General features: G+C 37.8%; 1 protein-coding gene and 1 pseudogene across 1 annotated transcript; one reads left to right on the top strand and one right to left on the bottom strand.

Annotated features, from left to right (window-relative positions):
- Positions 1–53787: 53787 nt before the first annotated feature.
- LOC149180270 (calmodulin-like protein 2 pseudogene) lies at positions 53788–54288 on the bottom strand (annotated as a pseudogene).
- Positions 54289–56053: 1765 nt separating this feature from the next.
- Positions 56054–56686, top strand: LOC149180269 (uncharacterized). Its single transcript, XM_089413833.1, has one exon. The coding sequence runs from the start codon at positions 56054–56056 to the stop codon at positions 56684–56686; it is 633 nt and encodes a 210-aa protein (XP_089269959.1).
- Positions 56687–72089: the final 15403 nt, after the last annotated feature.

Here is a 72089-nt window from a genome sequence, read left to right as displayed (position 1 = left end):
AACTCTCGTCGACCTTTATTTCTTTGGGGGTCGGCTGTGGGTTGAGCACTCATGCTCCCCACGCCTCTATAAATAGCTCGCCCTCCTTCCTCATGCGTTCATTACCACGTAACATATGCAAGTCCGGGCTTCGCACTTCAAGCCGGACTGCAGGTCCTTACATCCTCCTCCACCTGAAGTTGTTGTCGTCCTCAACAACATGCCATCCTAGTAGCCATCCACCAAGATCATCAATATCTATCTCATCTATGATGTCAACTCCTCCACATACTGCAAACATCCCTGCAACATATGTAGAACCACTGTCTCCATCATGTCTTGTCCCAGCGACCATCTGTCACCAAGATCACCATACCAAGGTATACACCCCATTGGTATGTCATACATCGAAAATCATCTCAAGCCATGACCATCGACCATCTCGTCGCAATCTCCACATGCTTCTCCCAATCGTGGAAGGCTGGTCGCCCCCATCTCAAGCTACATGCTTCTTGCAACCTCCCGTGTCGACCTCATCATGTGTCGTCCTCGTGTGAACTGCTGCCATGATACTCCAACAAATGCTAACACATCTCTGTACATTGAGCTCCCTCATGTTTGAACTAGTTGGGTAGCTGATCCAATGTCACACTCAAACCATGAGAATGCACATCCTCATGCCACCATCAGTTGTTTCTCTGAACATCCCGTCACATCCTCAACTCGATCAATAATCCACCTACATATAAGTGTAAGCCATGCTCAGGTCCATGAAGTAGTCCTCATCTCATCTGCAACATGCTGTCCATGATGTCTGGTACTAATGTGTTGCATGAAATCAGGCACATCTACCCCAACATCATCATCCATATGTGTGCCTCCTCAACATGAAGAGACCATCTCATCAAACTCTGACTCTTGATGTGCCACATCTAGGTCCATGAAGCAACCTCCATCATATCTGCAATGTGCCATCCCTCAATTCTGCCATAGAAACAAGTATACACCTGTCTCATCTATCCATGTGCTGCCCATGATCATAGATCAATCAGCTCCCATGTGCCAAAAGTGGTTAAGCCTCGGCTCAACCCATGCCCAAGTGTTGCCACCAAGGCATCATCATCATCGTAACTCCATCACTCCAAAGTGTCTCGTATCGATCCTCCACATCAAGTCACTCTTTCAAGCCATTCCCATACATGTACTTGAAAGTATGCACCCCATCCTGCATCAAAGTCTCTGACCTCAACTCCTCAATGCATCAGATCCTCTAAGTCCACCATATATGAAGTCCCTAAAAGTCACAACCTCATGTCATCATGAGCTCCATGAGTCATCTCCAACCAACACTCTAGCAAGCATACAAGTCTCGACCCAAAGGTCTCTGCAAGATGCCTCAACTCTCCATGTAGTAGGAATGCTCCATAGTCTGCTCACAACTCCATCCAAGTCCATGGTCTTGTTCTACATAAGTGCACAACCTCTCCATCGGCTCATAAGTCATAAGTCTCCATGTCACACCAGCAAATCCACCTGCACAACATCCCTGCCTTGGCACTCCTCATTGGATGCCCATAAGTGACATCTGTTCAAGTGCTCTTGCACAATGTCCCTACATAAGACTGCCATGCTCCATGTCTCCAACCTGATGTCCATGACTAAGTTGCCCATGTAGTCCAACCAAGTATACCCATCACAACAATCGGTCATCTTCATCCAAGTCTGCAATCTTCGGTCTAGTAAACTCGGTCACACAACCATATCATCATCATCACGAGTCCCTTCCATCATAGCTCCCCCACTAAAAGTTCCACCAATACTTGCTCTTGATCTCGGCCATGAGAAGTCCACCCAAGTATCATCATATCCAAGTGTGTGCCCTCCTTAGTCTGTCCATGAGTCATGCCAGGCACTTAGCAAATTCTCCATGTGGATAAGCATGACCCAATCCTCCGCAACGATCATCATGTTCCTCCCTTGTCACGGGCCTTTGTACCTTCTGCCATAAGGTCACAAACAACCCCAACAAGTCCTGCAACAGTCAACAATCCTTGCTTCTCCATACAAGGTCTCATCATATTCATCCATGGTAAGATCCTCCCTAGCATCGGCAAACTGATTTTGCCCTTCCCTGCATATGGTTCATCTACCAAATGCTCAAGTGAAACACAAGTATCAATAGTACTTACATCATCATCTTGAGGCTCCTCCATGTGAGTATCCTCATCCATCCATGTCTGCAAACTGCATGATCCTAGTCCAACTTGATCATCCTCAAGTTCATCCTCCATCGTTGTCACATCTGCAACATCTTCAATCATCACGACTTCCTCTTCCTTGTTAGCGCAATCTGCAACTTCATCTTGCTCCATTGTCCAACCAAGTTGAAGAAGTTCGTATTCAACATTCTTTTCCAATACTTCAAGTTTATCTCAAATCCGGGGATTCTCTTCTTTCATCCGCTTCAACCTGTATAAGGTAAGCAAGAGCTTCCCTTCGCATTCTTCCAAACCTGCCATGTCTTGCCGTTCAGCTTGGTCTAAGCACGAAGATTCTCCTCGCTAAACTTGTTTCACCATTCACCTGAATCCCCCTGATATTCCACCTGTCACCTGCAAAACTTGAACTCCCTTCCAAGTCTTCGGTCTTCATAGAGTCAGCTCCTTGATTTAGTTCACCAAGTTTCCTGCAAAACTTGGACCAGCTCTGATACAACCTGTCACGCCCCTACATCTGCGGTAGTCTTTCAATCGCTTATAGCGAGGTGCGACACTACCAATCGTTTTCTTTTCACCAATACTTACGATTGTAGACTATGCATAACATTCCACTTATCCTACTTAGCTTGTGTTTCGCAACCAAGTATTATTAATGTGTTCCTTTATATAAGTGAAAGCCCATAACATTCACATGAACAACGTTATACAAGAGAAATGCACAACAGTATAAAGGGAGTGGCAACTCCCTGCAATATGAGCCTGCCTGAATCAATATATTATACAATCTTCAATGTTACAAAGCTTTACAAGTTGAATCTTGGGAAACCCCAAATTTACACTTAGTCAATTTTCAACTTTGGAAAACTCGGTTGCCCAGCTCATCGGTGCCTCCGCACGGTCGCCGCACGACTCACCAACCCTTCGTTCACCTCGTCGCACAATCATGTTGTTTGCCCAACTTGGGCGTGCCTCCAAGTCACCACACACGGGCGCCTCTGCCCGAGACACACCTTTGTTCACAATCTCAACACTTCACCAAGTCACACCGTGCACACTTGCAAGACGGGCGGGTGCTCACCCGAGTCACCCAAGAACCCATGCCAAGTCGTCGCACAAACCGGGCGCCCACCAACGTTTCACCATTGGGCGCTCCTACACATCATCCAGGCACCTCACACTCTGTGCATGCCCTTTTCCAACCGGCGAGTGACCCTGCCTGCGCGCTTCACCCAAAACCGAGATATGCATTTTACTTCTATGCGACCTTGCCCAAGAACGGGCGCATCACCAAGTTATGCGCCTTTACTCCTTGCTGCGTCCACCTCTAAGTCTGCGCGCTTCTCCTCATGAGCGAAGATGTTTGAGAGATGCATGCTTGTCCAAATTCCATCCACGCAATGCTAATATATAGGAGTCGTAGGGCGAGGTTGTGGCTGCCTAGCCGACCTGCCTACGCCCTCAACGCCATCGCAAAAGCCTTCAAACTCTCGTCGGCCTTTGTTTCTTTGGGGGTCGGCCGTGGGTTGAGCGCTCATGCTCCCCACGCCTCTATAAACAGCTCGCCCTCCTTCCTCATGTGTTCATTACCACGTAACTTCGCACATATGCAAGTCTGGGCTTCGCACTTCAAGCCGAAACGCGACCAAGGACTGCAGGTCCTTACACTTGGGAAGCTAAACCAGCATCCAAGAAATGGAAAAAAAGAAGCATTAAACGACGCTAAGACACCACCACGTTGCCACTGCATCGACCAATGCTCCCCTTGTAGCGATCCAAGGTAGGAAGAAACTCCACAACACTATAAACATAGAGGCACCAACGTTGTAGGCAAACACAGTCACTCCTGCTGCACCTCTTTATTGGAAGATCCAAAAAACCACCAAATGATCCACCAAAGCCCTCTGCGCACTCTGATCTCCATGCCAGGTAGCTTGCAGCCATGAAAGCACCATCGATCAATCTACGTGTAAACTCCCTCGATTCCACACTTCGATCAATTCCACACTTTTTTTCAACTCAGTGACGGATCCTTTATGCAACAATGACATAGGCAAAGGCAGACTCACGCAACAGCCCCTCTCTAGGCATAGGCCACATCACCAAATCACTGGCACCACCGCAAGCTACTTCATTGGAGGAACTCTTCTAGTAGCAGCAATAACAGTGATCATGTTTGCATATTCTGCACCACAGCACACTAGTTACCACAGTTGATGCCACAACTATCACAACTGCATTAATCAAGCAGGTCAAGAGCTACGAAGCCGCAACCAACACGCTAACTCATCCACGTCGACCTTCACGTACTAGCGTGGGTATCTTGGCAGCTCGATCATGCTGACCAGTCGCGTTGAATATAATTCGTGTAAGTAGAGGGCGAACAACGTGGATATCCCCCTAAATCTCGTGGTGATCACAACATAGAACATCGCTGCTGTTAGTTAAAAATGCGCATTGATCTAGTTTTATCTTAGGGAAAAAAATTCCTGTTGTGCTATCCCACAACACTTCACCTCCTCGCCTTCTTTGCACTAGTCACCAGAGGAAACAATACTGCCACTTAGGCACTCTCACAACCACCAAAAACTCACCAGCTCCGATACCATGTAAAAAATGGAAGAAACAAACATATATTCAGAAATTGTGTAGCTCATAAGTGAGGAGCTTCACCTGGAGACTGCCTTTGGCAGAATGCTCTACCCCTTCATCATTAATCATCAAGAATATATATAGTTTACATGCAAATAGGACAGTTAGAACAACCACCTAGAATGTAGGAATTGATTCCTAAACTAAGACTTACACATAACAAATGAATACTCTCTCCAATAATACATTCTCCATTAATTTCAATAGTTATGTGTTAGGAGGTTCAAGGTTCAAATTTCCCTATTTTTCCCTGTCAAGTGAGCATGAGACCAACTTGTTATCGAAAAAAAATTAATAATAAAAAGTCCACAAAATTTAGAAAGTGTAAACCAATTAATTTATGTGACTTTTTTTCTTATGAAAACCACAAATTCAAATTTTATAAAAAGAGATTAAAACCTAGACTGGATCCATATTAACTCCGGATCTACTAAGCACCGAGAGTGATCAAATCTCTTGAGATGAAAATCACTTTATTAATTTATGTGAATTTATTTCCTATCAAAATCACAAATTCAAATTTTATAAAAAGAGGTTAAAACCTAGACTAGATCCATCTTAACTCGGGATCGACTAAGCACCGAGAGTGATCAAATCACTTGAGATGCAATTCACTTATAGATTGAAAAGAGATTTGATCCTTCTCTAGATTTGGTAGATCTAGATTTAAGATGCATCTAGGTTGGTTTATTTTACCCCTTTAAATAGGCTATATCTTACATGAATACCATGGGTTCTCATAAACCTAGATACCAAAAATTCCAATAAGTTACCAAAACCATGGGTTTTCATAAAATAGGTTCAACAACTCCGCATAAAATACCTACAATATTCACATTATTAACAACACCCAAACCAAAAGAAATTTCAAATTTTACACAATTATAGTAACCACACTCTATAATCCAACAAATTATTTTTTCATCAAATACTAAAACTAACTCCAATTTAAAATTTAAAATAAATAAATAAATACCATCACCTCCATTTTACTTAAAAAAGTACACCTATATTATATGATCAATAAGACTTCACTTTGGATAACTATATGATCAATAACTTATATTATTTATTGACAATATCAAGTTTGCTTCAACTACACAGTGTATGGGCGAGCAATTTAATTCCGTAGTTTGTTAAATTAAAATTGGTTAAACGATGTCATTTCACATTTAAAAATATGTGGCACGGACTAGGGAAGGGAGGTTTATTCTGCAGTAAAATTGCAGCAACCCATCTCACTTCCATTTTTTTTTTTACATTTAAAATTACATTTTAAACTAATAATCATCTTATTAAAAAGAGTTAAATTCAATATTTTCATCTAAATAGTTACAATGAAGCAAAATAATAACGAATTTTTGAAAATATGGAAGAAAGATTTTCAAGTGAGTGTAGGTCACCGATGGCCTATTTTCTTCTTCTCCACCTAGGTTTCAATGTTGTGCTATGGTCTATTGTCTTCTTGCCCACCTATGTTACCACATTCCGCTGAAGAGAAGAACGAATGAATTGACGATTGGTTTTGCACAAATGTTACCTTTTTTTGGCAAATCTTATTTATTAGAATTAACCGTGTAGCATAAGTATCTTACTTATCAGAATTAACTGCAGAGCATAATGATATTGAATTTATTTCCACCATTAAAAAAACAGAATTCAAACAACTTTGCTATTAAAACTTTTCAAGAAAATACTAAATTATAATAATCTTTAACTATCCAAAAAAATTGATACTAAATAAACAAAATCAGAATTTTTTTCAGTAAGAGACAAAACCAGAATTAACAAACCAGAATTAACAGTAATACAGTTTTCAGAAAAAATAATAACCGAATTCTAGTAATTTTTAATCTTCCAAGAAATTTTAACACCTGAATAAACAAAGCTAGAATTAACAATAATAACTCTCCTGGTAGGTTGGATAATTATTTTTTATTATTAAATACGAACAAAATGGAAAAATGCACTTAGTGTGACTTCTCACATGTAATTGCACCAACATAACGTCGATATTGTTGTTCGGTTACTAAGAAATGACTGTAAAACCAAAATAATATTGCTATTGCTCACAAGTGGATGGCAGGTTAAGTAATTTTCATTATGGCACTTATTTATAGTAAATATTATTATTTATGAGTGTGTATCTATATATTTACTAAGTTTAAATCATTAAATTTAAGTATAGTTTAATGGTTAGGTATTTTTTTATTTTTTTTAATTATGTTTTTTGGGTTGATTTTGTTAATGGGATTTATAGGAATGGTAGGTTCATACTATGTAATGTACACTCTAGAGTATTTCCAAGATTTTTAACAGTGTTGAATCTATTTTTATCTTCAAAATTTTTAACACCACTGAATTTATTTTTATATTCAAAACAAATTTTAAAGAATAAAATTTCATAGTTTTATAAAATTTTTCATCTAGAAATTTCAATAAAAAAATAAAAATGTTTAATAATTAAACTACTCCCAAACTTATATTGTTGATAATGATGATGATGGTTAACGTCCAATGAGACCAAACTTTGGTCTATCGGACCTGTTATCACTCCAGGAAACTCTCTAAGGTTGTAAATCAGAGATGCCTGGTAATATATAATCTTCAATATTGTTCTCTGAACTATTGGAATGAAAGATGGTTTGGATCAAGTCGGATAACCATTCCAGCTCTATTCACACTCAAGACATGCATGAACACCCCCAACAACACAAGGCTTTAGACTGCTAATGCTCAATAGTTTGTAGATTTAATGGATAGATGAAGAACACTGACTATGCCAGCAGATCGCATACATGGACCTATATGAATGGCTAGCTACAGGCAGCAAATGAACTTACTGACTATACTGGCAGATGCATATATAATCACACATATAAATGGCTAGCCATAGGCAGCAAAGAAGCTTGCAAATCTAATACATCAAAGCAGAGATAAGATGACAATTATCTGGCCTTAAACACACAGAAAACCTGAACAAATTGTTCAAGTGCAAGCATAGAACAGAAGAGAGATGGACATTAAACTTGTAACAGCAAAAGAAGCTTGTATTACTAAAGACTGCAGATGAGAAGCTTGAAGGAACAGGGGAGGAATAATCTCCAAAAGTTGAACCCTTGTTACATTTAATTTTCTGCCCTTTATAGGCCCTTTACAATGCTCCTGAGCTCTCTAGAAGGCTCGGAGTCTTAGACTTGTCTGATCTGTCCCATAACCGTTTGATTCCCTTAATAGGCAGGCATGGCTCGAAGGTTTTCCTCTTCTGACAGAGGAATAACCATATTCAGATGCTTAGGGTGGCCTGCTGTGATGCATGAGAGCTCCCTCGTGCCAAAGATGCCCCATTATGTTTGTTAGGATGACCGCTGCACTGGCAGGGCCGTTAACGCTCCATGATTTCGTTCGGTTTCGGTTGAGGCGTGTAGTGGCCCTTCTCCTTCCCTTTCCGGGCTCTGTTTTCCGGCCGCCGCTTCTCCGCCGAATCCTTCTTCTGGTGTGTATCATGACTGCAAGACTCAGCTACGGATGGCTTGGCGCCTGAACCTGCAATGGAGTGGCTATCGTTCTTATGAAATCCCTGCACCGGTCCCTTTCAGACAATAGCTGTGAATGTTTCTTTTCTGTTATTGTGTCTGTTTGGGTCATAAACGGCGAAAACGCTGCAACACTGCTAAATCCCGCCCATTTCTGCTTCATTTGGACTTTAAAAGTCCTCAAGCCTGGTTCAATCATCTATCGGGTCTGGGATTCATCGCATTTGTGCTTATAATGTAAAAGGTCTTGCATCCTTGGTCTCCCTGATTGCGATCTACCGATCGCGATATGGGCCGATACCACCGATTCCATGCCTTTCTCTATATTTGAAAATACATTGAAAAACACTGAAAATCATGAAAGAATGCCTCTGGCGGACCTGAAAAATATATATATTTTAGTTCTGAACCCTTTCGGATCCGAGACTCATCGCAATCGGCACTTGCCCAGGCTTCCTTCGTATTTTCTTTATACAAAGAGAATACATAAAAACAATGAAAATGCGACGGGCGCGGATTTGAAATATTATAGAATGGAGCATTGTATGGTTGTCGGGTCTGGCCCATCGGCGATCGCTCATCGGCGAAGTCTTGTGCCCCAGTCACTGCGGACCCGATATTTTATGCAAAGGAATTAACACCACCGTCGGGTCCGGCCCATCGGCGATCGCTCGTCGGCGAATAATAAAGCCCCTTTGGTAAGTCCTCCATTGCGATACGCCGATAGCGATATCGGCGATCGCTCATCGGTGATGTATCATGTCGCTGCCACTGCCTCCCCGACTTGCGATATGCCGACGCGATCTGGACCGTTGATCGGCCAGATCCAGCGGCTGAGATTAATTCGGTCCTTTATGCCTGCAACTTTGATTTTTACATGGTTTTTGGGGTATTTCCGCCTCCCGATAGTGTATTTCTGCCTTCCCAAGGGCTTTCCTCTTGTGATGGTTTTGATCGGTGGAAGGCCTTTAACCCAAACTTGGAGATTTCAACAGCATGCATGGATCCTTTTTTATCCCCTTGTATAGCAGCGCTAACACTGGCTCCTTCTGGGGATGAGATCCTCCCTGTGAGGTCTCAAGAACTTTCAGAGCAATGCCTTTCCTGTAGAAAACAAATTAGCCAAAATTTCCTAGTGTTCCATTGGGCATGGAGTCTACTTTGCTTATACTAAAACTGATAAAATAAAATATTTACAGTTTTAAGGCCTAAAGACCTTAAATCACATAGATTTTCAGAAAACGCCCATTGACTGGGCCATCAAAAACTGCTTCCCCTTCCATGCTCTTCAGCATGAAGGTATTGTTCCCTTGGACCTGAGAAATGATAAAAGGCCCTGTCCAGAAAGCATCAAACTTCCCATGGTTGCCTTTCTTCTCTTTTAGTGCATCCCATTTAAGGACCATGTCTCCAACTTGAAAATTATCTGTTTTCGTCCCTTTATCAAAGGCTTCCTTGATATTTTTCTGATGTGTTGCAGCTTTTTCAACCAACTGTTCTCTAATATGATACAACTCTGTTAAATCAGTGATTCTACTTGCCATATCATCTTCTTCATCCTGTTCTGTTTGGAGAAACTTTGCCACAGGGAGGGTGAGTTGGATAGGAAAAACAGCCTCAGTACCATACACCAGCTTGAATGGAGAACTTCCTGTAGATCTCTTGATGGTCACTCTGTCTGCCCAATTCTTGAGCTTGGCATCCCAATTCTTTTTGTTATCCTCTAATAGCTTCTTAATTATCCTTACCAGACTTTTATTAGAGGATTCCGCTAGACCATTCCCTTGAGGGTAATAAGAGGTGGAATGAACAAGTTTAATGCCCATTGAATCACACATTTCCACCAATTCTTTAGCCCTGAATGCTGCGGCATTTTATGTTATAAGCTTATGTGGGCAACCAAATCTGCTGAAAATGTTTTCTGATATGAATTTCATTACCACATTATGATCGGCCTTCCTTGTTGGGATTGCTTCAATCCATTTTGTAAAATAATCAATGGCAACTAATATCCACCTGTGCTGGCCACTGGAGTGTGGGTTGATTTCACCAATGAAATCCAAGCCCCACTGCTGAAAAGGTCCTTTTGCAATTATTGGCTTTAGTGGCAGGGATTTTAACTGCTGCTTACATTCAAATCTTTGGCACCTGTCACAAGATTTAACAAAAGCAAATGCATCAGAAAATAAAGAGGTCCAATAGTACCCAGCTCTGAGAATCTTTTGGGCTGTAGTTCTCCAATAATGATGTCCTCCACACATGCTGTTATGAAATTGTTGCATAACTTCTATTGACCGTTCTTTGTCCAAACATCTTAAAATCACTCCAGATGGGTCCCTCCAATAAAGCAAACTATCATTGATGCAATATTTCATTGCCTTGAGCTTTAACATTCTTGCTTGACTTTGAGAAAATTCTAAAGGAACTTCTAGCTTTAAAAGGAAATTAATTATTGCAGCATACCAGCTACATGAAGCTAGGTTCTCGGCCACTGACTGTCCTCTCTGTGATTCAGCTGTTTCATGCTCTTCCATTAGACCATTTTCTTCTATATTGAACAAGAAATCAACGTCCAAAGACTTGCAATTTTCTTCAGCCAACAGTTTAGCAAGCCCCTTACCTCTTACCAGCTTGGTGGGCTTCAGCTCTATGTTGAATTCTTTCATTTTTGCAATCCATTTCGCTCTTTTTCCATCAACATCAGGCTGCGTTAAGACATACTTTATTGCAGCAGAAGGCACATATGCAATTATTTTGGAATGCAATATGTATACTCTGAAAGCTTTCAAAGATTTGATAAGAGCGTATGCTTGTTTCTCAATAATATCATACCTCAGCTCAGCATCCCTTAAGGTTTTACTGAAAAATGCCACCGGATGCTCTGAGCCTTCTTCATCTGCTTGCAATAAGACTGCTGCAAGGGTTTCGTCAGAGGCAAAAGAAAATATGCGGAACTCCTTGCTATAATCTGGACTGATTAAAGTGGGAGCCTCCATAATTGCCTTTTCAATGGACTCAAATGACTTTCTCGCTACACCATTCCACTTGATCTTTGACCCCTTCTTCAACATAGAGGTAATATGCTTCACAAGTTCTGCAAAATTTGGGATAAACCTCCTTACAAAATTAATCTTGCCTAGAAAAGACTGGATGTCCTTCTTCGATCTCGGGACAGCCAAGGTCTGTATCGCTTTTACTCTTTCTGGGTCAATTCAGACACCTGCAGCTGAAACAATATGTCCCAAAAACTTGCCTTCTTCTAACGCAAACTGTGACTTCTTAGGATTTACTGAAATCCCAAACCTTCTGCACTTCAAAAACACTTTCTTCAAATGTTGCACATGGTCTTGATGGCTGCTGGAGTATACTGTTATATCATCCAGGTAGATAAGCATAGGATTTATTGGCCTCAGCTTCTGTTTGAAAGGTATGGTGCCCTTCTCTAAAGGGATTTTATGCTAGATGATATTCTTATCATAAGTTTTCAGGTCACTATATTCCCAGGCGAAGACATCAGCAAATTGCTTCATTAATTTGCAGTATTCAGAACTTTGGTCAGCAGATAGATGAGAAGACAACTTTATATATCTAGGCTGACCTGGACTCCCTATATCATGCTGACAGACTGCAGATGGATCTTCTTTTTGGGCAGCCTTGTAGGGTACATCGTTTTGGTCAAACAGTCTTTCTAGAGGAATTAGACCCTTGGGAATATGATTGCTGGGAAGCTGAACAATGCTATCTTTGCCAATTTTGTTTCTAAGCTAGGATTGGGGGGTCTCTTGCAAGGCTTCATTTTCTTGGTCAATTTGCATTTCGGAAAATTCATTAATGACTTGCAGAAACCTATTTATCTCATCATCATCATCAAAAACTTTCCAATACTGGACATTATCAAGCAAGGATAGCCTAAATTTCATTTGGACTTCGTAGACCATCCTGGGCGGCATGGGAGGGATAAATAGACTAGCAGACACAAAAAGGGAATCAACAAGCTAATTCTAGACTCTAGGAATATATGAAATATAGAAATAATCAAACGAGTCTCTGATCCTCCATACCTCATCTCTGTATGCTTTCAGCCTTGGGTGCTTTGCTTGAAACGTTTTATTTACTTGCTGAATGATCAAATCAACATCTCTAAATACTTTCAGATTCTGGATTCCTCTATCTTTTGCTGCATTAAGGCCCAGTATCAGAGCCTCATATTCTGCTATATTATTGGTGACTTGGAAGGCCAGCTTAAAACACAGCTGTGTGATTTCTTGTTTTGGAGATATCAGCACCACCCCTGCTCCTGCAGTCTCCTTGGAACATGCTCCATCGAAGAACATCTCCCAAATCTGATCTGCTTGCTTCCCCTTAGCCTGAACAATTGGTTTCTTGAGCTGCAACGAGGCCTTCTGAGATTCTTCAATTTGGAGGATACATGCTCCAAAATCAGTGTCCACTGCATAAATAGGATGATTAGAAGGATTCTTTTCATCACTGATGATGTACGCCAACTGTGCTTCTCTATACAATCTCTTGCTTTCTCCTCCAAAAACCGGGACAGTGGCATAAGATAGGTCATTCTGCAATGTCCCACCTAGTCTCTTAATCCACCCTCTGGACAACAACATGCCAAACTTAGGAGGGACATCTGCCACCACAATATCCATTATCATGCTCTTCATGGGCAGCTGGGTTAGGGAAATGGCTAAATCTTTAATCAATCCCAGACATTTCACCTTCCTTGAATCAAATGAGAATAGGTCATGATATGGTCTGGTGATGTCAAGGCCTAACTCTTCCATGACAGTTTTAGGCATCAGATTGTGACTGACACCTGTATCTAGGAGGCAGTTGTGGAGAATTTTGTCATGAATGGTCAAGGAGACATAAAAAGATGGGGAATTATCCTTGGCAGGTTCAGTCATTGGGCTTAGCACAACTACAGGCCTATCGTCTTGCAAATTGACAAAGTCAGTGGAGGTTCGTGTGGTCTTCAGCTCGAGAGCCTCAAGGATAGGCTTTCTAAACATCTCACTTTTCACTAGTTCTGTCAGAGGCACGATTATTTTTAACTTCTAAACTTTTGTTCCGAAGCTAAAAGAGAGAGGTAGCTTGTCAGGACTTTTTACCTCTTGAACTGGTGCTTTGAGGGTGACTGGATCAGCTGTTGGTCTTCTTTGTCTACTATTCTGGGTCTCTATTTGGACGACAGCTTTTTGGGCAGGATTCTCCTTGATATTATTTGCATTTGACCTTAGATTATATCTTTGCTGCTCCCCAGTTTGTAGAACAACCTCTCTATCCCACCTTTGACTGTCTTGCTCCTGCAGCAAAGACTCTTCGTATGCAGCCAATGTCAAAAAGGCATCACTGCCTTTATCTTCCATACAGAGAATTTCATCCTCATCTTCAATCTGTTCCTCCTCCATGACCACATTTTGGAAAGGAGCCTTAACTTTTTGATCTTCGTTAGTTTCTTTACCCCTCTGAATGATTTGCAATTGTTCGCTGGTTCTTCTAAATGGATTCGGATTTCTTGGTGCAAAGGTGCCTGGGAGCCTTGTCTTCCCAGAGTTCTGCTCAACCTCCAGCTTAGAAATTTTAGCAGACAGTGACTCGATCATTCTAGTCATTTTATCAAGTTTGGTATTTGAGGATGGAGCAGAGGAAGAAGAAGCCTCGCCTCTCTGCCTCCTCCTATCAGTGTGGCTTTTGAGCTTTTCTGCAGCCATAATGTTAGATTCGACCTCTAGTGTCGCATCCTGCATTTCAGCTAGGGTAGCACATCTTCTTTCTCTTAATAGCAAACAGAAATCAGAGTCAAAGGCATTGGCGTAGGCAAGTTTGGCAGAGGTGGGGGTAGGCTTTACCTCAGCTGGTATCTTACTATACATACGGTTGAATCTCTTATTAAAATCAGACAAGGATTCCCCATTTTCCCTCTTCAGGTTTCCAAACTCCGTATGATAGTATAGCAGGTCCTTTTTATCTCCCCAATGTTTTAGGAATGCATCATCTAGAGCTTCGATATCTGCTATAGATCTTGGGGCTTGTTCTCTAAACCATTTCCTAGCCTCCCCATCTAGACTTTGGACAAAGACTCTCATCCACACATCATCCTCACTAATATCCAGATTATCAGCATAGCTATAAAATGACTCAAGGTGTTCTTCAGCAGTGACACCTTCAGTCCCAGTGAACTTAGGCATATACTTCTGATATTCTCCATTGGGCATATCGTTCAAAGGAGTGGGCAATATTAGAGGTCCATACCTAGCGGCTATGATTCTTTCCATTTTGGTGGGTGCTTGCGCTCCTGCCATGTTTGGAATTTGTGGAAGAACACTAGCAGATGGAGAAGTAGGAAATAATGTAATGGATGGCAGAGATATTGGGATGTTTTGGACAGTATGGGAAGCTTTCTTTGGACTGAGATTCAAAGGGGAACTAAATGGACAAGGAGCTTTATGAATCTCTGCAGGTATTTCTTCCTTAGCAATATTAGGCTTTAAATCTTCAAACTGTGTATCCTCAACTAAAAACTTCTCATGCAGAGTCAAATAAGATTTCTTGGGCTTACCTGATCCTGATGCTACTTTCTGTGATGTTTTCTTCGGGTTAACAATCTTCTCAGGGTCAGGCACTGGGATAGCTGGAGACTTCTGCGGATTTCTTATAGTATGCCTCACAAACTGAGCCAGAACTTCAAAGTGGAGTCGCCAAAGGATGGTCTTCCTCCAGTGGAGTCGCCAGATAGATGATTACAACCAAAATCTGTGTTCAAACCTTGCCTGTCATCAAAGCTTGAAGCTGTGTCGTCTCCCAGGGAAGCTGAGCTTCGATTCTCTTCTCCCCGGCAACAACGCCAATTATGTTATCACTCCAGGAAACTCTCTGAGGTTTTAAATCAGAGATGCCTGGTAACATATAATCTTCAATATTGTTCTCTGAAATATTGGAATGAAAGATGGTTTGGATCAAGTCGGACAACCATTCCAGCTCTATTCACACTCAAGACATGCATGAACACCCCCAACAACACAAGGCTTTAGATTGCTAATGCTCAATAGTTTGTAGATTTAATGGATAGATGGAGAACACTGACTATGCCAGCAGATTGCATACATGGACCTATATGAATGGCTAGCTATAGGCAGCAAATGAACTTACTGACTATACTGGCAGATGCATATATAAACACACATATAAATGGCTAGCCATAGGCAGCAAAGAAGCTTCCAAATATAATATATCAAAGCAGAGATAAGATGACAGTTATCTGGCCTTAAACACACAGAAAACCTAAACAAATTGTTCAAGTGCAAGCATAGAACAGAAGAGAGATGGACATTAAACATGTAACAGCAAAAGAATCTTGTATTACTAAAGACTGCAGATGAGAAGCTTGAAGGAATAGGGGAGGAATAATCTCCAAAAGTTGAACCCTTGTTACATTAATTTTTCTTCCCTTTATAGGCCCTTTACAATTCTCCTGAGCTCTCTAGAAGGCTTGGAGTCTTAGACTTGTCTGATCTGTCCCATAACTGTTTGATTCCCTTAATAGGCAGGCATGGCTCGAAGGTTTTCCTCTTCTGACAGAGGAATAACCATATTCAGTTGCTTAGGGCGGCCTGCTGTGATGCATGAGAGCTCTCTCATGCCAAAGATGCCCCATTATGTTTGTTAGGATGATCGCTGCACTGGCAGGGCCGTTAACACTCCATGATTTCGTTCGGTTTCGGTTGAGGCATTAGTGGCCCTTCTCCTTCCCTTTTTGGGTTATGTTTGTCGGCCGCCGCTTCTCTGCCGAATCCTTCTTCTGGCGTGTATCATGACTGCAAGACTCAGCTACGGATGGCTTGGCGCATGAACAGTTATAAAGATGCACCTTTGAGGGTGACAGGGGGCTGCAAACCCAAGTCGACTATCACTCCCTGGGTCGTTTTAAGTGACCCAGCGCTATAAGTGCATAGAGATCACATGGTGGACATGCGATCATATGAAAATTTATGGGGACCTGTCCAACAGAGAAGGCCTTACATGCATGGATAAGGTACCACCGGAAACCGAAAGGAGAAATAAACCTTTACCTTAGATCCAAGGGTTTCTTCACAGTGGTGTTCACGAGCTTAGAAGATAAAGAGAGAGTATTTGAGGAAGGACCCTATTTTTACGTTGCTTCAGGCCTGTACATGAGACCTTGGGTGATGAGCTTTGTCCCAGAACGAGAAACGTTCACTTCAGTATCGATATGGATAATACTTTACTCCCATCCTTTAGATTATTGGTTGTTGGACTCTCTAAAGGCTATTGGCAATAAACTAGGGCATTTTATAAAGATATCAGATGCAACATTAAGAGGCAAATACACTTCCTTCACCTGGATCTATGTGGAAATGGACCTATCTAGGGCACTCCCAGACGAGATCATTTTAGAAGTTTATGATGAGGAATGGGTACAGGCGGTGGACTATGAGCATGTCCCATTTAGGTGCCGCAAGTGCCATGAACATGGGCACCTATATAGAGATTTCCCATTAAACAAACTGGAAAGCAACAAAAAGACCACCACAAGCAAAGATCCCAAGGGTTTCACTAAGGTGGGGGGTAAGGGGAAAGAAGGAAAGCGGCACCAAAATAAAGTCAATGAGGATGGACCACTGAGTCATAATAGTTTCAAAATCTTAGAAGAAGAAATTGGAAACAACGAGGAAAACCAGAAATCGGAGACTAAGACCAATGAGAAGGATAGGGATACTAGCATGGAGGACATACCAGAAAACAACCAGCAACAGGATGATCTACTGAGTAGTGTGGAGCTCAACAGGGACCACGAGATGACCCCAAGTGAGGTGGGAATAGAGGATCATGAACTACAGGATATTCTTGAGAAGGAAAACTTGGATCTAGAAAAGTTTCTAGAGCAGGGCATTACCAAAGGAGTTGACTCCCTGCCAAAAGAGGAGTTTGATAGGATTCAACAACTCTTCCTATGGAGATCCCAATCAAAAAGCTCTGGAGTCAAAAGAAACCATGAAATCCAAGAAAATAGAGGGGTGAAGGCAATGGAGGATACACCGGGGCACTCTTCCAAGAACCCGGGTAGGAAGAGAGGAAGGAAAAGACAGAATGATGTGCTGACAGAATGTGGAAAACTCATGATCAACTCAGGTAAGATGAAAGATCTCACCAGTTACTCTTTTACAAACCTTTCTTAATGAAGTTCACAACTTGGAATATTAGGGGCCTAGGAAGTAAAAGGAAACAAAGGAAACTCATCAGTAGAATAAAATAAGGAAAACCAGACATGGTTTTCATTCAGGAAACATAATGCTTGATGGATAAAATCAAAGAAATACATAGAAAATGGTTAAGCAGGTATGAGTATCTAGAGGTTAAGGAAGACAACTAGGAAGGAGGGATTCTTACGCTCTAGGATCCCCAAAAACTTGGAATTCCACATCCAGGAACTATCTTTTGCTGGTAATACAACCTGTGGGTGACAAGGAGAATTACATGATTACAAATGTATATGGTCCTAAAAAACTAGAAGACAAACTCAAGCTTCTCACTTCCCCTTAGGAGCTAAAAGAGAGATATCATGATATACCCTTGATTCTGGCAAGGGATTTCAATATGATCAAATCTCTTACAGAGAAAAAAGGGGGTACCAGAATACTAGGCAGAGACTCCATTTCCTTCTAGAACTTCATAAATAATATGAGATTAGTGGATGCTGAAACAACAAATGACACCTTTACCTGAAACAACAAGAGAGGAGGGGCTTCTCAAGTTGCCTCCAAACTAGACAGATTCATGATCTCAGAGGACCTATTTCTCATAGGCCCTGACATGTCAGCTTCAATCCTTCCTTTTGGAGGCTCAAACCACTGGCTAGTCCAACTTGAAGCCACTTTTATGGGCACACCGAGGAACAGACCTTTCAGGTTTGAAAATGTTTGGCTCTCTCACCCTGACTTCACTAGCAATATTGATAAATGGTGGATGGAAGAGTTTCCCTTTCAAGGCACCAAAATGTTCATGCTACAACAAAGACTTAAACACATCAAATTTAAACTCAAATATTGGAAAAAAAAACACTTTGGTAACATTTTCGAAGCCAAAAAAGAAGTTGAACAGAAACTTCAGGGGATTAATCAGCTTATGATCACACAGGGCTTTAATGAGGAAAGGAAATCTCAAGCAGATATTCTTCAAAAGGAATGGGATGATAGGTGCAGGCAAGAGGATATTTTCTGGAGACAGAAATCGAGAGTACAGTGGATTAAAGAAGGGGAAAGAAACACAAAGTTTTTTCACAAGTCAACTTTGAGTCACAGGTCACACAACATAATTCTAAAACTCAAAGATTCTCAAGGGAAAGAGCTTGTCACCCACAAAGAAATGGAATCTGTCCTAGTACAACACTTCCACAGCATTGCAAAGGAGCCTCTCTTAGACAGGTCATAGTCCATTAACAAATTCACAAGGTATATTCCCAAGCTTGTCACAAGGGAAGACAATCATAATCTCAATAGGCCAATATCCAAAGATGAGATCAGGGAAATTATCAATGAGATGGAAAATGGGAAAGCTCCTAGCCCAAATGGATTCAATGTGGACTTTTTCGAAGCATGCTGGAAAATAGTCAAACAAGACATCCTTGAGGTGGTGGAAGACTCAAGAAGATCCAGATTGGTATTGAAGGCTCTCAATGCCTCTTTTATAGCTTTGATTCCAAAGCAAGAGAAAGCCATCACACCGGACAGATTCAAACCCATAGCTTTATGTAATGTGGTGTACAAAATTATTTCAAAAGTAATTGCTAACAGACTCAAGCCCCTTCTTCCACCTCTCATATCGGAGGAGCAAAATGGTTATGTGGAAGGAAGACAAATTCTCAATAATATCATGCAAGCTCATGAGATGGTACACTCTCTGAAAAGCAACAAGCAAGCTGGTATGATCATACATCTTGACCTAGCGAAAGCTTATGATAAGCTAAGCTAGTCTTACATCAAGGCAGCGTTGAAAGATTATGGTTTTGACCACAATTGGATTAGATGGGTTATGGCCCTTGTATCCACAGCCAGTTTCTCAATCCCGCTTAATGGCTCGCCCTCAAGAACCTTCATGCCTTCTAGGGGACTAAGACAAGGAGATCCGATCTCCCCCTTCCTCTTTGTGCTCATGATGGAAGGGCTAGGCAGAGCGATGAAAATGGCAAGTGCTGAGGGAAGAATCAAGGGTTTGAAACTCACCACAGATGGAGTGACCTCAACACACCAAAAGTTTGTAGATGACACTATGTTGCAGGGCATTCCCATAGTCAAGGAAGCCAAAGCTTTCAAACAAACCTTGAATGACTTTGTTATGGCCGTTGGTACAGAGGAAAGCCTTGACAAATCAAAAGTTTTCTTTTTTAACACTGACATTGCTATTCAGAGAAATCTTACCAAAATTCTAGGGTTCCAAAGGGATCAGCTACCCTCTAAGTACCTGGGAATGCCCCTCATAGACAAACCTCTAAGAAAGGGAGTGTGGGAGAGGGTCATTAACAAACTTCAGGATAAGGTTAGGAAATGGACATGCAGATCTTTAAATTTAGCAGGGTGCCTTGTGCTCACAAAATTTATCCTGCAGGCCATACCCATTTTCATAATGTATGCCCTTCCTGTTCCTAAAGGAGTTTTACAACAAATCAGGAACATTCAAAGATATTTTCTCTGGGGAAAAGGGGAAGAGAAAAAGAAGTGGGCTTTGGTAGCTTGGGAAGAGCTATGAAAACCTAAGGCCCATGGAGGTTTGGGGCTTCATGACCCCGAAACCCTCAGCAGAGTTTCGAGTGCAAAGCTTTGGTGGAGGTGGCTCAAGGAATCGGCAACCCCATGGGCCAAGATTTGGAAACAGAAATATGCAAGAAATTGGCAAGAGACGGATCATATTCGAATTTCTGGGCTTATCAAGGGCTCCCACATTTGGAATCTTGCTTGGGAAAATAGAGGCATTGTCTAGTAGCACAGCTTCTAGGAGATCCGAGATGGGAACCTGGCAAGATTCTGGGAGGCCAACTGGTAGCAAGAACCAAACCTGTTCAGGGAAGAACTAACTGATCTCAAGAATGACACTGACAACAAATGTTTATGCATGGTCAGTGACTTCTGGGAGCAGGTAAGGAACAACGACAAATGGCGAATGTGGAAGGATCTAGGCTACAGGGAAGAGAGCCCTTTGAAAGCACAAGAAAACTCTCTTGCTATGGACTTGGAACAAAGGAAGATTTTGGTTTCATCCTCGCCTGACCAACTAAGATGGGGAAGAAACACAGAAGGTAACTTTAACCTAAAAGAAGACAAACAAATAGCCCTAGGGTTCAATCATCAAAACCCTGGTAAGGCATGGAAGAACCTCTGGCAGCACCTGCATTGGATGAAGATAAAGTTGTTCATGTGGTTAGTTCAACAAAAGAGAATTCTAGCTTGGGAAAATCATATGAAGAAAGGCTTTGTTGGCCCATCCAAATGCTATCTGTGTGGCACAAAAGAGGAGATGATGGAACACTTACTCAACCTTTGCCCCTTCACCTCAACATTGTGGGACTGGGTGGCCTCAGTATCACAAACACTTTGAGTAATTAGAGAAGGAACTTCTCAGGAAATGATATCTTCAACAATGCTTGGATTCTGGTTCCAGGCTTCTTAAGCTGGGACGTCTAGAAACAATGTAATGGCAGGATTTTCAAGGGAAAAACAGGCTCAACCTAGAACACTATTGCATAGATATTAAGACAACTCAAAGACACTGTTGGTGCCTTGTTAGGGAGACCTCCTGAGAACCCGACTTTGCCCCAGGACACTCGTATACTGTTGTAGTTGGGTCTCCATTCGATAGTTCCCCAAAGCACACACAAGGATGTGAGCTGGATAAACATTGGTAAAGACTTTTGGCAACCTCCTCCTCATGGTTTCTTGAAATTAACATAGATGGAGCCTTTAAAGGAAACCCAGGGAAGGCGGGTTATGGTGGGGTCATCATAGATGAGTAGGGGTGCCTAAAGGACATCTTTTATAGTAATCTGGGAACTACCACAAATAACATGGCAGAGCTCATGACCTTGGAGCAATGCCTGGAAATACTAATTGAGTCAAATTCTCATAATGTCATCATCGAAGCAGACTCAAAATTGGTTATTAATGTGGCCAAGAAGATCTCCAATGGGAAAGCACCTGGAAAAGTATCAAAGCATTGGAGACTTTTGTAGGTCTTTCAGCATATTCACTCCCACCTACAAACCCTAAGAACAACCAGCTTCGTTCATGTGCAGAGAAAAGCCAATATGCTAGCTAATCGTCTGGTGAATGAAGGAGTGATTTGCAAAGAAATTTACAGCAGGTATGCATGGGACTCGATACCCTCAGGGAAATTATGTGAGGATTGTCAAAGACAAGCAAACAAAGACATCAAAAACTTCCAAACTATCAGGAATGAACAAGAAGGAAGACCAGTGGAAGCAGGAGAAAGCGGAAGTGTAAGTCCTATTAACCGTTAAATTCAAAAAAAGAAGAGAAGGAAAAAAGGGAGAAGATAAATGCTGAAAACAGAGCTTTCCATAGGGGAGAAGCACTGGGTAAACAACAAGTTTCTTCATGGGTCATTTGCCACAGATCTTTACATCCTGTGTAATCTAATGGCCATTGGGCGGAAAAGCAATCGACGGTTAACCACGAAAGCGGACTCGATGCTCTTTAGTCTAACGATTTATAATCCTGATCAAGTCCGAAAAGGAAAGTATAGACCATGCAGGTTTTTGCTCTGAAATCGTAAAGGACTGTCAAATCAATTGCTAGGCTCCACAAGTAATCAGAGCTTAAGTTTCAAAACAGACCTGAACTTTCATAAACCAATGGCTCACAATCATTTTGGGTCTGTGAATAGGGTAAAAGGGGCACACGTTGCTGAGATGAGAGTGTTGATGATTGTCAGATCTCATGAAATCTTAGATGGTTTCGGGTTAGTTTTGAGTTATGTATTTGGTTACCCTTCATAGGGTGAGCCTTTTTTATCCTTACTTTGTAAAGCCATGTAACATATGTAATATTTCTTGCGGTTAATAGAAGGCTCCACTCTTATTTGACCAAAACAAAAAACATAGAATAAATGGTTAAACCTTGGAGGAAATTCAAGTTACATGACTTGTAGAGCCTTGTTTGCACAAATTTGAAGTGAGATAATGACTTCGCGCAAATAACGACCAAAGGTAGTCATTTTGAATTTGTAATAACCCTAATTGTTGTGTACCATTGATCAATTCAGGACAGATCACCATCGTAGATATTAGGGTTTGATTCCATCACTATGTCATAACAATCAATCAACACATGGAAAATAATAAATCAAGTCGAAGGTTCGTAAAGAGTCTAGTTAAAGCTTAGTTAAATATATCATATGCCTTTGGAGAAAAACATTTGAAATATATAATACAATAAAATGAATTAATGCAATGATATAACGTGGTTGGTCGGGTTTATATATTGGTAGTTGTTTTCATGTGTTGTATCTTATGTCGTGGATTAATGTATGTGACAGATTCATGAAAATATTTGTAAACTAAAGTTTAGTACATAGAAAGCCTCACCCTCAGTTCATAGGAGAACTAGAGTCGTATGTAAACATTTGGAATTTGGATAATAACCAATATCAAAATAAAATTTACAATTAGTACTTTTGAGCTAAGGGAAAAAGCGTACAGTGTACAAATATTAATTAAGGACTAGATGTTATCACTTTTATAGAAGAAAGTAAATTCCTTAAAAAAATTAAATTAGATGTTTATGGTGGCTGCTCCTTAGAATTATAAAGAAAAGAATAGTTATTAATATGATTGTAATAAGTTAAACAAGAAATTAAGAGGAAGGCTTCCAATAATAGATTACTAAATAACAATAATGTCTTCTTATAAAAATAAAAAATAAAAATTGATGTGTATAATGAGGTATATTATAATTGGTATCAGAGTTGTAAGATACACCAATGGGTCTCTTATGGGTCTCAAACTAAAATAGTTATTTATATTTATGTTATGATCAGATAATCAAAGAACTTTTAGGAAAATCTCAAGAATGGCTAAAGGAAATAATGGACGGGTCACCTAGAGGTGATGAGGAACCTAATACTGAAATTGGAATGATGGGAGGAGGAACTAGTAATACATAAAATAAAGAATTGTAAATCCTACAAGTAATGCATAACTTGAAGGAAAATCTAGACAATATAAATACCGATCAAGAAAATTTGTCTAAGGCTAAGGATGAACAAAAGGAGATTAATGGTTATTTACTAAGGAATCTAGAAGAAAATAGAACCAATAGGAAAACCAAAGAAACTAAGAATAAGAGATCTAGGAGTGTCTCCATTAATACTATTGATTCCATAACTTCTAGCAACAGTAAGACCCATGAGTTTGATGAGGGAAAAGAACAAAAATCTGAAAGTGGTACTTATGTGTCAAAGAATAAAAGGACTACATCTTAGCTGCAAGGAGAATTAAAAAATATTAGGCCTCCAAATTTTGACTGAGATCTTGAAGAAGGAGCAAAAGCATGGCTTCTAAATATGTTAAAGTATTTCAAGGTCTACAATTATCTAACTAATTTGAAGGTCTGATTGGCTACATACTAGTTAACTTTTAAAACAACCATATGGTGGGAGGAAATATTTAACAAAAAGATATGTTGATGAGAACGCCATAGGGTTCCATGAGTTGAGGTTGGGATAGTCCACCATGGATGAATTTGTAAATACATTTATGAGTTTGCTAAGATATGTGTCATACTTGAAAGAATAAAAATCTAAAATACAAAGGTTCATTAGTTGTTTTCCTTTTTTGTATAGAGAAAGGATTGAATTTGACAATCCAAACACCATGGATGAGACTATAAGAAAGGAAAATTTGTGTTTCAACCAGAATCAAAAGAAAGGTGACAATTCTAAGGGTTGGATGGTGAAGAAACATGATAATTTTAGTACTAGTAAAAATGAATTTAAGAAACCTTCCTCTTCTAACACTTTCAAAATTAATCAAGGAAAGAATTACAACAGAAGTGTGAATCAATAGAAAAATCTAGGACAAAAAGGTGGACAAGGGGTAGGAGCAAGAAATAGGAAATTTGGAGAATTGATTAGACCACCTATTAAGTGTTGGTGATGCAATGAGAACCAGTTGTGGAGAGACTATCCACAAGATCTAGTGAACAAAAGAGCAACACTAAATAACTTGTAAGAGGTTTTTATAGTCAATGATACCGCTTGCAGTATTCCAAGGATTAGTGTGGCATTAGATGGAAGACAATTAGACCACTAGTCCACTATGGTGGAAGTTCAAGGTAAAATTGCTGAGAAAAAGGTTTCAGTACTAATAGAGCTCGGATCTACTTTAAGTTATATTCCCCCTGCTACAATTGAAAAATGTGGACTTAAAAAGGAAAAACAGAACAAGCATTGGTTAGTACAATTGGCCACCAGAACACAAAGGAAAGTTATAGAAATAAGCAAAGATTATCTATTAAATCTGAATGGAATGAATACCCATTTAAACCTAAAAAAATTACCTTTGGGATCATATGGTGTTCTTGTTGGGATGAATTGGTTGGAACCACATAAAGTTATTTTAAATTTTCTGGAAAAGTCTTCTGCTTGCATTAATGATGAAGGGGAAACATGTACAGTCAATGGAGTACCAAGAATTATTTCTACAAGGTAGATTCCTGCCTTACAATTAAATAAATGTGCATGTAATGATTTTCAAATTTTTGTAGTTTAGATTAAAGACTTATCTAGTAGCAAACAGAAACCATCTCTAGAAGACTACCATATTTTGGAGCGATATGAAGATGTCTTTCTTGAGAAGACACTAGGACTTCCTCCAAGGATAGATATATATTTCACCATTGATCTCATTCCTAGAGCAATTATGGTATCCAAAGCTCCATATATAATGAATCCCTAAGCTAAATGAGTTAAAAATTCAGTTGCAAGAGCTGTTAGATAAGAAATTAATAGGGCCTAGTGTATCTCCTTAGGGCGCACCGGTTTTATTTGTTAAAAAGAAAGATGGGACTCCCAGTCTTTGTATATATTGCATGCATCTCAATAAAATGACCATAAAAAACAAATATCCTTTGCCCCAGACTAATGATTTATTTGATCAAGTATAAGGAGCTTCAATCTTTTCAAAAAATGATCTAAGATTTGGATACCATCATATTAGGATCAAGGATGAAGATATTCACAAAACAACGTTCAAAACAAGATATGGGCACTATGAGGTTTTAGTACTTCAATTTGGACTCACTAATGCACCAACCACATTCATGTGTCTAATGAATAGTGTGTTGAGTCCTTTGCTTAACAATTTGTCATTGTATTCATAGATGGTATTTTGGTTTATTCAAAAAGTAAAATACAAAATGATCAACACTTGCAGCTTGTTCTTCAAACACTGAGAGAGAATGAGTTGTATGCTAAGTTTATAAAATGTTCATTCCACCATAAACAAATTCAATATTTGGGAGATGTAGTGTTTGAAGAAGTAATTGTTGTAGATATAGAAAATATTACAGTTATTACTGAGTGGCTAGTACCTAAATATGTAGCCAATATCGGGCATTTATGGGAATTACTAGTTATTATAGAAGATTCATAGAAGGTTTCTCTAAATTTCCATATCTAATTACTTCCTTGTTAAAAAAGGGGACAAAATATGAAAGGAGTTAGAAATGTTAGGATAGTTTTGAGAAAATAAAGAAGTTATTATCTGTTGCTCCAATCCTAAAATCAGTTAACCCCGATAAATATTTTGTTGTATGTATAGATGCTTGTAAATATGAGCATTCATGCTCTAAAGATGTGGATATACTACCTTATAGGAAGAATATTTCAACTAAAGATAAACAATATTAGCGTCAAATGCATTTTTGACTACCAAATATGAATACTAGACAAGCCAGATGGTTGGCATTCCTTAGTGAATATTATTTTCAGATCGTACACATTAAAGGAAATGAAAACTAAATTGTCAATGCCTTGAGTAGAAAATTAAATAAGATTTGTTCCATTTCAAAAACCAATTGGTACATAGATTTGATAGAAAAATTAAAAGAACAATAGATTTTGATGAATAATACCTTAAAATTAAAAGCAAAATGCATAAAACCGAACTATTAGGTGAAGAGGAAACTAATTTTTAGTAACTAATCAGGATTTTCTATGTACAAAGACAATTTATTTTCCTAACAATTCAAAACTGAAATATGTGTTTAGATGAATTGTGTAAGAAACCAACATTTGGTCATGTTAGGTATCAAAAACTGATAATTGTGCCGAGGAAAGATGTTTATTGTCCTAACATGAAAATAAAGACAACAGAGTATGTGTCTAAGTGATTAGAGTTCCAACAGGTGAAGGATTCCCACCAACACCTAACTAAGGGCTATTGCAACATTTTCCCATTCTAGAATGGAAATGGAAAATAATATCCATGGATTTTATTATTAGATTACCAAGGACTAGGAGGAAATATGACTCTATCATGGTAGTGGTAGATAAACTTAGCAAAGTTGCACATTTTATTCTTATTAGATCTACCTTTAAGGCTATTAACATAGCATAAATATTCATGAATGAGATATTGAGACTCCATGATATACCCAAAATTGTGATTTCAAGTCGTGATGCCAAGTTCACTTCTAAATTTTGGAAAGGATTACTTGAAGGTATGGGACAAATTTAAATTTTAGGGTGGCATATAATCCTCAAACCAATGCTAAAATAGAAATAACCAATCATATCTTAGAAGGTATGTTAAGAATGTATGTTATGGATAGGCCAACTAAGTGGGAAGGTTATCTCCACTTAGTTGATTTTTCCTATAATAACATATATCAAACTTCTTTGACGATGAGCCCCTTTGAGGTATTTTAATGAAGAAGATGCAAAGTACCTTTAAGTTGGGACCTTCCTAAAGATCGGTTAGTATTGGGACTAGATATGTTAAGGGAGATGGAAGAAGTAGTTAAAAAAGTCAAGCATAATTTTAAAAGAACCCAAGATCGACAAAAGAGTTATGCATATTTGAAATAAGTTCAAAAGGAATTCAATGTGGGAGATCATGTATACTTAAAAGTGAAACCAAATAAAAGTACACATAGACTTGGAAATTGTGCCAAGTTATCACCTAGATATTGTGGACCTTTTGAAGTATTAGCGGGAGTTGGACAAGTTTCTTATTAGTTCGCCCTTCTAGCAAACATAAAAGTTCATAATATATTTCATGTATCTTTGTTAAAGAACTGTGTACATGACCCAACTCATATAGTTGATTGGAATTTTGTATAGGTGGAACCAAAGGGATAATTTCTAGTAGAACCCCTACATATTCTAGACCAGAGGGTAGTCATGATCTGGAATAGAGACATGGCTCAAGTGAAAGTTAAATGAAAAAAATTAGCCTAGAAGAGGTAACTTGGGAGTTGGAGGATGCTTTTAAAGAAGTATATACATCCTTATTTTAACAAGTTGAAATGAATTCCATAGTTTACATGTCGACACTTAGACGGTGTGAAATTCAAGCGAGGGAGAATGTGATATCCTCTGAAATGAATTTGTTATTGTGAAATTGTAATTATGGTTAAGTATGACTTGTTTTGATTTTAGAATATCGATTTACAAATACTTTATTAGTGTGATAAATTGATAAAAATGAATGTAAATTTTGTATTTTTTATGTTTTTAATAAAAAAATCGAGTGTGGACAAAATAACAAAGTTACACCTTGCTATATGAGATGAAAGTTGCAAATTAATGTTGGTTATTAATAACTCATTTATTAAGTCCTAGGCATCCAATGTAAGTTATTTGATTAATTATGAATTATGGATATGATTGATCCATAACTTCCCTAAAAGACAGGGAGTTGTCTTTGGAAGTGGGAAGTAGAGCTCAATAAATGAGTTGGTAACTAATTTCCACCTAGGGGGTGAGGTGGAAGTACTTACTACCAAATAATTGGTAGGGGGTGATTACCTTTTGTCTTCTTGTTGAAATGGTAGTACGCAGGAGAAAATTGTGGAATGGTAAGTAAAGGAAAAAAATAGAAAAAAGAGTATTTTTAATTTGTAAACTTGTGCTCAGGGAGATACTTGAGGGACGAAGTATCATTGGTTGGGTGGAGCTGGCGAGCTTCTGTATTATTTCCAGGCTCATACTTTCAAGTCAGTACCCTTAAACTTCTATTATGTGGATAATTTTTTTAAGATGAGAAACGATATAATACCATGTTATGTTTTGTCATGTAGTATGTGCATAAAGATTTAGTGATGATTAATTTGTGAAACAAAACATTTGTTATATATTTTATTTAGTGCATGTAAATACAGTCAAATATACAATTTATTTTACATCTGGTTTAAGTTAAATATCTATGTATATTAAGAATATAGAAACAACGGTATCTATTTTATATACAAAGAATACCAGTTCAACTACCTATATAATAGCAGAATTAAAAACATTTCTTTGTTAGAGTAGAAGTAAATATACAGTGATGATATTCTATAATATTTATATTATAGTATTTGGTCATATAAATGCTAGTCAAGGACAATAAAGATTGAAATGTACAAAAAACCTACTTAGAAATTTTCACTTGGAAATCATGATAAGTTCTAAGGTATTACCTTATCCAGATAAAATCTACCCAAAGAAAACGTGATATAAATTCCATAATAAAGACAAAAAGAAGTAGACAATTGAGTCGAGCAAGGAGAATTTCCAGAATGTAAAGTACAGAGGAATGGGATAAACAATCAAGAATAGAACTTCATACAAGAACATATGAATATAAACCTTGAAAATGTACATATATCAATGTTTAGTGACTTGAAAGTCATTGTTCATAAAATACAATGAAGGATTTTTTGAGAACCCTAAGATTACTTAATAGGAATTTAATATATTCAAGAAAACAAGTGATGTGGGAATCCCAGTAAGGTCATTACATCTCAAGCTTAAAGCCTTAAAAAAACTTACTTCCTTATAAGAAGCGATTGTGCAAAGAAAAAAAAGGAGTTTAATAAACTATGGGGATAAAAATCCTGGAAACTTGATCTTGTCCACAACTACATAGTAATCATGTTCAAGCAAATGGAGTACTTTAAGCCTCCTCAGTGAAACAAAAATATTTTAATATTTACTAACCTTGAATAAAAATACCTACAAACAAACATCGGAAACAAATAGTATGTTAAAATTTGGCATATTTATATATAAGAAAAACTACTATAGAAATTTAAGAAAAATGTTTAAAAAAAATGTGGAACTATTAATAAGGATTTATTACCTAAGTAAAATCTAGAAAGTAGGAGATCTAGCCATATGCATGTGTCATAAATTAGGATCAAAGTTAGTAAGTGTAATCAAAATTATAAATTTATGTAATTAAAATTTAAATGCATTATAGTAAAAAGTAGAGAGGGAAAATTCAAATTATACAATTCGAGGCTATCACCACACAATAGCCTCACAATTACAGTAGATTTTGAGACCTAATATTAGGTTTATGACCACTTAAAGAACAAGAAATATACTTAATAATACCCTAAGTGTTATGGTATAAAATTACAGAGCCTAACCTGAATTATAAAAGATAAAATACTATGGAATGTCTAGGGTAAAAGAAAACCATAGTTGTAAAATATAACATAATATAACTGAATCAAAATAGAGATCATACTTTAATAACCCTGCCTTAAATATTCCAGTCATTGCGTAAAAATTCAAAAATGCCACCAACCTTAAGGTTAGAAGGACCAAGCCAAAAGGGACAATAACATAGAAGAAAACCATCGAGAAAACGGAAGCATATAAACCCTACAAAGAACTAGATATAAAAGTAAAGCAGTTGTAATAGTTAATATTTCTGCTAGTTGTTCAGATAAGGTTTACATAGATTAAACCCCTTTCAAATCTTGCTAAAAACCCACACAGTAGTAGGGTTTCTAATAATGAAACCCAACCCAACTGAAATGAAATGAAAAATTAAAAATCACATTGAAAGATTCATAAACTAAAGAAGTGATACTTATATATAAATTCTAAACTTGAAAACTAAGAAAATTCTTATAGAGAGGTGAGAAAAATTGTAAATATATGAATAGTAGAAATAAAACTAAATGGCATGGCTTAAATATAATAAAATTTTTGAATATATAACTTCCCATAAAGGATTAAAATGTAGGGTTTATATAATTTACTGTAGAGTCGATGAATTATGGCCACCAAGTTGTTTAACTTCACCAACGTATGTTAAAGCCAAATGGTGAAGGATTGAAATAAACCCACAACCGAAATTTAACTACGAACCCGTCAAGTTGTTCCCTGTAAGCCCAAATGACACAAGAATTAGATACAAGGATGTATAATACATCTACGAAATATAATATAAAATGCATCTACCAAACGAAGAATAAATATAGCTTCAAGCATATAAATTTATGTAAATAAGGAGAACTTATCCTAAAAGTAAAAACTTTAGAGAATACATTCTGGTGCATGAGTTAGAAACTGGAAACTCTTGAAAGCAACAATATTTGAAAACATAAATTGTGTTCCAAATAACACAGAATAAATGGTTAAACATTAGAGCAAATTCAAGCTACATGACTTGTAGAGCTATGTTTTCACGAAGTGGAAATGAGATAATGACTACGCAAAAATGATGGCCAAAGGTAGTCATTGTGAGTTCATAATAACCCTAATTGTTGTGGATCGTTGATCAACCCAGGATAGATCACCATCGTAGGATTTAGGGTTTGATTCCATCATCCTTTCATAAAAATAAATCAAAACCTGGAAAAGAATAAATCAAGTCGAAGGTTCGTGGATAATATAGTTAAAGCTTAGATAAATATACCATATGCCTTCAAAGAATAATATTTGAAACATATAATACAATAACTTGAATTAATGCAATGATATAATGTGGTTAGGTCGAGTTTATATATTGGTAGTTGTTGGCATGTGTTATATATGATGGCGTGGATTAATGTATGTGATAGATTTATGAAAATATTTGTAAACCAAGATTTATAACCTAGAAAGGATAAACAAACTTTTTGGATAATAAACGATATCAAAATAATATTTACAATTGTTGGGTGTGTTATATTTTTTCCACGACTAGCCACACGCACAAAGATGGGAGGTTAGAGGGGGGTGGCCAGCTCCCCGATTTTTTTTTGGACCCTATATTAGGTTGGTGGACCTACCTATGGTTTTGTGCATGGATTTCACACATGGTTTTGGGCATGATGATTTTTTGCCCATGGTGTTTTGTAGATTTAGTCAAGGGAAATACGGTTATGTTCTAATCTAGGGTTAATGGATTGGGGTTTATGGATGTTTCGGCATGTATATATATTTATTGTAACATTGAAAGGAATATAATAAAAAATCAATCCAGTAGTCCCGTTTTTGGGATCCAGGGGAAAATCTTTGTGTATATTTATTTTATGTTTTAATCTCTCACCACTGTTTATTTCTTGTTTTTAGAATTTGTATATAGGTAATTTCTATACATGGTTAAAACCTACAACAATTAACACTTCCTAGATAAGAGAATAAGCATACAATATACAAATATTAATTAAGGACTAGATGTTATCACTTTTATATAAGAAAGTAAATTCCTTGAATTAATTAAATTACATGTTTATGGTGATTGCTCCTTGAAAGAGTAAAAGAAAAGAATAATTATTAATGCAAATGGAATAAATTAAACAAGAAATTAAGAGGAAGGCTTCCAAGGATAGAATTACAAAATAAGGATAATGTCTTCTTATAAAAAAATAAAAATAAAAAATTTGTTGTATAATAGGTCTATTACATCTCCCCACAGCATTCATTTCATTCACTGAAGGGTCGATATGCTGGTAATCCCCCTTACAGGCTATCTCCCTCTCCTGGCTCCCCTGGGCCCATGTGACTAGGGCTAAGGCTAGGGCCCCTCCAAAGTCTAAAATTACAACACTCTGCCATAGTTATGAGGGATCCAACCCCCAAATTTTTCAATGGATTCTACACAAGGATTTTTTCTATTAATCGCAATGGCCTTCAACCACATTCCACATATGATTTCCGCCTTTAACTGGGCGGCCTTCATACCATTGAAAATGACAACCATGGCCATCAAGGTGGCATTTCCCATTTATGAACATATATAGCACACAACAAACACATGGTGGTGGTCTCATGCACCTTCTTAAGTGAAATATTGTTTGTCCACCAAGGGAAACCTATGTTGCAAAAGACATTGCAATCCTTGATGCAAAATTCTATTGAATTATATGAATCCTTAGTTTCATGTGTATTCTTCTATATATCCTTCTATCATAGATGCCTCATCCTACTTGAATACTAAGCCTCCTTCTATCTCTTTCTTTTCTGCCTCATCCTCAACTCTCTTCATAGAAAATGCCTTTAATGATTCATATTCTAAACACTATTATATTGACTTTCATTATGAAGCCCCTATTGAATACATGATCACCAATCCCCCATCTCTTAACAAGATTCATGTATTCATGGAATCTTTTGCCTTGTTTTCCCTCCTAATGGAATATATCCCTCCATTTTACTCTCCCCTTCCCTACACGAGGACAAGTTTCTTCCTAATTTCATTCTCCCTGATGAAACATCTCTCCTCTCTTGGATTCCAATGTCCTTTATTTTTTTCTTGTCTCTTCCCAACCCCTTGTCCCTCTCTTCTTAGTGGTTAGACAAAGACTTGCCTCTATCTCTAAGATACCATTGGTAGGGAAAATTTTAAAACTTCTTTTAAATTTATATGTATAATAAATGAGTGAATCTCCATGATACATAAGATAATTTGAAGGCTATTTTATCAATATCATAATATGTATATATACTTCTTTACCAAATCTTTTATTGAATTATATAATCTTATAAAATATTAGTAAATTTCTTTCTCTTTATAGAACTATATATTAAACTTTATTTTAACTTATATCAAACTATATATTCAACTATAATAAATTATATATTAAATTATATCAAATTTTCTATTAAATATATAGAGTTTATTAAATATATTATATTTCAAGTTATGTAATTCAATTATATATATATATATATATATATATATATATATTTATGATATATATATATATATATATTCATAAATGATTAATTAATTTAAATATATATTAAAATATTAAACTATATGAAAATATATATTTAAATATCTATAATATAAATAAACATATTATAATACTATACAATAATATTATATTATATTATAATCTTATAATATAATATAATATTAACAAATGTTATAATAATAATAAAGGTTAAATATATCAAATTATATATTAAATTAGTAGTTAAATTATACTATAGTTTTGGTTAATTATATCATATTTCAAATTATTTTAAATATGAGTATTTATATATATAGGAATAAAATATATGGTGATAAGGTGTTTTGTTAAGATATTCAATAGTGTAAAGGTTATTAGCTTAAAATTTAGTGGTCAAAAAATTATCAATGCTAAGGGTTGGCCTAACCTAAAAAGAATGTGATTCTCGAATAATTTGATGATTTAAATGCTCTTAAGTCATAACTATTCAAACTACAAGTTAAACATATCAATTTTCAAACTCATATAACTTAACAAACAATATATTATATATCAAACTTCATATTAAATTATATATCATAAAATATATTAAATTATTTAAAATTTTATATCAAAATAATATAATATGTTTCAATCCATATGTATTAAATTATATAAATTTATATATCAAAGTATTTATAATACACTAAATATAATACATTTCAATCCATATAAGTAAACATTGGAGTACACCATAGTTCAAGGAAAAGAGCAAATTGATCCAATAAGACTGTTAAATTCTTGCACAATTATGTAATTGGCATATTTTATGTGTCTATGACATATTCAATGTTTCTATTTTGCGTTTTGTTATAACATGTCACTACAAACTCCAATGAAGTAGAATGTAGCAGATCAATATGGTAAAATTAAAGAAAAAAATACAGACTTTATTAATATTTATGGAATCAAGGTAAAAAATAGTGGGAAAATATATTCTAGTAAATGTGATATCTATCTATTTAAATGCATGCCATCCACATATATATATATATATATATATATATATATATTTTGCATTGCGTGTACTTTTGTTGAGTGCATTTTGCTTGTCACAAAATACATGCAGTAAGGGAGATTTTGGCTTGAGTTGAGGTGATAATCTCCTCTCGCTTATTTACAAATTTAAGGTGGAATATATATGTTTCATTATTTGAAATATATATATTTTTAAGAAGAAAATCTACACTCAAAATAGAAATTATGTGTATTTCGCATGAATAAAAAATTTCCAACCTCCAAAGGAACACCTCCTCCCATATTCTCAATAACCTTACACTTTTTTATTCCCTTTGAACAAAAATATTTACAAACCTTACACCCTTAAAGCTCGAAAAATTTTAACATAGCCTTAGCATAACCTCCCCCTATCACAACATCCTGAGGTACCCTCTTTGAAATCTAAAGAAAAAAATTATGATAATAGTGGTGACTAACTTAGTAACTTGAACTTTTGTCATCTATTACTAAGTTCCTCATCTACTATTGACCAATCCTTCCCCATTGAAACATTAGGATGCATGATTATGCCACCCTCACAAATAACATTAGTCCTATGCATGCAATCAAAGATAGCCCAAAATGAATTGACTATGATCCATATTGACTCCTTTACTATCCACCAAATTACCTTTTCATACAATCATGTGGCCGGTTGCTTTAATATTTTCTCAACCAACAAACCAAGTCATTTTGGAACAAGATGATATAATCCTCTGATAGATTTTCATCTGAGGAGGAGTAATGACCACCTTGATAACCTAATAATTTGACAATACTACCAAATCTAGACTTAAACCTCCTCAAATACTATTAATGAATTCTTCGTCGTGGAAATATTAGGAGGCACAATTATGTTTCCCTTGAAATCGAAAGAAAAAAATTTCTAGCTCGTCTCCGCAGCTGTACTTTCTCTCCAGTCGAGGATGCTCAGTGGCTCGACCAAGACTTCTCCTTCCGGTTCGACCTGCAACATGCAACGTTCCAAGTTAGTTTCCTTGAAAGTGAACCTTTTGACAAGTCTATTGTAACAAAATTTCCCACCTGAATGTCCTGCCATTTGATCACATGTTTAGGGTCATAAACATATTTTTTCAATACTGAAACATGGAAGACATTGTGAATCTGGATGTGACTTGGCAGGGCGAGCTGGTAAGCCACCGACCCGACTCTTGCCAAGACTTGGAATGGTCCACAATATCGGGGTGCCAACTTGGCACACCCACTCCATTGCAGTGTACTCTTCTTGGCTTGAATTCTGATATAAACATAGTCACCAACTTGGTATTCCTTGAACCTCCTCTTTCAGTCAGCAAAACTCTTTTGCCTGTCCTGAGCAGCTTTCAAATTAATAGTGGTGACTAACTTAGTAACTTGACCTTTTGTCATCTATTACTAAGTTCCTCATCTACTATTGACCAATCCTTCCCCATTGAAACTTTAGGAGGCATGATTATGCCACCCTCACAAATAACATTAGTCATATGCATACAACAATCAAAGACAACCCAAAACGAGTTGTCTATGATCCATATTGACTCCTCTACTATCCACCAAATTACCTTTTGCTACAATCATGTGGTCGGGTGCTTTAATATTTTCTCAACCAACAAAACCAAGTCATTTGGGAACAAGAAGATATAATCCTCTGATAGTTTTTCATCTGAGGAGGAGTAATGACCACCTTGATAACCTAATAATTTGACAATATTACCAAATCTATACTTAAACCTCCTCAACTAATATTGATGAATTCTTCGTCATGGAAACATTAGGAGGCATAATTATGTCTCCCTCACAAATAATATGTTGGCATTATGATTTTGGTTTGGCTCTATGGTACAGGTGTTGTACGTGATGGCAACTCACTCAAGTGGCAAAACTCTTTTCAGGCTCTTAAAATGATGAAAAATAAGAGGTTGTCAGGTGCATCGTTCAAAAGGTGCGGACCCGCAGGTTCACCGTCCAGGGAGTGCGGACATACCCGCAGGTTCACCGTTCATAAGGTGCGGTCCCCCAGTTCACTCACTCCAATGCAGAGAAGCGCGCTCACGTGGGGTATCCTATGTTTGGCCCTTGGTTTTTAGCCCGTCTTTTACGATCCTATGGTTTTGGCCCGTGGTATAGGATCTAATTTATTGAACCCTGGTTTGGATCCCTTGTATTGGTTTTTGATGGTTTTGTCCCATGGTGTGGATAAGGGTTTGACTATAAAAAGGGGAAGGAGATCACTTGGCTAGACACTTGTGAAATTTGAATATCTTAAGATCTGAATGTTTGGGTGATTGGTTTTAAAAGCTAGATCTAAATCAAGGAGAAAATTTAAGGCGAATCTATTGATAAGTCGTGATCTCTCGGGCGCATGATCAGATCTGTGGATCTGACTGACTGTGGCACATTGGAGGATTGTTAACTTGGCCCTAATTAGAGGTTCGCAGGTGATACACGGTGTAATTGCGGGGGTACGCAGTGCAGGAGAAGTCGCAGTGCGGGGGTACGCAGTGCAACAAAAGGTGCAGTGCGAGGTACGCAGCACAGAAGAAAACAAGGTGCGAAGATACGCAGAGGCACAGAAGGAACAGTGCAGAGGTACGCAGTCAGACAGAGAGTACAGTGCGTATCTGAGTTGAGGTACACAGTTCAGCAGAAGGAGAAAGTGCGGTGGTACGCAGAGCAGCAGAAGGATACGGTGCAGATCTGCGCAGTTCAGGCACAGAAAGGTTGCGGATATACGCAGGTTTATATCGGTGACGTTGCAGACCTGTCTTAAAACATTTGTTAGCTGTCTTTTATCTATTGCTGCAGAGTTTTGGGTTTAGATTTCTGGTATTACTTTTCTGTTTACAACATTCTAAGAAGTTGGGTGATTCATTGGTTGATTGTATAAGGAGATTGGGTGATTTGCATGTGCTTGATGATTATTTGATCTTCTTGGATCCAGTCTGAAAATTAATGAAACGTGGTCCTTAAAAGAAGTAAAAGAGCAAAGGGGGTTGTAGCTCCCTTCCAGGAGAGACTGGAAAATGAGAGAGAGTTGTAGCTCTCTGCAGGTTGTAGCCTGCGTACTGGTAAAGGACTGCACCAGTACAAAATCCTTGAAAAAGAAGTTTCTAATTGAAAGAAGATAGAGACATATTGCAGCAGGTGGTTTTCACCCACATTGGGTTTCCACCTTATATCTAGTGTTCTTTGGTGTGCTTATCTATTTTTCTTGCTCTTGTTCATTATTATATGGCACTGACATACAAATTAATGATCAATATCTGAAGAATAAATTAAAGTATAAATCTGGAAGGCATATTGAAAAGAATTTGATAATACTGATTCACCCCCCCTTCTCAGTATTATTTCCAACAATTGGTATCAGAGCAGGGTCTTCAGAAGAAGCTTGATCGCTTGAAGAAAGATCTTGCATCATGAGCAACTACGAGAGGGAAGCATCAATCAAGCCACCGATTTTTGATGGGACAAACTTTGTTTATTGGAAGGTAAGAGTTACTGCCTATCTTCAATCTCTTGGTACAGAAGTCTGCGATATCATAGATACAGGGTATACTTTTCCATCAGCAACTCCTATAGATCCGGCTGAGAAGAAGAAATATGAAACAAATGCAAAGGAAGTCAATACTCTATTAGGATGTCTATCTCAATCAGAATTTGTCAAGGTAATGCAGTTTAAATCTGTAAAAGAGATATGGGACAAGATTGTCCTGAGCTATGAAGGGGATGATCAGGTAAAACGAGCAAAACTTCAAACCCTCAGGATTCAATATGAAAATCTCAAGATGTATAATGATGCAAGTGTGGCTAACTATTTTCTTCGAGTAGATGATATTGTTAATTGTATGAAAAATTTGGGTGAAGAAATAAAAGAGGCTGTTGTGGTTGAAAAAGTTCTAAGATCTTTGTCCCCTAGGTTTGAATCTAAAGTTTCTGCTATAGAAGAAAAAGAGAATCTACAAAGCCTTAAAATGTCACAGTTGCATGGAATTCTAACTGCTTATGAAATGAGGAAAGGAGGTCCATCGAACAGGAGAGAAGCTGCCTTCAAGGCTTCAGGCAAAGGTGAATACTACGAGTCAGGACACGTGTCAGAAGAAGAAGAAGAATCAAATTTTGTCAGAAATCTTCAACGGGGTACTGGATGGTTCCGAGGTAAGTTACCTTTCAAATGCTTTGCTTGTGGAAGAGTTGGTCACTACGCTGCCAAATGTCCTCACAAGGATAAGATTGACAAAGGGAAGGAACCTGTTAGATGGAACAAGAAACATAATACAACTAAGAAAATTTACTACACTCATGAAGACAGTGATGGCCTATCAAATAGTGACGAAGATGAACGAGGTAATGATTATAAACTTTTAATGGCTTTTGAAGATGATGATCACATGGATGCTATATATGTGGATGACTTTTATGAAGAGATTTCTAGACTCAAGACATGTTTAGAAGAAAAGAATGTGATCATTGATACTCTGCAATTTCAACTTGATGAAAAAGAAAAATCTCTTGAGAAGTTAGAATGTGAAATTGTTGGCCTTAGAAAAGAAATTGAGAAAACAAAGGTTCTTAATCTTAAGTTTGTTAAAGGATCTGAAACTCTGGATGAGATTATCAATGTACAACGTTCTCCACTAATTAAGACAGGTCTGGGTTATAATGGAGAAACATCTCAAGCATCCACCTCAAAGAGTTATATTGATGCAGCAAGGAGGAATGAGAAAAAGCCCAATGGAGATCATCAGGTAAAGCAGGGACGAATTACATCAAGAACCAACAGAGACTACCAGGTAAACCAAGGGCAATCCATCCTAAGGGTGAACAACAGCTACAACCAGCCACAGGTAAAAACTTCTCAATTTGCTTCAAGAATGGATGACAATAGAAATTACAATCATTTGGCTGGTAGATTTGATAATCGCAGAAGTTTCTTCAATGTTCAATGTTTCTCTTGCCATAACTTTGGTCACAAAGCAGCTCAATGTGTTGCCTATAAGACAATCATGACTAGAGAAGCTCAAAAACAAAGAAGTATGACCGGGATTACGAAAAGGACCTATAACAACTTTTCGGCCCTTGAAAATGAAATTGAATGTTCTATTTGTAATAACTTCGATCATGAAGATTCTAGATGCAGGAGCAGGTTTCGGCAGACAAAGGCACAAGCCTCAAGCACCCGAACATGGAGAATAAAGGAACCGCAACTAGAAAGATGTGGGATAGCCTTTTATGCAGAAGGACAAGAAAATCTATGGTACATCGACAGTGGATGTTCGAAGCATATGACAGGTGATAAAGAAAAACTTGAACCATATACTGCTTTAGAAAAGGGTAAGAAAGTTTCTTTTGGAAATGATACTCCTGCAGCCATAAAAGGAAAAGGCACTGCTCACTTGAAAGAAAAGGTCAAAGCTAGAAATGTTTTGTATGTTGATGGCTTGAATCATAATCTATTGAGTGTCAGTCAGATGTGCGATCAAGGAACCGAGGTAATATTTCGATCAAATGGATGTAGCGTTTGTGATCTTGATACAGGAAAAACAGTGATCAAAGGCAGAACTCCAAATAATCTATACATATTTGAAGAAGGACAACGACAATGCTATTTGAGTAAGGATGATGAACATTGGTTATGGCACCGGAGGTTGGGGCATCTAATCTTTTCACAAATAAGGAAAGCATGCAAATACCACACTGTTCGTGGTCTTCTAGATATCAAAATTCCAGACAACACTATATGTAAATCATGTCAGTTTGGTAAGCAAACCAGAACTAACTTCCCTGAGAAGGAAGGATCAGCTAGCAGGCCTCTTGAACTAGTCCATACAGATGTATGTGGTCCATTTAGGATAAGGTCACCTCGAGGAAAAGAATACTTTATATTATTCATTGACGACTTCTCCAGGATGGTTTGGTTGGGACTTATGAAACACAAGGATGAAGCATTCGAAAAATTTAAATCTTTCAAAGCCTTGGCTGAAAACGAATCAAATCACAAAATTAAGTGCCTCAGGTCCGACAGAGGTGGGGAGTTTACCTCAAATGAACTTTTCGATTTCTATGAAGAACATGGAATAAGAAGGGAATTATCTACAGCTAGGACTCCTCAGCAAAATGGAGTGGTAGAAAGGATGAACAGAATGGTCTAACAAATGGCTCATGCTATGCTTGATGAGTCTAGGACTCCCGCAACCTTCTGGGGTGAAGCGGCATTTGCTGCGGTTGTTATCCTCAACAAAAAAAATGTCCGAGTGAACAACACTCAAACTCCTCATGAGCTCTGGTATGGTGAGACTCCTTCGGTAAAGCATTTCAAAATTTTTGGGAGCAAATGCTATATCAAGAACACTGATGAACAGCTTGGAAAACGTGAACCTAGAGCAGATGAAGGCATTCTCCCTGGTTATTCTCCCCACAACAAAGCATATAAGTGTTACAATAAAAGACTTGGAAGAATTGTTGACAGCATTGATGTAGTGGTTGATGAAAAAGGATACATCCCTAGGCAAGTAAATCATGAAAATATCGAAGAAGATGAAGACTACTCTCCAGATCAGACAAATGATGAAGAAGAACCTCAAGAAGCACCTGAGGAGCAAATGAGGATAGAAGAGAAGACTCCATCCAGGTACGTTCAGAAGAATCATCCAAAATCTCAGATTTTGGGGCAGAAAGAAGCAGGTGTACAAACAAGAAGAACAATTGTAGAAGCCTCAAGCTATTTGGCATTGCTCTCCTCCACTGAACCACAAAATGTAAAAGAGGCATGCAAAGATGAATGCTAGGTCAAGGCGATGGATGAAGAACTTTAGCAGATCGAAAAGAACAACACTTGAGAGTTGGTTCCTAGACCAAAAGATAAGAATGTCATAGGGACAAAATGGATCTTCAAAAATAAGTTGAATGAAAATGGAGAAGTAATTAGAAACAAGGCCAGACTTGTGTGTAAAGGGTATGCTCAACAAGAAGGAATAGACTTCGAATAAACTTTTGCTCCCGTTGCTAGACTTGAGGCCATCCGAATGTTCCTTGCTCTCTCAAGCTTTCAGAAGTTCAAAGTTTTTCAAATGGACGTGAAATCAGCCTTTCTAAATGGAGACTTAGAAGAAGAAGTGTACATTGAGCAACGAGATGGTTTCATCCTTGGGAATGATCCAAATCTTGTATGCAGACTAAAGAAGGCTCTCTATGGTCTTAAACAGGCTCCAAGGGCTTGGTAATACCGTTTGGACAAATATCTTCATCAACAAGGTTTTTCAAAGGGATCAGCAGATAGCAATCTTTACATAAAAATTGAAAATGACAAATTACTAATACTTGTTGTGTATGTAGATGATATTATCTTTGGCAACAATGAAGAAGCTATGAGTCAAAGCTTTGCCTTGGTGATGCAGAAAGAATTCGAAATGTCTTTGCTTGGAGAACTGACATATTTTCTTGGATTGCAAATCCAACAAAATGAAGGTGGGATCTTCTTGTCTCAAAGCAAGTCTCTCAAGCAGATTTTGAAGAAATATGGCATGGAAGATGCAAAACCAGTATGTACCCCCATGGTCACAGGATGTAGCCTCAGTGCAAATGATGAATCAGCAGCAGTGCATCAACCAACCTACAGATCTATGATTGGAAGTCTACTTTATTTAACAGGTACCCGACCAGACATCATGCATGCAGTGGGAATAGTTGAAAGATTTCAGGCAAATCCAAAGGAAACTCATCTTCAGGCAGTGAAGAGAATTTTCAAGTACCTTCAAGGAACTCAAAACTATGGCTTATGGTATCCTAGAGATACAGATCTCACACTTCATGCTTATACAGATGCAGATTGGGCCGGAAGCGTGGATGACAGGAAGAGCACAAGTGGTGGTGCATTTTTTATGGGTTCCAAATTAGTATCTTGGTTCAGCAAGAAACAGAGTTCGATTGCTTTATCTGCAGCTGAAGCAAAATATGTGGCTGTTGCATCTTGTTGCACTCAACTCCTTTGGATGATGCAGACCTTGCAGGATTTTCAAATCACTTGTACTCCACTTATCTCCATCTTATGTGATAATACAAGTGCAATCAGCATTTCAAAGAACCCAGTCATGCATTCAAAGACCAAGCACATACCGATCAAGTATCACTTTCTCAGGGAACAAGTGCTTGAACAAAAGGTCAAGTTGGAGTATGTTCCTTCTAAGGAACAAGTTGCTGATATACTCACCAAACCATTGCCCAGGGAGACCTTTGAATACCTCAGGCAAAAGCTGGGGGTTGTTGATGCATCATCTTGTTGTTGAATCTCATCTGTTTCAGAGATTGTTGGTTGTACGCAAGTTTCATATGGGGTATACGTGTACATTTGCTGGGTTGCGGATTGGTCGAAGATCGAATGGCACAGGTTCAGGGGGAGCATATAATGCATTGTTGGCATTATGGTAGAAGATCTTGGAGGAAGTACATAAGGAGATCATGGATGTTGATCTGAATAGTGCTGCAATATGTCTCTATCTCTTGTCTCTATCTCTTTCATGGTCAATTATGGTGTTTGGTGGATTATGGTTTTTCTTGAAGAATTTTCTTTCCTTTTTGCAGATCTGGTTTAGTGTCAGGGGGAGCATGTTCTCAGGGGGAGCATAACCCTTTGCCCTTGATGTCAAAGGGGGAGAGTGTTGGTTGTTGTTGCCATCAAGTCCAAAGGGGGAGATTTTTGGCATTATGATTTTGGTTTGGCTCTATGGTACAGGTGTTGTACGTGATGGCAACTCACTCAAGTGGCAAAACTCTTTTCAGGCTCTTAAAATGATGAAAAATAAGAGGTTGTCAGGTGCATCGTTCAAAAGGTGCGGACCCGCAGGTTCACCGTCCAGGGAGTGCGGACATACCCGCAGGTTCACCGTTCATAAGGTGCGGTCCCCCAGTTCACTCACTCCAATGCAGAGAAGCGCGCTCACGTGGGGTATCCTATGTTTGGCCCTTGGGTTTTAGCCCGTCTTTTACGATCCTCTGGTTTTGGCCCGTGGTATAGGATCTAATTTATTGAACCCCGGTTTGGATCCCTTGTATTGGTTTTTGATGGTTTTGTCCCATGGTGTGGATAAGGGTTTGACTATAAAAAGGGGAAGGAGATCTCTTGGCTAGACACTTGTGAAATTTGAATATCTTAAGATCTGAATGTTTGGGTGATTGGTTTTAAAAGCTAGATCTAAATCAAGGAGAAAATTTAAGGCGAATCTATTGATAAGTCGTGATCTCTCGGGCGCATGATCAGATCTGTGGATCTGACTGACTGTGGCACATTGGAGGATTGTTAATTTGGCCCTAATCAGAGGTTCGCAGGCGATACACGGTGTAATTGCAGGGGTACGCAGTGCAGGAGAAGTCGCAGTGCGGGGGTACACAGCGCAACAAAAGGCGCAGTGCAAGGTACGCAGCGCAGAAGAAAACAAGGTGCGGAGATACGCAGAGGCACAGAAGGAACAGTGCGGAGGTACACGGTCAGACAGAGAGTATAGTGCGTATCTGAGTTGAGGTACGCAGTTCAGCAGAAGGAGAAAGTGCGGTGGTATGCAGAGCAGCAGAAGGATACGGTGCGGATCTGCGCAGTTCAGGCACAGAAAGGCTGTGGATATACGCAGGTTTATATCGGTGAAGTTGCGAAGATGTCTTAAAACATTTGTTGGCTGTCTTTTATCTATTGCTGCAGAGTTCTGGGTTAGATTTCTAGTATTACTTTTTTGTTTACAACATTCTAAGAAGTTGGGTGATTCATTGGTTGATTGTATAAGGAGATTGGGTGATTTGCATGTACTTGATGATTATTTGATCTTCTTGGATCCAGTCTGAAAATTAATGAAACGTGGTCCTTAAAAGAAGTAAAAGAGCAAAGGGGGTTGTAGCTCCCTTCTAGGAGAGACTGGAAAACGAGAGAGAGTTGTAGCTCTCTGCAGGTTGTAGCCTGCGTACTGGTAAAGGACTGCACCAGTACAAAATCCTTATAAAAGAAGTTTCTAATTGAAAGAAGATAGAGACATATTGCAGCAGGTGGTTTTCACCCACATTGGGTTTCCACCTTATATCTGGTGTTCTTTGGTGTGCTTATCTATTTTTCTTGCTCTTGTTCATTATTATATGGCACTGACATACAAATTAATGATCAATAATAAATTAAAGTATAAATCTAGAAGGCATATTGAAAAGAATTTGATAATACTGATACACCCCCCCCCTCTCAGTATTATTTCCAACATTATATCGGTCCTATACATACAAGCAAAACTAGCCAAATATGAGTTGTTTGTAATAGAACAATCTGAGTTGTTTATGAAAAAATAATCCATATTAACTCTATTATCCACCGCATCACCTTTAAATATAATCCCTTAACTCAAATGCTTTGAAATGTTCTAAACCAATAATATCAAGTCATGTGGGAATGAAGACATTTGATCTTTTAACACATTTTCATCCAAGTGTTCTAAAAGAAGGACATAATAATCAAAGTCACCCATCTCTCTAGCAACTCATTATCTTTTGCAACACCAACTACATCTTTCTAAAAAAGCTTCTATATGAAAATATACCTTATATATGTAGGTGTGTATATTGAAAGGTAACTAAGTAACCCACCCTCTAACTCAAAGGATCTAATTCATGACTCAAAAACAACATCAATGAACAATTAACCTTATATATGTATGTGTGTATATTTTAAATGTAACTAAGTAACACACCCTCTAACTCAAAGGATCTCATTCATGACTCAAAAACAACCTCAATGAACAATTAACTCCCTAAGTGATAACATGTTACACTCATTCAATATATATATATATATATATATATATATATATATATATATATATATATATATATATATATATATATATATATATATATATATATATATATATATATCTATATATATATATATATATATATACAATTTTTTCCTATGTGGATTCCCATAGCTCAATCACAAAGTTTGACTTCTAGAGTGTAGAGAGAATTAGACTGGTGACCTCTCAATAGCAGATATGAGGCTATAATACACTAACATGTGCTTGTGAGGCATATATAAGCATTTTGAAATAGGACCTCTAGAATTTTAATTTTATTAACAATAATTATTAGATGATGGTAGAGATTTCATATCCACTAAATATTAGAGGATATTCTTAATAGTATACATAAATCAAAGGTTAAGATTTATTTCTAAAATAATTATGTCATTTTTATTTATTTAATCAAACTAATTAATTAAAAAATGTCATATGAACAAGTGTCTCATGTTTTTTTCGACATGTAACATTAATAAATTATGGTATAAGCCTATATTTTTTTTTTTTTGTAAACTGAGTCGAGATTCTATTACTTCAACTTAAAGGAAAATATACAAACAAGAGCAGATCATTGCCCGCCCATAAGGGAAACCGGGACCCATCTATAGTTTTTAACCGCCATCCACAGAAAATACATGTCCAAACTATCTAACCATACAAAATAACCAACTACATCTTCCACAAGCAACCAGTTTCGTGTTTGAGTCATTACCATGCAGGTTTACAAAAATCAAAAACTGAAAACAACAAAAAACCTCATGACAGCATTGTTCTGCTCCTATTTCTTCGGGGTGTCCAGCTTTGGTCCACTCTCAGTCTTGATCTCAAAGCCATTCTCTTTGAACAACTGCAGAATTTTATCCATCTTGCGGTCCTGCATAATCAGGGTCATCTGGATATTCCTTAGTTCCCTTTTAAAGTTAGGGAAACTCTGAGCTAATTCCACCATTTCACCTGCAACTTGCTCCATGGCTTTAGCAAGGAGTCTTTTCATGCCCCAATAAGCATGCAAAGACTGTTTATATAGTGACAGCCTTCCTCTAGTATGTCCTGGATCAGGGATGAAACTCTCCCAGTCCTCCATTTCCGGATCCGAAGCTGCCTGCATGGCTTCCTCTTCCAAATGGTCAATAATTTTCCTGACATGTGGATCAGTGTCCTGAATATAAGCAGCTTCTGCTTCATTCAGCTTCCTTCTCATGTCCCGCTTTCCCCTGCCTCTACCTCTGCGCTCCCGCCCTACTCCATCTTCGTCTTCCATTCGGGACTGTCTACTCCCTCTACCCCCGCCTCCACTGGACCTTCCCCGACCCCACTGAGTCCCTCGTCCCTTCGCTGGCCGCCCTCGCCCTCGCCTTATACCCGCGTCCTCGTCAAAGTCTTCCGGCTCCTCCCTCTGATCCTCTGATTCATCTGGTTCAACACTCCGACGCCGCCATTTACCCACCTTCCCTCCTGTCGCCCTCGGTTCCTCATCTACCAGGTAATCCTTGAGATCAAATTCCTGGTCAGATTCCTCCGTAATATCCAAATATATCCGCGGTAAGAATTCCTCAGAAACACCTTTGCCTCGTGCTGCCGCCTCGGGCAAACCCTTTCCTTTCTGCTCAACAGACTTACCCTTACTTCGTGTCCAGCGGCCTTCTCCCTGCGCCAGACTCCCTTCCATACTTGACACTGTCGATGCCTCCAGGAAATAACTATGAATATCCCTCTACTCTCCTCGCGGTTGTATACGTAGCAGAAGCCCCTCGTCCGCCACCCTTTCAACTTAATACAAAAAGCCCGTCTGTCATCTTCATCAACACTTGCCCCGTCTGTTGAATGATGATGTGAAGTGTACCCAGTGTTTTGAGCACAACTCCCTCTCGTCCTCGAAGGCGTACCCAAATCTGTCCTTGGGATGATCATCCCACTCGTTTGGTAATTACTATCGCCGCCCCTACGGTTACTCCCCTCCACGCAGTTCATAAACGTCTGTCCATCCTTAACTACCCTGTCAATTCTTCTCCCATTCATAATCAGGAAACAATTAATGAATTTCGTGTAAGGTGATGGCCTCATCATAATCTTTTTGGAGAATGTTTTGTAGTGCCGCCCAACGTGGGTCGTCCTGATATACAGCCCAACTCCCGTCCATCACTCTGCTGGATCCTTCGCTCCCCCAATTGGCTAGAAAATCCGCCGCTTGGTTACCATTCCGAAGAACATGATTCGTCATCGTGTATTCAATCTGGTTAAGCAACCCTTCAATATCTTGTATGATCGCAGCTGTTCGCCAACTCGACACCACTTGGTCCCACCTTTTGCCATTCCGCAACTTGCTGAGCATATCGATTGTAATTTTGGAATCCCCTTCAACCTCAAGATTCCGATAACCATTTCTAACTGCAATTCGAAGACCATTGTAGAGGCCCCATAGTTCCGCTTCATTATTGGTCATATCTCCGCCCCATTCCGCATACACCCAACGTGTATTCCCTATATGATCTCTAAAAAGGCCACCCCACCCTGCACATCCAGGATTACCCTTTGATGCCCCATCATAATTCAGTTTGATACGCCTATCCCCTGGAAATCTAAAATGGTTTGGACTGTGTACCTGATATCTGTTACGCCTTTCAAGGTTAGGGACAAGCATTGTAAAATCGATATTCAACTTTGAAATTATTCGTTGCTCCGCCTGGGGCATTTTCCAATCATTCTCATCCCATACTTCGGATAAAACCGTCTCCTTTAGCGATTTGCAGATTACTTCCCAAACTCCGGATTCTGGAAAAGATTTGTCTCGAAAGAGCCTTCGATTACGCTCCTTCCAGACTTCCCATATTGCAAAACCCAGTACCAAATTCCATAATCTCCTAACAACTTTACTCTGAAAATTCCCGTTGCCCCAATGAACTACAGTATCCCTGAGACTAGTTGGGTCCCTATTCGTTTGACCAAAGAGGATTCTAATTTCTTCCCATATACTCCGAACGTAAAGGCATCGATTTAATAAATGTTCCTGATTTTCTGCCTCTTTACAACACAAATAACATCGTGAGGGTCCATGCATACCACGTCTCTGAAGATTCTCCCATGTTAAAATCCGTCCTTTGCAGACCAACCACACAAAATATGTTATTTTAGGCCACCATTTGCCCTCCCAGATCTTTTTCCAGTCCATTTGATCCTCAATCCTTTCCTCCCTCGATTTCCAGTAATAGGCTTCCTTAACAGTAAACATTCCTTTCATCGTTTTACCCCATCTGAGGATATCATGACCATCTCGGATCTTAATTTTTCTTGATTCCATTTCCTGGGTATACCTGTGTTCTGTCTCCAAGCTGATACGATCTGCCCATTCCCTAGGCTGCTTCCACACCCGCCATGTATCGTTTACAGCTTCTCTTTGCCAGTAATCTCTTACGTATATCATTCCTGCTCGTTGCCCCGACAATTGTATATCATAAAGAGATTGAATGCCATTTAACTTATGTCTTTGCTGCCACCCTTCTTCCCAAAAACTTGTTGTACCGCCCTCACGGATTTCCCAAAAGGCTAGATCCCCTACTATACCTTTATTGCTGCTTGCAAAGTTCCATATTTGTGAGCCTCTGGGGGTTTCTGCTAAACGTAAGCGCTCTTCGATTGAGCGTGGCATGTTATATTTTTGGTTCCAGATTCTCTTCCATAGATCAGTACCCCCCTGTACCCATCTCCACCACAATTTCGCTCCCAACACCTGATTGATAATTTCTGGATCTCGAACTCCTAAACCACCATCCTCTTTTCGTTGGATAACCTTCTTCCATGAAACCAGGACCCATTTTCTCTGTTGTTGCGGACCTCCCCACAGGAATTTTCCAAAAAGTTCCCTCATTTTAGATAAAACGCCCTTGGGCGCTGCCATAATAGACAATGAATATATGGGAATAGACAGTAAAACAGATTTTAAAAGGACAATGCGACTAGCCAAATTCAACACCCGGAACGACCAATTAGCCAAGCGTTTTCTAACCCTTTCCAACAAACTCTGCCAATTCTTTAAGCGATGGGAATTTATATCTAGTTGGACCCCCAGATATTTTGTTGGTAATTCACCCTGTCTAAAGCCTAATACTCGAGTTAAGTGCGCTTTGACAATTGCAGGAGTATTAAAAATAAAAGTACAAGACTTATCATTATTTATCGCCATACCTGAAGCCTTCATAAAAACTGCTAGAACAGACTTGAAATTTCTGACCTCTCTAAGCGTCGCCTCTCCAAATAACATCAAATCATCAACGAACTGTTGGTGTGTGATAACGAGATTAGGCCCCCACAATCTAATACCTTTGATTCTTCGTTCACTGACCTCCCTCTTGAGCTTTCGACTTAATCCTTCCATCGCTAAGATGAATAAAAAGGGAGATATTGGATCACCCTGCCGAATACCCCTGGTGGCATTAAAGGAATCCGTTGGGATACCGTTGACCATGATTGAGAAGTTGGGAGTAGAAATCATGCTAGTAATCCACCTTATCCATCTGTTATCAAATCCAAAAGCTCCCAGTACTTCTCGAAGATACTGCCAGTTTAAACGATCATATGCCTTAGATAAATCCAACTTCATAAGCATTCCTTGCTTTTTTCTTACCTTTAAAGAGTGTATCACTTCCTGAGACACCACTATACCGTCTAATATTTGGCGTCCTTCCACAAAACCGGTCTGCTCAGGCGATATTAAATTGGGTAAAAGAGATTTCAGCCTTTTCACAATCACTGTAGAGATAATCTTATAGATAACGTTGCACAGCGCAATGGGCCTAAATCCCTGAGGTTCGTCGGAGGTATTGCTTTTCGGGACTAGGGTCAAAAATGTTGAGTTAATTCCTGGCCATATACTCTGTCTCATTCGCGATTCTTCCACCGCCTCCAATATCTCGTTGCCTATAAAATGCCAGCTGGCCTGGAAAAATTCCACCGTATACCCGTCCGGACCTGGGGCCTTGTTCTTACTCATATTCATCACCACTTCTTCTAATTCCTCCATAGTTACCATCCTCATTAATGCCTTATTTTGGTCCTCGGTGACTAATCTCGGTATCTCCCTACAGATATGATGAATAGCCTCCCTTCGATCCTGCTGATCTTCCGTTAAAATTCCTTTAAAATAATCAACGAGGATCTTTTCAATATCCTTCTGTTCTAACACTCTTTCGCCTTCCTCATTCTTAAGTGAAAGAATCCTATTCCTCTGCCGATGTTGAATCATGGCTTGATGAAAGAACTTTGTATTGCGTTCCCCTTCCCTTAGCCAGCGTACCCGTGATTTTTGTCTCCACAAAATCTCCTCTTGTTTTCTTCGCTCCTCTAGCAAACTGAGAATTCGGCCTTCCTCACGACTCTTCTCTTCATCTCTACCCTCCAAAATTATCCTTTGTTGGATGTCCTCCATATCTCCTTCTAATTTCTGCTTTGCTTCAAAGATATTACCAAATTCTTTTCGATTCCAATCCTTAATTTTCTGCTTGAGTACCTTTAGCTTGAGCTGTATAGTATGCATTTTACTTCTGCCAATAATATTACATTGCTTCCACCAGTCTTCCAAGTTTCCAATAAACTGCGGATCCCTCAACCAAAAGGCTTCAAAGCGAAACGGTTTTTTCCCTTTTACCTGCTTCATGTCAATCTCTAGTCGTATGGGCCAGTGATCGGACCCCAGCGTAGGTAGAATCTGCGCTTCAATAAACACATCACTGTTAAGAATTTGCTCTGATAGCAGAAATCGATCTAATCTGGATGCAATTTGGTTCTGTCCTCCTCGTCGATTATTCCAGGTATGTATCCCATTGGTCGTATGAATATCTACTAACCGTAGATCCCTAATCATATCATTAAATTCCTCCATAGATACATCCTCTCTTCTTATGCCCCCTCGCTTTTCTTCTAAATTCCTAATCATATTAAAATCCCCACCTATTATCCACGGTATGTTGGGAAGTAAACTTCTCATGGTATGGAGGTTCTGCAAAAAAACCCTTCGGTCTCTACAGTTATTAGGCCCATACACTCCAGTAAACAAAAACCGTTCCTTCATCCCTACCATTCTAAACAAACCTGAGAGCATCCTAGGCATAGTATACCAATGTTCAAAAATAACCTGTTCCGGGTTCCACAACATAGCCAAACCTCCAGCTGTTGCAGTTGCATCTAAGGCCATAACCTCATAACCTATTTTCATCTTCCTGATAATATCTATCAGCATCTGACTATCCATTTTCGTTTCCTGTATTACCATAATACTTGGCTTACCTGTTTGGATTCTTTCCTTCAAATACCTCTGTTTCCCGCGACTATTTAGGCCTCTAATATTCCAAGTAAGAGCAATCATTTATAACTTTTTGGGGGTTGGTAAGAATACCTCTGATAGAGGTATCACCCGTCCTGAATTTACAAGGGTCTCTCCGACAGCTTGAATTGACTCATTCAGCGTTCTTCGACCTTTTTTCCTACCGCTTTTCCCTGGGCTTTCTCCTTCAAGAGTTTGTGAATCCTGAATTTCTACACCAGCGGCCCTCTTCTCTTTATATCGCTGAAAGATCTCCTTGTATAACTGCTTCTCTTTTTCTGGGATAAACCGTTCGTCCAGTTTTTTCCAGTCAGCGAGTAACTTCTTCAGTATATTTTCTTCCTCTGTTCCTACCTCCTTGACAATCTCCTTACCTTTTTTTGCTGGATCCATGGTTATATCATTTCTTACTCCTACCTCCCCTTCCGGCTCTCGACTTGGACTTCTGCTTTTCCTCTTACCATCCTTTATAATCTCCATGGGAGCAGCCACATTAGTATCATCATCCGGTTGCTTGGGATTAGACGCATTACACTCCTTGTCCCGTTGATCATCTTCTGTCTGCTCTTCAGAATCTTGGAGGATATTGAAGTTGTTCTTACTCTCAAAAGGTGCATTCACTACCTTGGTATGCTTGACTGGGGCCCCATGGTTTTGTTTCCTTTTCCGCTGGACCTCTTGAAATTCTTGTTCTGCTCCTGTCCTTTCTTCTTGGAGCTGACTACCCTCCTTCGATTCCCGGTCAGTTACCCCCGCATTTTCTTGTGGACAATCTCTTGCAAGATGACCATACACATGACACCGCCGACAACGAAACGGTATATGCTCGTAATCAATAGGTTGCTGCCAAATTTCATCCTGATATTCAAGCTCGATAGATTCTGGTAGTGGGGCTGAAATATTCATATATACACAAATTCGAGCATAAGAGTTGTATTTTCCCCGTTTCGTAGATTCAGCTACCTTCACGAAATCACCAATAGAATTTCCAATTCCTTCCAGTATTTGAGGGTTCCAGAATTCATCTGGTAGTCCAAATAGTCGAACCCATAATGGGGCGGCCATAATTTTTTCATCATTAGGGTTATAGCGATCCTCCCAGTACCGCATAAACAACCCTGCATTGTTCATAAAGTATGGGCCTTCTTCAAAGACCCTGTTTTTATCCTGTACATTGGTGAAAATAACAGTAAAAAATCCCTTGGCTCCCAATTTCAGATCAATATGCCCCTTTGGCTTCCATCGCTGATGAAGCCATCTCGTTAGGTCCCTTTCAGAGGGCCAAAATCCGATAAACTTACATATTAAGGCATGATCCCTCATATAGCACCGATAATCTTCCAACGTATTATTTGGGATGACATACCTGGGTTTTTTCTGAGCTCGTGGAAGGCATTTGTTCACCAGCCGGGCCTGCCATTGTGATCCCATGACCGGAGAACCCTGAATCCCTTCCGTCGTTCTCCCATATCCACTGCTAACTCCAGCTGTTACATTTCTAAAGGAGGGGATCTCTCCCCTCCCCTGCCGCTCCTCCATTAGTTTAGTCAGATCCCCAAAACTATCTACCCTCAGTCTAGCACCCCGTCAAAACAAGTATGTCTGTGCGAATTGTCACCAAGAAACCCTTATGCGTTTTTACACATCTCATTAAAAGTTACCGAAAAACCGTAATCGCTCATATAAAAATTCCTAAGCCTATATTATTATAACAATACATATTTACTAATTAATTTTTTTATAATAAATTAGAATAGTTAAAGATATTATTAAGTATTTTTTGAATATATATATATATAACTTATATTAATGATTTTATTATTAATAACATATAGTTTAAAATAATTATAATTAAATTTTCTAAATTCAAGTTTTTGGGGTTATATTGTTTGGAGAAATCCTTCCTCGATTCCAATCACATAAATATTTTACTTCTTATTAAAAATTGATGCTATTAACATTTCTATAATCATTGAGTTTATTTACGAGTAGTGTAATGCCAAACACAAACGATACGATTTTCTATGGAGGGGAGGACTCGTGACGATCAGAAGGCGGGGCAGGTGTTTTAGAGGTCATCATATTTTTAAATTCCGAGAAGTCTAAGAGACCGTTGCCGTCGGAATCATATGAGTTTATCATCTTCTGGCAATTGGCCAACTCTTCACCCTCCGTCAACCCCAAATTAGATAGCACCTGTTGAAGCTCCGTGGGAGAAATGAATCCATCATTATTCATATCGTACACCTTAAAAGCCTCCCTCAAACCATCGCCCCCATCACCGTCGTTTAATTTATCTTCAAGAATAGACTCACACACCCTAACGAATCCGTCGAATGTCAAGCTTCCGTCTTCGCTCTCAGATATTGGTGCAACCACATATTTCAACTCTTCTTCCGAGATGTCCATTCCCAGTCTTTTCAAGTAGCAATTAATTTCAGGTACAGTCACCTTCCCGTCCCCATTTTCATCCAACATCTCAAACAATCTGCGGATATTCTGTGTGTCTGGACAAAGCCCCATTTACGCTGTAAATTATCTGGAGAAAGTTACTTAGTGCAACGAAACGTGTATTATATGGTAATTGCAATCTGGGATTTCAGATATTATGCGATCTCTGAATAGAAAGCATGAGGGTGGAAATGCAATTTATAGTTAAAATGCTATGCTCCAGAAAGGTCGCCCTAGTCGTACTCCGCCAATCGTTGTGACCTTAGGGTGCCCTGAGCTTATCTAGATCGCTGATTCGTTGAATATTTATTGCCGAATTTTTGGCGAATCAGTAATCGAGATAAAGATGCCGACCTTAGGGTCACGGCATGATTTTCATGGAAATTTTATCTCTAACAAATTGAAAAACTCCAAGTTGATCACTCTATTTAGAGCTGCGATTTTATCGTTTTCGATGGTGTCATAATCCAAAACCGATGATAAGTTTAAATATACGCCATTTTACGATGAGAAGTTAAATATACACCATTTTACGTTTCGGTGTTGTATATATAATGTAATTAAACCTAAAAAAGCTATATAAAACATTTGCAATAATAATTATAATTATACAAGTATTAGTATGTGTTTTTAATAATAATTATAAAAGTATCAGTATATTCTTGTTTTATCAATGTGCAATGAATACATGAGCATTGGTGATTTTAATTTTATATATGTTTGGGTATGTTTATTAAAAGTGTATTAGTGTAAGTTAGAAATAATGCAGAAATGGTTATGTGGTTGTAACGCATTTTCTTAGTTTAGGAGTTGTTCCTAGAATTTAGGAGGTTGTTTACAACTACCTATTTTTCAGTGATGTATTTAATATGTAATATTCATTCATGTAGGGTAGAGTGAATGTGAGCGAGAGTCTCCTCCTTGTTTGTTGAGTGTAGTCTCCAGGTGGTGTTCTCACCTGTGAGCTGCAACTCCTTCTGATTAATTCAAAGTTTAATTATTTTTATCTTGGTATCAGAGCTTAGGGTAGAGATAGCCTTAATTATTTATTTGTTTTTTTCTGGGATGTATCATTAGTTGCACATCTGTACATGTAGAGATAGCTGTGTGATCAGGTGGAGCTGCAGTAACACCTGAAGCGAGAAGGCATCAGATGACTGATCATCACTGAGCCGAAGGAAGGGTTGGAGCGAAAATTCGGAGCGGATTTTTTTTTTTTTACAGAAGGTGCAGTGATTGGCGCGGTTTTTTCAAGAACAGTCGCGCAAATTAGCGCAGATTTGGGGCTGTAAAACGCGCCAGAGAAAAGAATGATCATTTTGGCGCGGATCCGTGGTCGATAAGCGTGCCAAAATTCCTGCACTCCGTGAATTCTCATTTTCCGGAATTGGCGCGGGTTTTGCGCTGTTTTGAGCGCCATCCCTTTCTTTCTGTAAATCTGCAATCTTTGTTGCAGATCGGAGTTGCCCAGTGGAGGCACGTGAAGGTTTCTGCTCGGTGGCAGCAGATTTGATTTGCCCGTTGGTGGCGAATTGAGGTCCTTGATCAGCTCGGAGGTAGCAGATCGGATCTGCCCGGTGGTGGCGAAGTGAGGTTCTGTGATCCGCTCGGTGGTAGCAGATCAGACCTGCCCGGTGGTGGCGAATCAGAGCTCTGTGATCTGTTCATTGGTAACAGATCGGTTTTGCCCGGTGGTGGCATAGTGAAGTCCCTGATCTGTTTGGAGACAGCAGATCGGACTTGCCCGGTGGTGGCACAGAGAAGTTCTTGATCTGTTTGGTGGTAGCAGATCGGACTTGCCCGGTGGTGGCCAGTTGGAGTGTTCAGCAGTGCGAAAATGAACAACAGTTTGGAATCATACCTCCATGAGTCCGGCAAGCTCGTTGGAACGAATTTTTCCAACTGGAAGTTCAAAATGCAAACCTTGCTGGAGAGTGCGAACGCATGGTCGATCGTCTTGGGAAATGAGCAGAGATCCGGAAATACAACCCAAGAACAGGATTGGGATAAAAGAGAAACGAAGGCAAAAGTCATACTGAAGATGTCTGTCAAAGACAACATTATCCCTCATATTCGAGATTGCAAGTCGGCCGCAGATATTTGGAGCACGATCAAGGGTCTGTATGAGACACAGAACACAAATCGTGTTCTCGCACTCAAAGGAAAATTGTATGCACTGAAGATGAATGAGAATGAATCTGTTGATGGATTCACAGCCAGAATCAAGGATTTGAAAGACAAATTGGGATCCATTGGAGAAAAGGTATCAGACTCAGATCTGGTTACCCTCACACTGAACAGGATGACCGATGAATATCAGACATTCATCTCAGGGTTGTCAGCGAGGGAGAAAGCCCCCTCTTTTGATGAGCTGATAGCGATTCTGCTCCAGGAGGAGGAGCGAAGACAAAACTTGAAAACCCAGAGCAATGACCTTGCTCTGATGGCAAAGAAGAGACAGCACAGATGAAAGCAGTGCCAGCACCAACATCAGCACCAGCAACCGCAGTAGCAGCAGAAAGGGGTCAACTCCTTTCAAAGGAGACCATCTAGAGGTATGAATGATAACTATGCTAAGAGATGCTTTTACTGTGGAAAGCCTGGTCACCAGATCAGAGAGTGTTATAAGAGGCAAACAGATGAAAGGAGAGGTAAACAGCAGAAGCATCAAGGCTGTTTTGCTGAAGAAGAGGAAGACCACAGCTATGATCTTCGGCTATTTACAGTCGACTGTGCACTTTCAGCATCAAGAGGAGATGAGGACAATACATGGTATGTCGATTCAGGCGCATCCTCGCACATGACTGGTAAGAGAGAATATTTTGAGTTTCTTGAAGATTCTACATGTGGATCCAAAATTTATTTGGGTGATGACAGTGGGTATGAGATCAAAGGTTGTGGGGATATTCCTGTGAAGCTACCTTGTGGCGATATCAAACATCTCAAAAATGTTCTATATGTTCCAGGAATTAAAAAGAATTTGATCTCTGTCTCTATGATAACAAACCAGGACATGCAGGTACAATTCTTCAAGAATGGATGTGTCATTCAGGATAGCAAATTGGAGAGAGTTGCAACAGGAGTACGCGTGGGGAATTTGTATAAACTGGATGCAAGGAGCATGCCACGATAGGCGATGGTTGCAGCAACATCAACAGCTGAGAATCTCTGGCACCAGAGATTTGGACATATCAATCTACAAGATCTCATCTTGCTCAAAAATAAAGGTATGGTCGATGGACTTCCTGCTTTACATAATATCAAACTGGAATGTGATGGATGTGCATTAGGGAAGATGCATAGAGATGAATTCCCTGTGCATGACAACAGAGATTCCCTGTGCATGACAAAGAGACATCCTAGAACTAGTGCATACAGATATCTGTGGACCTATGCAGACTAGGTCTTTAGGAGGTGCATACTACTTTCTACTGTTTATAGATGATTGCACTAGGTTTTCTTGGGTGTATTTTTTAAGCAAAAAGAGTCAAGCTTTCCAATACTTTAAAGAATTCAAATCTATGATAGAGAACCAAACAGGAAAGAAGATAAAGATTCTCCGCTCAGATCAAGGGGGGGAATACAGATTAAATGAGTTCATGAACTTCTGCAAGCAACATGGGATTATACAACAGTTCACAGTGCCACAGACTCCACAGCAGAATGGAGTAGCAGAACGCAAGAACAGGACCCTTGTGGAGTGCGCGAGAAGTATGCTTCAAGGTAAGGGCATTTCTAATGGTCTTTGGGCAGAAGCCATTAATACTGCTGTTTATTTAAAGAATAGGAGTCCCACCAAATGTCTAGGCTTCAAAACCCCCTTTGAAGCATTGTTTGGACTCAAACCAGCAGTTGGTCATCTGAAAATATTTGGATCTAAAGCTTTTGCTCATGTACCGAAAGCAGATAGGAAAAAGCTAGATCCCAAAGCCTTGAAATGCATATTTGTAGGATATGGCACAGAATATAAAGCATACAAATTATATAATCCTGTGACTCATAAAGTGTTTGCAAGCAGAGATGTCATTTTTCATGAACAGATAGGAGATGGAAAGGAAGACTCTAACGGTGACAGCCACATTCCGTTTCTTATAGAACTGAACAGTGATGAAGAAGAAGAAGAAATGGAGCAGGAGCAGAAACAGGAAGAAGTAGCAGCAGATAGCTCAATAAGTGAGGATGCAGGCCCAGACGGTGTTGAAACAGGAAGAGTTGAGGTAAGTCCTTTACCGAGAAGATCAGGTAGAAAGACTAGACTACCTGCAAAACTCAGAGACTATGCTTTAATGTCCAAAATTTTAAATATTGTAGAACCCTCAAATTATGAAGAAGCAAGTAGATCAGATGAATGGAGGGCTGCAATGCATGAAGAAATGGAATCCATATATAGAAACCATACTTGGGACTTAGTTGAGCTGCCAGAAGGAAAAACCCCTATAGGTTGTAAGTGGCTGTATAAACCTAAGATAAATGCAGAGGGTACTGTAGAAAAATTCAAAGCAAGACTGGTAGCAAAGGGTTATTCACAACAGGAAGGAATTGATTTTGATGACACCTTTGCCCCTGTAGCTAAACTTAATACAATTAGAATGCTAATCTGTTTAGCAACAAAACATAAATGGAAGCTACACCAGTTAGATGTTAAATCTGCATTTCTGAATGGAGAATTAAAAGAAGAAATATATTTAGTACAACCTCCTAGTTTTGTGAAAAAGGGGAAGGAACATTTAGTGTGTAAACTCCATAAGGCACTCTATGGATTGAAACAAGCACCCAGGTCATGGTATGACAAAATTGATTCATTTTTTGTTCAGCATAGTTTCCATAGGAGCCTCAATGATCCAAATCTGTACACCAAGATAAATAAACAGAGGCAAATCATTTTGATTTCTTTGTATGTGGATGACATGATAATAACAGGAAATGCAAATAGTTTAATCAAAGAAATCAAGCAGCAAATGTCACAGGAATTTGAAATGAAAGACCTTGGTGATCTTCATTATTGCCTAGGATTGGAAGTGTGGAAAGATTCTGGTCAAACTTTTCTAACTCAAGGAAAGTATGCCAGAACCCTGTTGGAAAGATTCAGAATGGAACAGTGCAAAACAGCAGCAACACCATTGCAGCAGAACCTCAAGTTAAGCAGTGACGATGGTACAAAACAGGTGGATGCCACTTTGTATAGACAGCTAGTGGGAAGCCTGATATATCTTACGACAACTAGGCCTGATTTGGCATACTCTGTTAGTGTGCTGAGCCAGTTTATGTCCAGACCACTCGACAGTCACTGGAATGCAGCGAAATGTGTGTTGAGGTACCTTAGTGGTACTTGTAATTATGGTATTTTATACACTGACAGTTCTGATGTTACTTTAGCAGGGTATTCTGATTCTGATTGGGCAGGTAACCTGGACGATCGTAGATCCATCACAGGTTATGCATTTAGCATCGGATCCGGGGTTATTTCATGGTGCAGCAAAAAGCAAAGCACTGTAGCGTTATCGTCATGTGAAGCAGAGTACCAGGCGTTGTGTGCAGCTACATGCGAAGCCATTTGGTTGAGGAGATTGCTTACTGATGCAGGCGAAGGACAAAAAGCAGCAACCAGCATCAAAACTGACAATCAAAGCACAATAAAGCTTGCATACAATCCAGTTTTCCATAAGAATACTAAACACATTGATACTCAATTTCACTTTGTACGAGAAAAGATACAGTCTAAGGAAATTTGTGTGGATTATTGTAATACTTGTGATAATTTAGCTGACATTTTTACTAAGCCTCTAGGGCGAGTAAAGTTTGAGTTATTTAGAGGGATGTTAGGTGTGCAAAGTAACCCTTTCTCCATTAAGGGGGGGAGTTAGAAATAATGGAGAAATGGTTATGTGGTTGTAACGCATCTTCTTAGTTTAGGAGTTGTTCCTAGAATTTAGGAGGTTGTTTACAACTACCTATTTTTCAGTGATGTATTTAATATGTAATATTCATTCATGTTTTTCAGTGATGTATTTAATATGTAATATTCATTCATGTAGGGTAGAGTGAATGTGAGCGAGAGTCTCCTCCTTGTTTGTTGAGTGCAGTCTCCAGGTGGTGTTCTCACCTGTGAGCTGCAACTCCTTCTGATTAATTCAAAGTTTAATTATTTTTATCTGTGCACGATACAGGAACAACTCTTGGAAAAAGAAAAAACCATGCAACAAGTAGTGGAAAAGAAAAGCTTCCGCTAAAAAAAACCTTTGTTTCTTCTTTTTAGTTGTAATAAACATCTATCCTAAAAAGAAAAAACCATGCAACAAGTAGTGGAAAAGAAAAGCTTCCGCTAAAAAAAACCTTTGTTTCTTCTTTTTAGTTGTAATAAACATCTATCCTAATGGCTGAAGTTTTTTTTTTCAAGTTGTATCATCTTATAAACTCAACTATTCACAATTAATTTTATATTTTTTAAACTAAATTCATATGTTAATTAACATTGTCAAGTCAATTATGTATTTACTAAATATCTTACGCTACCAATTATGTGCATCTTCGAAAGAAGAATGTGTGATGAAAAATATTTTTATCATACAAATAATGTTGGCAACATTATATATATATGAGAGTTGAATGTGATTAAACTAGCATTTGCACCAAATGTTGCAAAGAAAATGCCGTAAGGTATAAATTCGAAAAGAATAGTGAGATATAGAAGATCATTGAATATAAAAAATAGTAAACAAAATATAATAAATTGTCGGGGCAATTCTGTAAAGTCTTTACAAACAAATTCATTAATTTTGTAAGCCATAATCACCCTCTTCAGGTAAGGTATGAAATATTTTTTATGAGGAGAGGAACACTGAAAATTTTGAAGAGACATCTATGAAATTGCGTAATGTACTTGCAGTGAGCCAGACACCGAATTATATAATACAAATACTCTTCCCAGTTAAAAAAGTAAGAGCGGCAATGTGTGCTCCTGTAGACTTTTGTAACAACCTTGCACAATTTTAATTGAAGAAGGATGAAATGCAACTTTACAAAGAGTAAGTTGAGGGTAAAACAATAGCATGCCCTTATGACCTATGCATCAAATTTGCAAAGGAAGCGAATTAATACCAATGAATTACTATCGAGATTTCCCAAAATATTTACTGATTTGCAAAAATGAAGGATCACAAGAAATGAAATTGATTAGCACACCATTAAAATGCAGAACTAAGTAAACTGTGAATTCAAGAAAATTGATACGTGCTTTAATATCTCAATGCTACTGTGTGTCAAACCAAAAATACAGTGTGGGAAAGATAGCAATAACACCCGACACAGAAACAAAAATTTACCCTTGAAACTAAATGCTAGAAAACCAACAACAATAGAAGGGTTTTTCAACTCTTCGTGAATTCAGAAAATGTAGACTATATGATTTGTCTATATCTATAGCTACTCCTAAGTGGGAACTTGAACAACTACCTGGTGTATGATCTCTTTCACTCTGCTGGTGAAACTCTTGTCCTTTTGGATCAATCGATCTAGGTTAGGTTCATCATGTCCAGAACAATACACTTGGTAGTGTTTGTTGGGCTAACGGAATTCAAAAGCATCAAAATACTTGTCGCGTCGAGGGAATCAAGAGAAATCAACTAACATAGTGAATAACAAAGAAGCAAACTAAACAACTGGAAAAGATTTCAATTTTAGAGCACCTACCTAGTTTTTTTATAAATTAATTTAATTGGGCGTTCAGTCTCTCTCTTTATATATATATATGAAGTGCATACACACATACACAATGAGTTCTGTAAGTGTCATTTTTCTATAAAATGCACGATGTACCTATTAAAAATCCTGGGTAGATGATGAAACTGTCCCCAGGATCGAAATCTCAACCCATCTCGTAAAGGGTACCACAAAAATTTTATTTTGTTTCTAACAGATCTTAATCCATACCAAGTGCATTTGGATCCGTCGTTTAGCACTGGAAGCCAAGGGCACCCAAAATCCGGAAATGATGGAGTCATGAAAGGCATGAAGCAACCCTTACAATCGCAGCTATCAAAGCAGTACCAGAAAAACAATATGTATATTTACTAAGAAATTAGTAAGTACTAGTATGTGTGGTAAAGGGTGTCATTGAAAACCCATCTAGCAATAGCACCCACAACAAGAAACATGTAGAAATTCAACAACAATAGAAAACTTGCAAGAGACTTCACCACTTTGAATGCCATTATAATTATAAAACTATGACTGCTTAACAAACTATAAGTACCGACCAAATGGGGCTTAATTTGGAAATGACAAATTACCAATCTATACCATACACTAGATTCTTAATTTGTAGAGGATGAGATCAAGCTGACAACAATGGTGGCTGGAGATTTTCCGGACTGCCTATTAGTGTGAGAACATGTGAAAATGGTCATGAACTTTCTGGCATTGTAGATTCCATTAGAAGTGATGTCTGTGTCCAACATTTGCCAGAAAGTCAACATTTTTCCTCCACATTAGCTGCAAAAATAAAGATGAAGAAATGATGAAACTCAGATTTCCTTTGTAGTAAAAATCAATCAGCTTGTGAAGTTAATTTTGACACTTTGAATAATCCAGACAAAAGCTTGAAAAAAAACTTCAATGAGAAGTTCTCTGCTTAGCAGTCAATCTAGGGATATTTATATACAAAATAGTACAAGGATTTGTAAAAAATGTGGATAGTGGCAACAACTGATATACCCTGACACCATGAACATATCCTCATGTGCTTCCAAACCACCTGAAAGAAAGCATTGAAATTTCTACCTCGTTGGACTACTCTTTTAATTAATATAATTGACACCGGATGAGCCATCGATCTCACAACATTAATTCCAAACATATTTTTTTTGGCATACAGAACATGTGGGCCTGCCAGGCTGAGCGAGTTATGGAACGGACAAACACAAACATGGGCATGAATACTATAAATCAATTCCAAACACCAAAATTCTAGAGTCTAGAGGCCAGAGTTAGTGATGGGACAAATTTGTAATAGAAAAATTCCTGGAAATAAGTCAAAAAAGCATGCTTAAACGCTGCAAAACGTCAGATGATTATGCTTAGCGATCGTTATATATTAGGAAAGCCAGAACACTATCCACGTTGTAGAAATTTGTTCCATTCCACTGGCCAAGCTTAGGGAACCCTTGAATTGTGTATAGTTATCAGATGTTGGTTTTCAACATTCAAATCTTGTTGAAGTTATTGTGCTAATCAAGCTCAAAATTTCTGAGTAGGTACAGGAATGGTTTCAGCAAAGCCTGTTAATTAAGGAAAGTGTAATGAGAATGGCTATCTCAGGCTAATTGTCAAGAACAATTTGACATTTGGGTACCAACCTGCAGTAGGGAAGTTAGGTCCCCACACGAGTTTTTCCTGTTCTTTTGGGCATTGTGTTTCATTCAAGACTGCCATCTAGTGGGAAGTTTCATGCCCCTTTGCTGAATTTGGAGATTATGTTGCTGTTAATTGATAGGAATGGCAGTTTTGCTTTAGTTTAAGAAGTTTTGGGTACCCTTTAGGCTCACCACTGTGATGAAAATGGATGGGCTAGGGAGCTGCATGCAATTAAAACAAGCGTGCATTATGCCCCTGAATTTGAGTGCTACTATTCAAAAGAATGCTAATACACCCATTGCATATTTAGATATAGATGAGCTTGTCTTAAAATTAGGAAGGGAAAATGAGTATGATTTAGAAAGTGATATTACAGTCACTGGAGTAGAGGCTCCACCATTCCTAGCGTTGATCAATTTTTTTTGTTGGAAAAATAAGGTATAGGTTAAGCTTAACATTATTAGTTAATGCATTAGAAGATGACAATGCAGGGAACAATACACTTCAATGTGGGGTTGTCCAGGAGACAAATGCTAAGTTGGGTTTTTCATCTCATCACAATATAGTGAAGGAGTCCACTATTACTACGGATACAAACCAATCTGAAGATATGGGTCTTGCAAAAGGCATGGATACCCTTTCTGGATATTCGGAGAAGGAAAATGATGGGAATGTAAACCGTAACCTGAAATCCAGTTGGAAAAAACCTCCAAGTCCTCCAAGAAGAGCCAGGGATGCTTCCAGGGAAAGGTATATGAATAGTATTTCTGATACATCTTTGCGAAGAAAAGCAAGGCTAGAAAGAATGAAATCTATAAGAAACCGCAAGTTTGCAAAGCCTTCTTCAGAAAAAACAAGCTTTTGGGCCCTGTTTGTTACTCTTTCCTTCGGTGTTATTATGATAACTAAAGGTAGTCACTTCTCTTTTGCTTCACAATTGTCTCCTTTGAAGTTAAAGATAAATACTTTTATTAATTAGAGGATCACGACTCTATATTGTTCTTAACCTAAAAGAAAAGAAACTCTAGCCCACAGGCAGTGTATCCATTAGATTGATGTCATTGCAAGGATCATAGAGTTCTGCATGTTGGTTTTGTTTCATCATCTTATTCTGAATGTAAAATGCGATTCTCCATTTTCCTTTTTCCACTCTGGCAATTTGATTTTAAGGTTTTATGCTGGCAAACGTCAGGGACCAAACATAACTCCATGCTTATTATTCACCCATGATATTACTTGTATTTGGAATAATTGTTCGAGTAGTTTCCATAAAAAGTTTCTGATTTCACTCTCTGTTAGGCATATTCACCAAAGCTTATTCTCTAGTCAATAGTGTCATAGCTTGAAATAGGATTTTGCAATCCTATCGAAATCTTTAAGTAAATTTTGCTATAAGGATTGATATTTTGCAAGCCCTATTTTTACTTCTGTTATGTCTGCCTGATGAATTGGATCAGTGGGAGAAGATTATGTTTTCTTCCCATGTTGCTTTTCAGGTATGTTTTCACAAGGCACCGGTACCCTGCAAAATTTATCCCCAAAATCACAACAAGCAAGTCAATTGTCTATGCACAATTTCACAAGTCTTGTCTCAAATAATGAATCAGCACCGGCCAGTGTAAGCCTCTCCTACCCGCCATTGCTTTAATTCCTCAAATTCCTATTTTGTTGATATCAAAATAAGTGGGGCCAGAGATTAAACTAGGACTAGGCCAAGGAAAATAAGAATTTTTCTGCTACTAGAGATTCAATGATCCTTAATATGGGAATTCTCATGCTCGTTACTTTTAGGTAGTATTCTTACAGTAAACATATTATGTTAGAAAAACTGAAGACATTCTCTCAGGAATTGGATGCTATCAAATTCATAATCAATGAACCACCTATAGTTGGTTGTTCTTACGTTGTCTGTAGTTTTGGTTAGCTCTTATAGTTTGCATCATTAATTGGTTAAAAAACATGGAATCTGCGGTTTTTTTTCTTCTTCAACTAATACATAATAATCTCATTTGCCACATTAATGATGACGTGGACATTTTAGGTGGGGCAGTGGTGATGCCTACAAGTCTGGCCAATCTTACACAGTTCACACTTTCTCAAGAGCATCAACAGTCATTTATTATCATGTGTCCCAACCATAGTATCCAAGTATCGAGACCACATTTCATTGATAATCACATAAGCAACCATATTAACATAATTCATTCCATGCATTCTAATTAGTTCCATAGACAGGATTACAGACAACATCTCATCAAACTCAGATTTCCTTTGTAGTAAAAATCAATCAGCTACAGAAAGGTATTTTTGGTTGCTCCAGCTTGTGAAGTTAATTTTGACACTTTGAATAATCCAGACAAAAGCTTGAAAAAAATCTTCAATGAGCAGTTCTCTGCTTAGCAGTCAATGTGGGGATATTTATATAAAAAATAGTACAAGGATTTGTAAAAACTATGGATAGTGGCAACAACTGATATATCCTAACACCATGAACATGTCCTCATGTGCTTCCAAACCACCCGAAAGAAACCACTAAAATTTCTACCTCGTTAGACTACTCTTTTAATTAATATAATCGACACTGGATGAGCCATCAATCTCACAACATTAATGCCAAACATATCTTTTGGCATACAGAACATGCGGGTCTACCAGGCCGAGCGAGTTATGGAACAGACAAACACTAGTAGGACTACTGTAAATCAATTCCAAACACCAAAACTGTAACGGCCGGAGTGAGTGATGGGACAAATTTGCAATAAAAAAATTCCTGGAAATAAGTCAAAAAAAGCATGCTTAAACGCTGCAAAATATTTTTATCATACAAATAAAGTTGGCAACATTATATATATATGAGAGTTGAATGTGATTAAATGAATTGGTGAATCTACGCGATTGAAGCTAGGGTTACACAGGTTTTTGACTATCTTCATGCTACCGCTGAGGTTCATGGCTCCGAAACAAATCAGGTGCTCACGCCATGGCGTGGAGAGAGGATACGTGGCTATCCTGTGCGCATAGTCGGGCTTCTACCACCGGCGCTGAATGTAGGGGATGGTTCTCTCCCCGGCTTCGCTATTGGATCGACCTCGAGGGTGCGTATGAATGGACTATTTGCTGGTATTTTCTTTCTGAGTCGGTATCAGGCCCCTTTCAATTTCCTGCCCTGCATATTTCCACGTTTATTTGATAATAGTGCGTGCAAGTTTTGTTCAAAAGAATGGGGTTTATATTAGTGGGTTTTCTTCCGGCTCCTGTCCCCTTTTCTTTTTCCCGCTTGTAAGTTTTGTCTCGAACACAAAACATACAAGAAACTCAAATATCATATTGAACTCAAACATACAAGAAACTCAACTATCCTAATTTTTTTGTCAGAGAAAAAAAACCAACATAACTTTATATTAAGAGTATATAAAGATCATCAATACATATTCAAGATTCGGATGAGGAATTATTGGAGTCCAAGATGCAAATGGAACATCCGTCTCTTTCAAAGAAACAGTTCAAGGGAAGACATCAGCGTCAGCAGAACAGAACCAAAATATTCCAGGCCTTTATATTGTAAGACAAGTGGAGAAAGTTTCATCTATGAAAGTAATATTTTTTCTTTTGTGTGTTTTCAATTTAAAGTAGATATTGGCAGATTTAATGGTTTTTGCCCTAAACCGAAAGTTTTATTTCAATGGATTTTTCTAGGTATGGACTCCAAACTATGACATATATCTTTGTTTGAAAGGTTTTTTCATATTTTATTTTAAAACACAAAAAAATCTGGATTATGCTTTAAAGGAAGGGTCTTGGTTCTAGAGTAGAGCTAGGCTATTTACTACTCTATGGTTCTTTGAATTGGATTTCAACATTATGGTGGTTAGGCTTCCAAGCCTCTCATTCTCCATCATAAATTCCTTGAAGATATAGGAAACACTTTGAGAAAATTCAAAAGAATAGATTTATAAATAACATAAAATGGTCTCTTCACATTTATCAAAATATGTGTGGAGATTGATCTTAGTCCTAGATCATATAAATTTGAAACACAATAACTTCCATTGGTCACAAGTTGTAGATTATGAGAACATGGCATTTTGATGTTATGTATGCTTTCAAAGAGGTCATTTATAGAATTCATGTCCACAAGCAAAGAATAATCTTAAGAATAAAAAGAGGCAAGCTAATAGACCAAAAAGATGGCAGTTCTCAAAGCATCATCCTTCAAGGATGAAGAAGAAGATAACAAGGAAAGTCAACCTGAAAGAGAAGAAATGAATGTTATGGCCCAACAAGGAGACAAACTAAATGGGGACGCTATTGTTCAGCCATGAAATCATTCAACAAAATTCTTCTCTCACATTGGATGGAATTGGGGGCACAAAGAAAGCTCATATCTCTGAGAGCTCAGATTCTGACAAAGAAGCCCCACAAGTGGGACAAGAATTGACTTTGGTTCTTGTTGAACCAAATTCTGGCAGTGGGCAAAAAATTGTGTATATGGTTTTGTTACATTTTGTTATTTCTTTTTATTTAGACGATGTTTAAAAAACAATTATGTATATGGTTATGTTAGATTTTGTTAGATTTGATATTACACTAAAATTTATAGGCATTAGTAAATTTCTAAACCATTATTATTATTTTTTTTAAGTGGTCAAAGGGTAGATTCCAAAGTGGACTTCTAATCTATTATCATTATATTCTAAAATGGTTCCAGGGTGGATCCCAGAGCTCCCTCAAACGCAAATAGGAGAATCAAACCTAGGCCAAGGCTCTGATACCATGTTGAGGTTTTCCAGAGTGAAAATCCAACACCCTCCCTCAAACTCAAATCCGGGAATCAAACCTAGGCCCAGGCTCTCAAACCATGTTGAGGTTTTCCATTACACCAAAACCCACAGTCATTAGTAAACTTCCAAACCTTTATCATTATTTTTTCAAATGGTCTCTGAGTGAATCTAAAATAATAGTTAGTCCACATAGTCGATTTCACATAAAATAAATGTGAAAATCCAACAAATTCAGTATAAATTTACTATAATTATCTATTTAAACATCTCAAAACTTCATTATTTATTTTACCACTATTTTTAAAATATATTAAATTATAAAAATAAAAAAATAAAAAATTAATTTCTTTTAAAAATGCTAACTAAACTTTTCGTATACTTAGTTCAACCTACAATGTGTATTTGATAATAACATCTCAAAACTTCATTATTTATTTTCAAAGATAATCACCCTCGGTAATGAATTGGATAAAGTAGAACTCATCTCAAAACTTCATTATTTATTTTCAAACATAATCACCCTTGGTAATGACTGGGATAAAATAAAACTCTCTTCCCCATGATATGAATTTCAAGTTTTGGGCGACCATTCAAAGAAAGTGAAATAGTTAGAAATTAAGTTAGAAAGTAAGTTAGTGTAGCGTTATTTTAACGCTTAACGTTAAATTTTTCAAGATGTAATTTTTATTTTTATTTTTTTTAAATAAAATATTTAAAAATTATTATAATTAATAGATTTAATCAATATATTTTAATAATATTCAATATATATATATTTTCTAATTATTTTATATAATATATAATTGACATTAAAATATTTTATTTATAGTTTATATATTTATATGTTTTGTTTTTTTTATTTTTCTCTAAAATTTATATGAAGTTGATATTAAAATGTATTAATTAACAGGGATATTCAAATAATTACATATCTTTATTTTATCATAATGTGTGTATATATATAATCCAATTTAAAAATTATTATCAATTAGTGTATAAATTTTTTTTGTATGAGATTAAAAAATTATTTTTATTATTAATATTTTTTAAAAATATTATATAATAGTTTTATATTAAGCGCATAATAAATTACACCTCTTTTAAACTAAATTGTAATATAAACAATTAGCCATTAACAATTCTTTTAATTAAAACTAATTAAATAAATATTTATTTATGTTATTTATTATAATATACTTTTCTTTATTTAAAAATTATTTATTTTTATTAAATCTATATATATATATATATATTTATTTTTATTAAAAAAAACTGGTCGAATTCCAATCATAACACGTATAATCTCGTTTATATTGAACCTTTTATTACAAGTATAAACTATGCTTATAAGCGGAAAGTTTTTGTAATGATTTAGAAGTACTATAAATATTCAATAGTTATGTAAAACTCACATTATAGTGATCCTTTTGGAGGTAGTTATAAGTATAATTATTACTGCTTAGAATCCTATGATATTAATTTTTAAACATCGTAAACAATGTAATTAGGAAGATAGATTATGGGTAGTGCATTATATATTTAATGATATAATTTCCTATAATTAAATAGTTAGAGGAAGGATATTAGTTTTTTTGTTGAATTTTTATTAATAATTTTGAATATAAAAATATCTATATGTATGTTAATGATGTGAAGATATCTATGAATTTATTATACAATAAAATTATAATTATAATTAATTAATTAATTATATATATATATATATTACTAATCATGAATATTAACTTAATCATAATTATTATTTAATAAGAAGTTAATATATATATATATATATATTAAATAATATTAATTGATAACACTAATAATATTAATTATTATTATTAATTATTAATTAACAATTATGGGAGGGATATTGTTAAATCTCTAAGAAATCATTAGAGATAAATTTTCATGTGCTCTTCGGAGGAAATCCAACAACCAAGCCAAAATGTATGGGTTCTTCCTGGGAGTAACTTTGGCTCAAGGTCGAGGCATCAAAGAAATTATTATTATGAGTGACTCTTTCCTTGTTATGTGATATTTGAGAAATGGGAATCCTCCAAAAGACAATACCTTAAGCCTTTTGTACCATTAGATTAAAAGTATACTTCACTCCTTCTCTAACTCTACCTTCTTTCACATCCTTAGAAATTTAAATTCAAAGGCGGATCAACAAGCCATAAAAGCTTACCTTCTAGACGAAGGGAAGTCAGAGATCAACAAAATAAGAGGGTACATGTCGATCCAATACGTTTTAATGTTTTCCTCCCTAGTTCTCCCCATTCCTTTTCCCCTCTCCTTCCACCATTGTGCCCCATCCCTAACTTGATTCTCCCCTCTCCTATCAAATTGATTATGTACATTTGATTGATTACACTAAGTCCCCCATTAACCTCCTCATGATTGTCGAGAACACTATTTGTCAACTCAATGTGATGTGTACCAACTGCCTCCCTTATGAAAGTGTGCGTGATTTAATTGCCTTGGTGTGGAATAACTTTTATCTCATGGTTAATTATTGTTTCGTCAACCCTGATCAATTCATGATGATTACTCTACCTCAAGGTTATATAGAATTTAATGTCAAAATGAAAGCTCACATGTGGCTTCCATATCATAAAGGGGATAAATCTAACAGTGGGTGCATAGAAACATTCATGTCCATCGAGTGGAGTTGGTCCATAAATTTGAATTCATTGTTGATTTTGAAGTGGGCTACCTCTGTATCAAAGGTGGCATCCAAGTGTTGGTATAACAAGAAGCTTTGTAATGAGCTTCAAGTCATACTGGTGGCATTATTCTACTGTGAGGAACTTGTGATGGTTCAGCATCACTGCAGCTGGGTGAATTGTCATATTTTCCCTATAGGGTTTGAGGTAAGTGACTCAATCGATGACATTATTTTCACTGTGAGAAATTGGATCGGTGTTGGCAATTACTCTGTTCCTAATTATATCTTTGTTAGTATTCAAGGCACTCAATTAGCGGAGGCTTACCCCTCTCGTCTGGTGCTATCCATTTAAACTACTCTACCAATATTATCTTTCTTACATGGATGTTATGTTGGAACCTTTTGATCTCTAAGTATTATCTCAGATCTCTTTTGTTCTCTTCCCTATTTTTCCCAGTTTCTATTGTCTCCCTCTTTTTGTACTTGCATAATTATGATCCCTCCATGGACTCTAGCTCCTTAGCAATAGACTCATCGGCCTCCACTATGTGTGACCATGATAGAAAAGAGCATGACACCATTAATTCTGAAATCTATAGCTTGCAAGTTAATACATATCAGCAATAGGTCTCTAAGTGCAACTCTTATGAGTTAATTGTGGCTCTTCAACAAAGAATCTCTAGACTGGAAGATGAGGTGGATGCGTTTCGCAGTTTAATCATGGATCTCAAGCTCTAGGGTGTTCATTCATACAATCCACCCATATGGCCTTCTTGAGATTTCGACCTCAATAGGCCAGCTAATTCTGCAAACTAATCAATGTTGTCATGTTTGGTTTTAAATGTATGTATTTTCTATTATAATTTTTTCACTTCTACAATTCTAAAAAAATAAGAGTATTGTTTGGGTTTGGGGTTTTTTATGTATTCTAGATAAGGGAAATTGGACACAACTTGATATACCATATGCCTTTGAGAAAAATGGCCATGTAATTCACCCAAATGTTTACTGTGACCAAGCATGGATTTACTACAAAAAACTTTATTCATTTGTGTTAAAAAAATAATAAT

The sequence above is a fragment of the Pinus tabuliformis genome, chromosome 3_2 (genome assembly GCF_031772625.1).
Source record: "Pinus tabuliformis cultivar Carrire ecotype Pingquan chromosome 3_2, CPIR1, whole genome shotgun sequence".
Classification (NCBI taxonomy): Eukaryota; Viridiplantae; Streptophyta; class Pinopsida; order Pinales; family Pinaceae; genus Pinus; species Pinus tabuliformis.
The sequence above is the reverse complement of the archived record's forward strand: the minus strand, read 5'-3'. Positions and strand labels throughout refer to the sequence as shown.

Excerpts from the sequence above, each read along its gene's own strand:
- LOC149180269 (XM_089413833.1), top strand. The coding sequence starts at position 56,054 with ATGAACAACAGTTTGGAATCATACCTCCATGAGTCCGGCAAGCTCGTT.